A 72089-nucleotide genomic window follows, 5' to 3' on the forward strand; every position below is an offset into this window, starting at 1 on the left:
AAGAAAAAGTGAAAAAGAAAGAAAAGACGACGAAGAAGGAAAAAAGACAATTCAGAAGCTTGTGCTTGTGTTTTCTGTTTCGCTTCTAATTGGTGACTTCGTTTGTGCCTAGGCTCGCGTCTCTAGTACGATCTAGCCTAGGACTTGCACGGTACTGTCGTTGAATGATTATTCAACTTGTTTTGACTTACGTGGTTCTAGTTTTTCCTTGCTACACTTTCAGCCTACCTAGAGCTCCACAAATACGACTACTACTTCACAAGAACTAGCGACTGCAACATTGATACAACCATTCGCTGGAGGTTGTTCCTATCTTTTCGGTTGCTATCACCTCCTGTTTAGCTGGTAAGAACAAGTAAGAGCTTGGTTGAACAGGTTGAGAGTGAGAGAATTGACATACCCACATTCGAGTAGTTCATAGGGCATATTCTTGTGATTTTATTGTTTTGTTGTTTTTGTGGTTTTTCACTAGCAATGGCAGGATCTCCGAAGAATGCTACGCCACCACATTTTCCTCGTACCAGGGGCATCATACAACACTTTGAACGCCAAGTTAGACTACACACTGAAGGTCTGAATGAGGATGTGCAAGTGACCAATGAACGACTTGGTCAGTTGGAGGCTGCTCAAATTGACACAAACAGCAAGCTTGCAACCTTGGAGACTTCTGTTGGAGAGATCAACACCTCTCTCGCGGGGATTTTGCAGCGCCTAGAACAGATGGGTCGTGCCCCTCCAGTGGCTAACACCATTGCGGCCACTAATGGTAACCTTCGCTATAACAACGGTGATTTACGCAGCGAGGTAGCAGCAAACAACGACAACTATGCCACTGACTCCGAGCTTGATGATGTGGATGCACGTGATCGATGTCGATTACATTTCAATCTCATCGGCATGGGTCATATACTCCCACGCCGCGAGGTACGTGACAATGATGAATCACTAGGAAAGATTAAAATCACAATGCCACCTTTTGATGGGAAATATGATCCTGATGCTTACCTCACATGGGAACTAGCTATTGATAAAAAAATTTGATTGTCATGATTTTGGACATGTGAAGAGGGAATGTCCAAGCAAGCGCGTCTTGATTGTGCAGGTTTATGGTGAGTTTTCTTCTGCTAGTGATTTGGATGAAGATACATATGCTATGCTTGCAGGTGACCATGCAGGGAGTGGAGATGGTCATGATCAAGACGAAGAGCACATTGGTGCTGAAGATGCGAACCGCTATGAGAGCCTCATTGTGCAGCGTGTGTTGAGTGCACAAATGGAGAAGGCAAAACAGAATCAGCGATATACTTTGTTTAGCAAGCTCCGAGATGGTTGAAAAGCTTGCATTGAACACCAAACCGCACATGCAGCCATATTACATTCAATGGTTCAACAACAGCGGCAAGGTGAAGGTAACACGGTTGGTGAGAGTAAACTTTGCTATTGGTTCATATTATGATTCTATTGACTACGATGTTGTGCCTATGCAAGCATGTTCGATGTTGTTAGGTAGGCCCTGGCAGTATGATAAAGATTCTTTGTATCATGGTAGAACTAATCAATATTCTTTCGTGCATAAAGAAAAGAAAATTGTATTACATCCTATGTCTCCTAGTGCTATTTTAAAGGATGAAGTTGCTAGAGCTAGTAAAGAGAACAATCAAAAGCATGCTAAGAGTGATAGTTAGATTGTAGCAAAGGAATTTGAGAATAAAATGGATTTTGAGAATAAAAGAAATTTAGAAATTCTCAAAAATTAGGTTCATTTTGTAGATAGGCCCCTAGAACTTCAAACTATCATAATTTTTTGCTCATAGCTCCGATTTGGGCGATTTTCACTCTCAAATTCTCTCAAAGGCATGTAGAATCTTTTTATAGTGTTTTTTTTTACCTAGTTTTAGTTATGTTTGGTGTACTATTCTTAGTTTTTTCTTTTGTGTGCTTTTGCGATGTGCCGATTAGGAGGTGTGTAGTTCCTGAACCTGCAAGACCAAGCTTTTGAAGACTTCGAGCAACCCTCCACTAAAAAAAGTGTCCTTGGACATCTTGTCTGTTGTTGGAGTTATAGGTCAAGGTTGCATTGTGCAGTAAACCAATGTCTATCCTTTTTCTTGACTTAAGCCCCATAGTATGATTTTCTTACACTTGCGGAGTACATTATGTACTCACACATGTTGCCCCTTTCTTGCATTCTTCTTCTTTTCAGAAGCCGTCAATGAAGGTGCACCCTTTGCTGGAGACGACATCGACCCAGAGCTCCTTTTCTAGGCTGGTGATCCCCCGGTTAACGCTTGTGGAAGATGGAAGACCCTCTGGCACTGGAGTTCTCTTTTCTAGTGTATTTTTCTTCTAGACCCATGAGTCCTTTTATAATAAGTTATAGCGTTAATGTAATAATGGCACTATGATGATACACTGATGATGTAACGCATGTATGAAAACTTGATCCTGGCATACATGTGTTGTAACCTAATTTGTTCCTTTCAAATCGAGTGTTACAACAGGGGGGAAGAAAGATACCTCTTTAAATTTCGAGCGCCTCATCAGCCTCTTTAGACCATTCAAACTTGTCGTGTTTGTGCAGTAACTTGAAGAAGGGAAGCCCCCAGTCTTTGAGTCGGGATATGAAATGACTAAGAGCTATCATGCACCAATTTAGTTTTTGAACTTCTTGTACTGACCTGGGGATGCATTTCTTCAATGGCCTTAATCTTATTAGGTTTAAATTTGATTCCCCGATATGACATTGGGTACTCGAGTAGCTTTCCTACATAGACTTCGAATAAGCACTTCTTTGGGTTAAGCATGACTCGATATTTGTGTAGATTGTTGAAGGTCTCTTCTAGGTTAGAGATAAGGTCTTCCTTCTTTTTAGTCTTGATGATAAGATCATTAATGTAGGCTTCGATATTTCGACCAATCTGGTTGTGAAGAGTTATGTGCATACCTTGTTAGTAGGTGGCATTTTGACATAACCAAATACGAAAGGAGTTATGAAGGAGGTTTTCTCCTTGTCCTCAGGATGCATAATAATCTAGTGGTAATCGGAGTAGGCATCGAGAAAACTTAAGTAATCGCATCTAGAGGTTCAGTCAACTATCTGATCTATCCGTGGTAGAGGGTAGGCGTCTTTCGGGCAAGCTTTATTGAGGACGGTGAAATCTACGCACATGCACCACTTCCTGTTTGACTTTTTAACCATGATGGGGTAACCGAGCCACTTAGGATGATGCATTTCTCTTATGAATCCTGCCTTAGTGAGCCCTTCGATTTTCTCTATGATTGCACCCTTCTGGTTAGGTGCAAACTACTAGAGATTCTATTTCACTGGCTTTGTGTCGGGCCCGATGGCTAAGTTGTAATCGGCCACCTCCCTGGGGATGTTGGGCATGTCAGACAGTTGTCATGCAAATATGTTGGTGTTTGCCTGGAGGAAGGTGACGAACGCGAGTTCCTATTTAGGATCCAGGCTAAAGCCTATCCAAATGGTTTTGGATGACTCCACCAGGTCCAGAGGAATGGTTTTGACATCGTCGTGATATTTGATGGCAACCTGGGGCCTCAAATTCTTAGTCTTCATGTCAGGTTGATGCTTAGTCACTGTGTCGAGACTCCACTTGTCGTAGCAGAGGCCTGCTTTAGGGCAACCCCTGACGGTGATGACTCCCTTGGGCCTTGGGATCCTCAGGCACTGGTAAGCATTGTGTGCATCAGCCATGAGCATGGCTAAGGTTGGTCATCCTAAGATGGTGTTGTACGCCGTCTCAAAATCGACCGCATCGAACATAATCTTCTTTGTCCGGAAGTTGTCATCCTTCCCGAAAGTGACGCGAGCAATATCTGGTCAATTTGTGTGGCCGAAGCCCCGAGATCACATCTCTATAGGATGTGAAGTAGACGATGTCGCTAGCTGAACACTCGCGTTAATGCATGAACCCTCAACTCTTCGAAATATGTCCAACACACACCTATAGATGATCGTCACGAGATCACGAGTGATGAACTCCAAGTCCCCAATTTCCAACGGAATGATGACTTGACCTGGGATTGCAGAACGATAAACAATGATTGCCTAATTCTCTCTCAGCTGTCCTAGCATAAACGCTGGTATAAAAGAACAAGCAATAGCTATGTTTCAATCTTATGCATAAAGTGTTCTGCTCGAAATATTACAAGTCTAGAAATATATAAAGGCCTAGGACAACCAGGGGTTGATCTAAACTCCTCTTCTACTAGGATTCAACTAATACTTACCTAAATTGTGCTACAACCGACACAAAAAGGTGCGGCCAGAAATAGAGGCATGCAAGCCTTGACAAACTCTCCTATATCGTTCAGATTTGATTGCGACTTTCCTTTTTTATTGTTTCGGTTCAGGCAGGTGTAATCCTCCTAGAGTTCCTTTCCACAAGGTCTTCTTTTCTTTTCTCTTGGACATATTTCCTTCACGCGCGTTCTTAATATGTATAGAAAAATGTTCCTTTTAATCGGAAAGTGATGCCCTTTATTGTTACATGCAATTCGGATTGAATCACATGCGTGGCACACCATGGTGCGTGGCACACCATGCAACTACACTATCTCCCTAAAAAATAAATTAGCAACATGCGATGCATCGTCGCTCTTGCTGCATGGAATAAAGTGTGCCATCTTCAAAAATTGATCCACAACAACAAAGACAGAATCTCTCCCACTCTTAGTTCTAGGCAATCGTAAAATTAAATCCATACTAATATCCTCTTATGGTGCATTAGGAACAGGTAAAGAGTATACAAACCATGTAGTAGATTTGGCCTTGTGGCAAGTAATACATCACTGTGCATGCCTTTCCACATCACGCCTCATCTTACGCCAATAAAAATGATCACTCAGCATATAAAATGTCTTCTCACGTCCAGAATGCCCCATCAATCTACCTGCATGAGAATCCTGTAGCAAGAGCAAATGCACAGACGATTTTGGAACACATAATATGTTAGTGCGATACAAAAATCCATCATGTAAGTGATATTTTTTCCAGCCTTTTTCCTCCTTATCTAAATACTTTAGGTTATATTGAATTTGATGTTCTTTATGATCTGAATAGTTTAGAGGATAAATTAAAACTTAATTTTGACTTACCATGCTTATCACAAAGTACTTTTTCATATTATTGGTAAATACAATGATAAATTAGATTATATGGTGCATCAAGTGTATATTTGTTCAAATATGAAACCCCCTACTATTATACCACAATGTATCATGTCAAGTTTTGCTAGTTCTATTTGCATCCTACAAAATAGTTCTCAATAATGGGAGCGTTGTTGGTTGTTACCATACAACATAACCATTGCTTCACCTTTCTTTGTACAAAAGATGCAAATTCCTACCAAGTTGTCATACAATACCATATATTTTAAAGAAGGGTAGCAAGTAGTGACACATGGACCAATATTGTCTATTATGGCAAATTATGGTCAGGTACAATCGTTTCAAAGAGAATTGCACGTGTTTGATAAAGAATTTATGATATTACATAACGAGAGTTCTTTGTGCATTTTGCTTTGTGTAGAAACTTATGGGCAAGATAATGCTACACGTAATTATACACATCTTCCCAAATCAAGGATGGTTTGCTGTAAAGAATGGGAGTATGATGAGAACATCACTCCTTCGTATATATATAAGGTGAACTCGTTCCTCGCTGGTCATACTTTCTTGATAAAGGATGTGATGCTACTTATTTCTTATGATGTTTGTTGCTTAGGAACATAGGAGAAGCATCACAACCTCACATGGACGTCATCCCTTGTAGACCAAGTCTAGGCAGATTCGTCTCATGACAGCATGTCAATAAAACGGGCATAACTTTCGCATTTTTAATGGATTTGGTTTCACCCTTAGATTCCTTATAGATTGATCAAAGTCGATGAAATAAGTTGCTACATCACCATTATAGGTCTTGTCAGGTCTTATAAGTGTGTCGGGGTCGGAGTACAGGTTGTATACACTTCTCCCCATGGCTACCCAACCCTAGGTCGACCTCCTCACGTCCCTCCCATATATATAGTAGATGTTGTAGTTTAGTCTCGAGTTTTGCTTAGATTATTCTAGTTTTGACAGTTTCGTCATATATCAGTTTGTTGAACCCCAACTTTGAGTTCTTCATTTATAATTAGCAATATTCAGATTGCATCTACTGTGTTCTTGCTTGTGTTCTTGATTCGCTTATAGAAAAAGCCTTGTTGGTGAGGTCAACCATGTTTTAGCATTGTTTATAAGCACAGAGTAGTGGTGTAACGGTTGCGAGTGTTCTCGATATTTTCTTGTTTGAGCCTTTAGATCATCACCATCGAAACTCCATCAAATTGACTTATCACATTACCTTTTAAAAGACCGGGCAACACTCCCACCCGTACGCCTGAGAAAAGGATGTTCAGAGAACTTCCTCTATTGATAAGCAGTTGAAGACCTTACAGTTATTGATCGTAGGCTCGATCACTATCGGGAAGCGGCCTAGCTGTATGAAGTTTTCTAGGAAGTCATTATGGTCGAAAGAGATATCAACAATCGACCACTTGTTGACCTGGTGACCTTTGGGGATAGCTTATAAGACTTCTCTGGCCACCGTCTTGTATTGCCGTTTGGACTCATAAGATGTGGAGTCATCAAACATGTGGTCTATGGTCCTCTCCCCTGGCTGGTAGGACATTAGGTTCGAGTTATCCTCGTTGCTACTACCAAAGCTGGAGTCCCTGCTATGGGTCACAATCTGGATCTTCTTTGCTTTGGCCTTACCGATTTCGGCCTTAACTAGCTTCTGCTAGATACAACATCCGTGGTGGTGATGACCGTCAATTTGGTGGAAGTCACACTAGGGCTTTCCATCGCGTTTGCCCGTGCTTGGTCAATGGCCCTTACCACTGGATGAGCCGGAGCGCTTGTCAGGACATGTGTCAGGAAGATCTGAAAAACCTTCATCAATTTTAGTTTTCTTGCCCTTACCTCCCTTGAAGTTCTTCTTGTGCTTGCTCTTCACAACATCATCATCTAGTCTGGGCTGAGCGCACTTCATTCTCTGATCCCTTTTCTTGATGAACAAGAGCACCCCTTCGGCATTAGTTGCCTTATTAACGATCCTCATGAGCTTCCTAACCGTCTCGGGCTCCTTCCTAGTGACGTCTTCGATGCATCATCGCCTCCTGACATCCCAGAGTAAACAATTGGATGATGTCATAATCGTATCTTGCAGTTGGTGTTCATGTCTTGCTTAAACGACAGATGAACTCTCGCAAGATTTCCTTCTCCATATGTATGACATGGAAGAAGTCGTTTTTCATACCAAAGGTGAACGTAGGTACCTTGAAAGTTATCTCAGAACAAATCATAGAGCTCCTCCCACGAGTAGCTCATCCATGGATGTAGATTGATCAACCATGTCCTGGCCGACCCTTAATGGGTTATGGGGAGGTAATTTTCCATCACTTTTTCATCCCACTAACTGCTTGGATGGTTGTAGTGTAGATCTGAAGGAACTTGATGGGATTTATGTTTCTGTTGTACTTCTCAATCAACCCAGGCTGGAACCGCACCGGCCAGTTCAGTTTTCGTAGATCCAAAGAGAAAGCCTAGCATCCGTTGATGGTGTCATGCTCGGTTCGGTTAGCGGCTAGTGTTCTACCTATAGGGGTTGGGGATCGGCAGCAGCTCCTACTCAAATGGTGTCGGGATGTCCTCTAGTTATACTACTGGGGAGCAGTCAATTCATTCTCAGGGGTCTTTGAGCTTCTCTGCTGACTTCACGCAGATCATTGATAGGATGGTTCCTGATCGGTGAGGTCTTGTGGCGGCTAGGGGCTTGGTTGTCTTCCAGAACTTTCTTGTTCTGGGATTGCGTCTTTCTGAATCTGAGTCACCATGGGAAGGGTCAGTGCGGGACTTCTCCAGATTAGAGCTATTCATGCTTGCGTCAAGATGAGAGTTCTTAGCCTAGAGGAAAGCTTCCTTGGCTAGGCCGGTGGCCATGTTGATCCAGCCCTTGCCAGCAGGGTAGTCAAATCTACGATCAGGGGTCGTATGACGGCCTCTTCCAGGAGGAGGAGCCTCTATGCTGTTGCAGATCTAAAGCATTGAGTTCCCTATTGATGATCAAGGGATGTTGGATCTCGGATCCCATTGGGATTTGGGACCGAAGGAGTTGTCATCAGCAGAAGCTGGCTAGTGTCTCCTGTAGCCAGAGTGGTAGGTCCCCACATGTTTGTAGGGTCGTTGTTATCATGATTGGTTGGACCGCGCATCCCCATCTTCAATGGCGAATACTTCTCACGGGTAATCTCCACTGGAGGAGGTGTCCAAATCCATCATGGATTTTCCATCAAAGGAATTCTTCAGATATGTACTTCGATAATCCATGTTGTCAGAAGCAGCGAGGTAGGATCTCAACTTGCAGCAAACGTCGCTGATGCGATTACCTTGGCCACCGAATGGTTCAAACCTAATGTTGTAATCTTTGGTGCATTGATCCATAAAGCGACTTACCTAGTTGTTGAGTCATTGTCGATAAGGTCTTCATCGAGGTCCACTCGGTCGATCATTAGCTCGTCATTGGTTGAGAGGGTAAGGTTATCGTAGAACCCCTCATCTGAGAAGCAGGTCATTGGTACAGTCTTGGGTGAGGTCAATGCCATGTTATATGTTGGATTCGATGTCTTTGGTCATATTCCTACCGGTCAGCGCCAGCTATCGATGATTCATAAACCGCTGATCTTACAAACTTGTGGATGAAATAGGGGACATTCCCTGCAGTCGAATCACACCACACCACATAGAGGTTTATAAAGGTTTAGGCCTCCTTTAGGATACTAGCCCTACATCATGTTTATCTTGTATTGATCTCTAAGATTTTTTAAAGGGCGGTTCCTAGCTAGCCGGGATGGATCTAAACCTAGCCTTGGTGTTCCTTGTGCATAGTCGAGGAGGGTTTCTGATGTAGATCTAGATTATAGAAGGCTTAGGGGGGTCAAAGCTCCTGTAGGCTTAAATGGACTTGTCCTCTGTAGGATCCCATGGCTCTGTATATATGGGAGGTCATCGTACGGTCTCTGGAGTCTTTTCATAATATTCTTAGAGATAGACTTCTCTGTTTACAAGATATCCCGGGCACCAGCAGATAATTTCCATACGTTTAGGGATTCCCTTTCTAAGCATAGAGATATACCCGGAGAATATAGTAAAACCTAGGGCATACCGATATGGTAGTTTTATACTACCCATCGTCATTTTCTTTCCCCAAAACAATCTAAAAACATAGTTTTCTTTCATCGCTCGTATTTTCCCCCAAACCAAAGGATAAACTAGTGCGGTAGTGTGAGGCCCACCTCGCCCTAGCCCCATGTGGAGGGATGGCAATGGGTATTCATTACCCACTACCTGACGGGTAATTACTCCATTAGGGGCCGAGTATTGGGTATTTTTCTTACCCACGTGTTTGATAGCAGACAAAAAATCACCCATCGGGTGGAGCGGATTTGGGTACGTTCTCATAGTATCCAAACCCATTTACTGATGGGTTCCCAGTGGCCCACCTCCTTCATCCGGCCCAACCATCTGGCCCAATAATTAAGTAATCCAACCGGCTAAGTCATTAACCCTAGAATCCATCTGGCCACTTCGCCACTCGCCCTCGCCCAATGCCCTAGCCTCCACAGGACCCAACCGCCGCAACCACACTCCACAACGTTGACAACTTGGCGCGTCGCTCACGACCTCAGCTCCAGAACTCGAACAATTCAACACCCCTGCCACTATCAGCATTTCCACATCCACCTCGCTTCCACCGCTCACGTCACCACAGCAAGTGGTGAGGATATCACTCCTTCGGATATGAGCAACACTACTCCTCAAGATATACAAGGACCAATTATAAAAGCATATGCACGACAATTAGACCATCAGGTGAACTCATTCTTCGTTGTCCATGCTTTCTTAGATGGGTTGCTACTAAATTTTTGGGATATTTTGTTGCTTAGGAATATGAGAGAAGCATCACAAGCTCACCTGGACATCATCCCTTAAAGGTCAAGTCTACTCGAACTCCAAATTCAGTTCAAAGTTTTAGGATAACATGTTAATAAAACGGACATAACTTTCACATATGGAGTCCAATTGAGCCATTCTTAGACTTGCTAGAAAGCTTATAGCGATACCTCTCTAATAGATCTTATCTCACCCATAGATTTCTTATAGATTAATAAGAGTCAATGAAATAAAGTGTTGCGTCAACGTTGTGGGCTTGTCGGCTCTTGTAAGCGTGTCAGGGATCAGAGTCCAGGTTATGTACACCTCTCCCCACTGCCACACAACCCAAGGTAAATCTGCTCATGTATCTCCTATATATATACAATAGTAGTTATAGTTTAGGCACAGGTTTTTTAGATTATTATATTTTAAATAGTTTCACAATATACCGTTTTGTGGAACCCCAATTCGTGTTATTCATTGGTAATTAGCAAAATTCAGATTGCATTTACCATGTTCTTACTTGTGTTCTTAATTCGCTTGCATGAAAAGCCTTCTTGGCGAGATCAATCGTGTTTTCACACGATTGATAACCACAGAGTAATAGTGTAGTTGTTGCAAGGGTTCTTCATTTGTTCTGGTTGGAGCCTTTAGATCGTCAACATCGAAACTCCACCAAATAAACTTATAATATTACCTTTCAGAAGATCGGATAACACCCATCAGCAAGCACTGCCAGCGCCACCACCAACAAACCCTAAGAGCATCTCCAGGAGACACTCCATATTGCACCTTTTATATCTCTATATGGAGTGTTCTCTAAAAAATTCTCCCTCCATATATCTTCACACTGCAATAGACTACCCATATTACACACTCTATATTTTAGTATTCTATATTTTAATAATATCTTGTAACTAATTGTATTCCAGCTCGTCGAGGGCAGAGGCAAAAAAAAACCTCTAGCTCCAGGTTAGTTTGTGTCTAGGAGGTCGGGGGAAAAAAAGAGGAAGGAACACAGTTCAAATGAGAACAGCAAAAGGATGCCAGATAGATATTATGAACATCAAAACATCATTGCCAAAAATTTAACAAATTGGATCCAATGGCATCAAGAGATCTTTGTGTAGAGATATTAAGTGATGCCCTGATATTTGTCAGAATTAACCTGAATGTGCTAGCAGAAACAGAACTGAATGAAAAGTGGTGTCATTCATCAAGTTCAGAACATGTCCTAGAAACAGATAGAAATTTGGCTCTCCTTGAAGTATTAGGACAAAATACCTCTCCCTGAAGTCTGAACCAATCAGATCATAGAACACCAAGCGCTGGTTCTAGATCTATCCATATTCGGATGCACTAAACAAGAAATTCATCAAGTTAACTGCAAGTGTACTAATACAACAAGCTAGAGAAAGGTAAGAGTTCCGAATTTATCAAGTTATGTGCAATTGTACCCAGACGGAAAGCTAAAGAATGGTAAGACTTCCAATCCAACAGTTGAATGGGCCAAGCAATGTGGTTCAGGGAGAAGGTTTAACACTGCAAGGACAAGGGAGAAGGTTTAACACTACCATACATCGCAAAATGTGCCCCTCGTACAACCTCAGCCTGATGCGCCGCCAAGTCTCAAGAGGGAGAGGCATCTGGAGAGGAGACAACGGGAGGAAGAGTAGCAGCAGCAGGAAGGTAGGCGACGGAAGCACATGGTGTTGGAGGATAGCGTGAGAAAAAGACAAGTTAGATATAGGTATGGAAAGATAGGATAATATATCTTTTAAAATAGCAGGTGAGATAGAGTGTCTATTTAAGACTGATTTTGAGAGATTTTGGATAAAGAGCGGGATGACTTTCGCTCTAATTTATTCCCCCTCCACCTCATCTAGCATACCAGCGCATACCCCTCTTCCCCCCTCCCCCCTCATGCGCCGCAAGAAGCGCTTGGACCGGGGCGGGGGCGGCGACGGCGGCGGCGGCACGGAGCTCTTCATCTGCTTCACCTCCCGCCCCTCCGCCGCCTCCTCCGCATCCGTCGCCGGCGGTGGCTCGCCGTCCTCCCTCCGCCCGTCCAGCTCCTCCAAGCTCCTCAGCCCCGGTCGCGTCGGCGGCGCAGGCAGTGCCGGCGCCGGAGCCGACGCTCCGGCTCCACCGATCCATCCCTCCCTCAGCCGCCGCCTTCGCAACAGCAGCAGCCTCAAGGGCGGCCAGTCCCCCATGTTCCCGTCGGGTTCCACGAGCGGACGCCGCGGCCGGGGCGGGTTCGAGCCCGCCGAGCCGTCGTCGCCCAAGGTCACCTGCATCGGCCAGGTCCGCGTGAAGGGAGGCAAGCGCAAGCCCAAGCACGCCTCCGCCGGCTCGCTGCTCTCCCGTTCCAGACGCGGTGGAGTTGGCGGGAGTGCGGAGGCCAGCTTCCGCCGCGCCGGTGACGACCGGGACGGGCCCCAGGGCAAGAACCAGGGCTGGGTGTACCAGATCCCTGTAAACATTTGCGAGGCGCTCAAGACATTCGGCTCCTGCGGCGGCCACTCTCTCTGCTCGCCGTCCCGGTCGGGTGGGGGTGAGCGGTGCGCGCTCTCCGGCAGCGCCGGTCACACTGACAAGAAGCGGCGGCAGCGCGCGCCGGCGGGGGGTAGCTGGCTGTGCGGGGCCGCCGTGGCGAGGTGCCTCTTAGCGATCCAGGAGGAAGAGGACGACGAGTTCGGCAAGGGAGCTGCCGTTGTGCCGGCGGACGAGATGCGGGCGTCGGAGGTGGGGCTTGTCATGGAAGGGTGGGACGTAGAGGAAGAGAGGGGCGTGATGGTGGGGGAGATCGAGGTGGAGAAGAAGGATGAGATCTTGGTGGTGGGGAAGGAGGAAGAGGGGAGGGTCAGCGTCTGCATCCCCCCGAGGAATGCGTTGCTGCTAATGCGCTGCCGCTCAGACCCTGTCCGCATGGCGGCACTTGCCACACGCTTCTGGGGCTCTCCACAGGCGGCCACCGATGGGCAGGTGGACAATGAGGTGGTAGGTGACGACGATGAAGAAGATGAAGAGGAAGGGGATGATGAGGCTGAGACTCAGGTGGAGAAGGAATGCAAAGATGAAGCTCGTGATTCAGCAGTTTCAGTCGAAGACGTCAAATGCCGAGAGCGTGGTGATGGTGAAGATGATGGTGGTGATGAAGGGAAGATAGATCAAGTGCATGCAGAAGCAGACGAGAGCTCTAAATGTGGAGATCTCGTGGAAGAGAAGAAGGATGGACACTGCAGAAAGGAGGGAGAGGAGGCACAAATTGTTTGGAAAGATGTTATGTTGGAGGTTACTTTGGGAGAAGATGAGGAAAGAGAAAACAAAGGGCTGGGCATGGTGGAGCTGGTGGCCGACGGTAAGGAGGAAGATGTTCCAGCACCGGAGAAAGGGGAGGACGAGTTGAAGGGGAGAAGGTCAATCAGCAGCTATTCTCCCTCAACAGCTCTGAAGGAGGACCGCAAATTGCGACAGTTGAGTAGCAGAAGGCGTGTCAGTACTAGCAGCAGGACTTCATCGGTCAGCGATAGGGTAGGCATGCGGCGCAGTTTCTCTGCTGAGACGGTGGAAGGACGGCGGTCAAGCTTCTCGAGCTTGAAGGATTCAAGGAGGGCAAGTTTCTCCATTGATAGGGATGGTCGGAGGTGGAGCTTCTCGATTGAGCAGGAGCATTTCATTGCGGAACCTAAGGTGCTGATGGCGTCCAGGAATGGAAAGAAGACTTCATCTGAGCCAGAGTCGGAGAATGATTATGCTGTCGTTGTTGCTCCAAACAGTGCAGAGGAAGATAAAGAATCCCAGGATGACAGAAAGGAAGAAGTGACAAAGAATGGAGAGGAGGAAGGAACAACACAGGATGAAGATATGAACCAGAAAGTTGACAAAGTAGAAACCAGAGGTGAAGAAGGCGAGGCAGGACAGGTACAACGGAGGAAGAAGAGTGGTGAATTGCCAGATTGCCTCCTCTTGATGATGTATGAGCCAAAGCTCTCCATGGAGGTCTCCAAGGAGACATGGGTCTGCAGCACAGACTTTGTGCATTGGAAGTCCTACCAGGGGAAGAATAACCATAATCGCCACCAACATAAGGCTTCTGGTAGCGGCAATGATGCTGCTATGGAGGAGCCCAAAGACAAGGAGAATGCTGAAGGCACTACCATTGCAAACGACGCAGAACATAGCAAATATCAATCAGTGGTGAACTCGGTGCCTATGCTACCTCCAGTTGTCCAGAAAACACCACCACCGAAAGTAACCACAGAGCAGAAGCTGAAGCTAGAGCTGCCGCTGGTCGCTAACACTGCAGCATATGCCCCGTTCGTCCTGAAACGTTGCCAATCGGAGCCAATGCGGTCATCGGCGCGGCTGGCGCCCGACGCCTGCTTCTGGAAGGACCGCCATCGTCCCCTGAATGCCACCGGGATCGGGTTCTGATCCCGCCCGAACCAAACCGCTGGTATGCAAATGCAATGCCTAGTTAGCTAGTGAGTCACTCAGTTTGTTGCGAGCCTGTTGTGTAATAGTAGTGAAAAGAGGTTCTTTCATGATGCTTTGTACTGTTATGTGATGTGGACACCAAATAATAGCATGTTAAGCTACATCAGATAGATTAGGGAGTAGTAGTGGAGTACATGCAAATCTCGTGGGTTTGCTTCATTCGGTGTGCTAATTCATTTTCCCTTGATGTTGTGTGGTGCTGCAATAGTTTTCCCCAATCAGCATCTGCATGTTTTTGGTACTTACAGTTGGTAATCTTTGAGGGTAAGAAGCAGCATCTTTTATCATCTGCTTGCAAAGAAGGTTGTACTTCCATATTTGCCTAGCAGTTTGATATGGCTTTGTGCTAAATATGTTATACAAGAAGGTTACTACTACGCAGATACGGTTAATCTAGGGCATTGCACAAAATGACTAGACATTTATGGCAAAATGGTCACTTAACATTTCCATATGTTTTTTGTGTCTCGGTAATGTGTAACTTACGTGATGTGATGCCCTTTTATTGCTTCATGTTCATTTCTGCCATTCTATCTCGTGTGACCGTTCAGTTTTTTATCCGTAAAGTGTGTTGCGTTGCTTTCCGACCACCGTTCGGGATTTCTCATGTGTCTTCGTCAGAGGCACAAACTGCCATGACCGTGCAGGACCGTTGCTTTTCGCTAATTGTCCTAAGGTGGATATAAGAATTTCTCACGTAATGTTGTACAGGTTTATATGCCCCATCTGTCAGCTCGTGCTATTAAATCTCATAAGAATTCAACTGAATGTACTGTATCAGGATATTCTCTTCTTTTTTTCTTTTCCAATCTCACTGTTTGGAAACTCGAGCGGGAACGTGTGTAAGGTCCAATTTGTTGGAGAGTCACGAGTTAATCAAGCGTTTAGATCAGCAGCAACCTATGCCCTAAACCGGCGAAACTATGCCCTGTAAGCCCAAAACCAAATCTCAGAACACAACTTTTGGTTCCCCTCCCCTGCTAGGCTAGCTCCAGCCTCCAGCAATGGAGCTACTACCATATCATTACTCGCTCTGGTCGTATCATAAAAATATGAGTTTTAGATAAAGATTGGTCAAACTAAAACTTTGACTAACAATATTTTTAAAATTATTTTGTTGAAAAATATTAAAATAATATATGTAGATTTGTCTTAAAAAATACTTTCATAATATCCCAAGTTTAATAGATTTTATAAATATATTCTAATAGAAAATAATGATCAAATCTATATATTGAAGGTTATATCTTATCCAAAACATCATATATTTTTAATGAATGGAGAGTATTTTATTTTAGAAAACAATAGGTTCGTCCCCTACTAGTTATATATTAATTTTAAAAAGAGTAAAGAGTACAAAAGGAGAATTACAGTCCAAAAATAAAAACCAAAAAGGGGCCTATACAAGTTATTCTAAAGATACAAACAATGTAACATTGAGTCTACATAACAAGCTCTAGCACAATGGATAACCAATTTAAATTCCTTCTTGAAGAGACTCCACACATTATGAATTGAAGGATGGACATCATTGCAAACCCAATCATTTCTAATTCTCCAAATGCTCCAGCTCATGAGGATGATAATCTCCATAGCAAAAGTGACCTTTAACTTTTTCCTAAAGAGTCTTAAAGTATGATTAGGGCTGTGAAGAACATTAACTCTGAGATTTAGCAATGCCCAACAATTACGTGCAAAATTGCAATGCAGGAAGAGGTGACTTTTGCTTTCCTCCAATTGAAGGATGCATAGACCACAAGTACAAGATGGCAGATGCATGCTTTTCCTGTGTAAAAGTTCTCTTGTGTTTAGTCTATCCTTCAAGACAAACCAAAATAAGACTTTATGATTCATCTAACAACAACTCTACCAGCCCCAATTGAAAATGGGATGAACAGGACGATGACCAATCAAAACCTTATAGGACTTGCTTGCCAAATATTCCCCATTACCCCAAATATACAACCAGGAATCATGGTGAGAATCAAAACACCTGAAGATCTTGAAGTTGGTCATAAGCCCGAGTCGAGAGAGGCAGGTTGAAAGCTTCATGAAGACTGTTTGCTGGAGGGTCATTCTTCTGTCCTTTGCAAAAGAATAAAGGTGGGAAAATCGCTGACTAGGTACAAGGCCAAACCATATGTCTTCCCGAAAAAGAACTGAGCTGCCATTACCAATCTTAGGACTAGCAATACTCTTATAGACATCCACAAGCTTAATAATATTCCTCCACCAAAAGGATCATTTCTTCACATTAGTTTGCGGAGTACCAGATGGATAGTAATTATTCCAGACAAATTGCACCCAGGGAAGATCAAACTTATTGTATAATTTATGAAGATTTTTGAGGAGCAAAGCTTCATTGTGAACTCCTAAATTAAGAACTCCAAGACCTCCTTCTTTCTTGGCTTTGCAAACCATCTTCCAGGAGGCTAAAGCTGGTTTCTTTCCATTAATATCATATCCTCTCCATAAGTAATGTTTTCTATATTTATTAATTTGCTTTTTTAACCATAGCAAGAATTTAGAGAGTACACATGTAAAAAGTGGGAAGAGATGATAAGACTGAATTCACCATTTCAAGCCTACCTACCTGGGAAAGGAAGATTGAGGCACTGATCAACCTTCTTTTAGCTCTTTTGATGATAGGCATAAAGTCCTCAAGATTAGGTCTAGATAAACTTAAAGGAAGACCAACATATGTGAAGGGTAGAGATCCTTTTTGGTAATTAAAGGTTCTAGACATAATTTCCATCTTTTCCTTTGACACATTAATAGGAACCATAACTGACCCAGTGGAGTCTGCCAAAGTGTTAAGCAAGGCTTTCAAAACAGAAAGTTGTCTAGCAAAGCTTGCATGATCAGCAAAGTGTCATCAACATATTGAACAATGAGAAAATCCTCACTAGTACTAATATGTATAGGGAGATGGAGAAGCCCTTGATCTTTAGCCCCTTATGCAAGATTGATTGCAACAAATCAGATACTAGAACAAATAGTAAAGGAGACAGAGGGTCACCTTGCCTCACACCTCTTTTGCAATGAAAGTTTTTTCTGGGGTACCATTAAGTAGGATAGAGGAAGTGCCTGACTTAAGCATTTGATCAATCCACAAAATCCACTTGTGCCCAAAGCCTTTATGCTAAATAATGTCAAGAATAGTTTTGTACTCAACCTTATCAAAGGCCTTTTCAAAGTCTAACTTCAGCAAAACAATCTCCTTCTTAGACTTGTGACAAAGAAAAAGATACTCAAAAGACTAACCCAAGCAATCTTGAATGGACCTACTCTTAATAAATCCATATTGGTTGGTATGGATGATGTTAAGAATAACCATCTGAAGCCTATCTGCAAGGAGTTTAGTGATCAACTTGATGGAGGAATTGAGAAGTGAAATAGGTCTATAATCACCCACACTGGTGGGATTATCTTTTTTCGGAACAAGGGTAATGAAGGACTCATTTATACATTGGTATTAACCTGCCCATCAAAGAAAGAGTTACAGAGATCATAAAAGTCCTCACCAATGATGTGCCAACATTTCTTCAGAAAATCTCCATTGAACCCATCTGGGCCTGGGGGTTTATTAGAGGGCAAACCAGCATCTATTTCTATCAATTTCATCTTTGGAGAAAGGTTGGTCTAGCCAATTTAAATCATCCTAGGAGGACAAAAGATCAGCAAGATCAAAGAACATACCCTTATATTATGTAAAGCCCAATCTTTCCTTATAAGCATCCCACAAAGTTTTGGATTTGTTTCATGGGAGGTGAAACTTTTGGTCTCAGCATCAGAGAGGGAGAATATAGAATTCTGCCTATGCTTAATAGTGGCATTAGCATGAAAAAACCTAGTGCCTTCATCTCCAAATTTGACCCACTTAATAGTGCTTCTTTATTTTCAATAAATTTTCTACTGAGCAAGCAAGTGCTCAAGATGATCTTTAAGAATAGCTTTGAAATTCCATTCATAGAGGGAAAGATCTATAAATTCCTCCAAGGTATCAAGGAAGAGGATGATCATTTTTGTGTTTGTGACAAAGGTAGAAAGATTGGAGATAGGCTTTTGCCAGTGCCTAAGCACTCTTCTGAGATATTTGAACTTGGCAACAATGTTCTTTGCTTTATCAGCTTGGTTGGTGGGAACTGAAATTCTCATGCTCCATCCAAGGTATCAAGAGGATAATGTGAAAGAAATGCTCATGCTCTATCCAATAGTTTTCAAAACAAAATATCTTAGCTCTAGGAATATTAGTGGCAATGAAGAGCATACAAGGAATATGATCAGAGGTTTCCTTCGCAAGACAGTTGACCATAGTGTTAGGGTAGCTTGATGTCCAAGAGCATGAAGTGAAGAACCAATCAAGCCTGACTAGAAGAGATGATTGCTGGTTATTGGATCAGGTGAAAGCTTTTCCATGAAGAGGGATCTCAACTAGTCTAAGTTAACTAGTGGCTTCATTGAAACCAAGCATATCCACCACATTGCCCCTAGGTCTATTTTGATCAGAGGGAGATCTTGAAAGGTTGAAAAGACTCCTACGGGGTAGCTAGCTACCCGCCACCAGCAGCATCCATCCCACTCGTGGCTCATGTGCGATGCTACATGGCTAGGAGAGCGTGCATGGATGTAGCAGGTGTTGGCGTGGTGCGGTGATAGTGGCGGACATGGCGATGCAGTCAATGGCTACTACCAAAAGTGGATTAGTACAGTAATACTTCCTCTGTACTTCTTGTGTACACATTGAGGAGCTAACTTGTGCTTAATAGGTTTACAATGATACTGAGGATGACACTACTATATAATCCATTTAGTAGGACGCCATGTACAGACGGATCTGTGGAGCCACCTGTACAAAGGGTACCACAGATGGCTTCAAAATAGAACCATCTGAGAAAATGGCAACGAGTAATTGCAGCAAAGTGGGATGCTACAGTACAAACGGTTATAAACTACCACCGTCTATACTGTTCCTTTTTGTATAGATGGTTCCAAATTAGAACCGTCTGTACTATTGACAGTAATAGTACAAATGGTTCCAAATTAGAACCACTATTAGTACAAATGATTCTAAACTTAGAACCGTCTGTACTAATAGTACAGACGGTTCTAGTTTAGAACCATCTATAAAAAAAAGAACAGTACAGATAGTTCTAAACTAGAACCGTTTGTACTATTAGTATAGACGATTCTAAGTTTATAATCGTCTATACTAATAGTGTTCCACTCATTCTGAGCGTGTATCTTATATAGACCATTTTCATACAATGGTCAGCAATGAATGATAGGTGGGATGGTAAGGAAGGTTCACACGAGGTTAGAGGTTGCGGATTCGACACTTAGAAGAAAACACACTTTTGGTATTTTGCGTGAAAAATCATGTAATATAGGGTGCTGATGTGGGTAGAAAAACTCATAAGTAATTGTAGAGAGCTTATAAAAATGTGAAACTTGATTTCTTGTACTCCTTACCATATATTTGCAGTGTATATGCATGCATGAATGAATTCCTCACTATTAATGTTAAGATGGTTAAATTGTGCTCGTTTAGGGCATAAATGGAGTTAGAAAAGTGCGAATTTCGCAAAACCAATTTTGCTAGTCTTGTCTCTTCCTATGTATCCACCAAAAAATATTAAGGGAAAGAACGAATAGCACCATAAAGATTACACATGTACATGATGTTGCAGACTAAGGGTAGCATCGGTATTTCAATGTTTGGCTGATAGTCTAAGGTATCAAATCTAGCGGGAGTGGCATATAAGGGATTAGAATGTAAGATCGGTGGCATTCAAGGAATATAAGTTTTTATCACTGGCAGATTAGAGATAAAGGTTTATGATAGATACAAGGAATTATTCCATCTATCTTTTTGTGTTCTGCATTGTTGAAAGCTTTAGCTCTAGTTGGCTGTTGGCACATACTATCTTCATAGCTATTGCGAAGTTAGGCTTAAAGTTTTTCACGAGTCCTGAATGAAGGAACATTTTTACAACCCCCGCTCCTTCTGTTCATTGTTCTCTCTCTTTCTTTTCCTTGTTGTTATGGCCTGAAGGAAGGGGAAAACAAGAAAATGCCATGTACGACTGTATCCATGTATATGTATCATCAAGCCCTATGTTTCTTCTTTGTTAAAGTAGAAGCTTAGATGATAACATTTTGAAAACAATTTAATTTTCTGCTAGAGAGTTAAAAGGGAAGTTAAGTCCCCCTCTCCCGCAAAGGGCTTGTTACTGCATTTCTGAATTGAAGTTCACCTTACCTTGGCAAAACGGTGTTGCTGCTGGAGATGTAACAAAAGTAGTCTTGCTCCTCCTGATGCATGTTTGCCCAATCTTTTGAAAGATAATATGATAAGTTGATTTGGTAGAGCTTCGATGTTGATGATCCAAAGGCTCCGAACAGAACAGATCGAGAACCCTCGCAACCACTACACCACTACTCAGTGGTTATCAACCATACCAAGACGCGGTTGACCTCGCCAAGAAGGCTTTTCCTGCAAGCGAATCGAGAACACAAGCAAGAATTGGTAGATGCAATCTGAATATTGCTAATTACCAATTAAGTACTCGAGTTGGGGTTCAACAAACTGATAAACGGCGAAACTGTCTATAACAGATACTATGTATATATAAGGGGGGCATGAGGAGGTCGACCTAGGGTTGTGATGCCATGGAGAGAGGCATACACAACCTGGGCTCTGACCCTAACACGATAAGAAGACCCAACAGGGCCAACATCAGTGATGCAGCATCATATTTTATTGAATCTGACTAAACTATAAAGAATATTTGGTCGATCATAGATCCATTGGAAAGGGATCATCGTAAGCTTTCCAGAATATCCAATATTGCCTCAATCGGACTTCGCATGCGAGAGTTATGCCCATTTTACTGACGTAATGTCCTAGGACTCCGAGTAGACTTTGGAGTTCGACTAGGACTCGACTTTGACTCCGAGTGATGACGTCCAGGAGGGGTTGTGATGCTTCTCCTATATTCCTAAAAATAACAAAAAAAACTTAGTAGTATTATATTCTTTACGAAGAAAATATAAACAATAAGGGATGAATTCACCTTGTGTGTCTTCTCCACAAAGAAAACATCTTGCTTGGCGATATCCCTTTGCTTGAAAGCCGAAAGGAGCTCACAAGATAGAAAGCAAAGTTCCGCTCAGGTTCTGGAACCGAAAGTCAGATTCATCAGAGGAAAATCGGTAACCTAACCTACAGGAGTCGAAAATGAAGTAGGTCCAGGTATGATCAAGCTCTGTCATGAGCCGGTGCTTGAACCGTGGTCCGAGGGAGCCGTGCCCTCATCATCCTCCCTTGTTTAAAACAAAACATCCTCAGTTTGCGTATAACATTATGCTGCCCATAAACTTCTACACAAAGCAATCATAACCTGATATTAGTGCTATTGAAATCCTCTAATTGTTCACTTTGTGGCACAATAATAGGAGATCTCATATTTGAAGAAATCTAAACTCGATGCAACCAGGGTAGGATCGTCCTCCCTTTGACCCAGACCTTCCAACCTCCTCATTCTGTTACGCCACACTGGATGGGAGCGATCACCAACTGGAAAGAACTTCACCGGAGTATGTCCTGTATTCTTCTCGTGCCTTTGACAGAAGTAGAGTAGGGCTTTGCGGGCTGCAGCTTGATAGGTGTCGCTATACTCAGCTCCATAGGCGATAATACTCCATGGCTGCCAGTCGGTATACTTAGGCGTCTCAAACACTAGGACATGGAGTTCACATCTGTTGGTGCCATGCTCTTGATACTCTCGTCCACGGTACTCTGGATGCTGAGTATACCCAAACCTCATCAGTGTCTCCCAAAGGATGAGGGGAAAGCCTTGCACGTCCAAGCAGTAGGTGGTGGTCCATCCGTCTCCTTCCATCTGTCAAAGTTTTGAAGAACAAAAATGAGTTAGGATCGAGTAAAAACTTTTATTAAAATAGAGCATCAAGGTAGATAGGCAAAAAGGGATGAGAAATTTTTGCCAAAATAATTTGTTATAAAATTATCACTCCTTTACTCAGCCAATACTAAGGTTTCGCCCTACAGTCAAGCGTGGCTCTAATACCACTCTGTCGGACCTCTCCTTTGGGGTCACCTCGTGTAGCTCATTCCAGTCCCTGGATCAGTAGCTGGTACACACGAATTTCAACAGAAGTAGACATCACAGACATACATCGATTAAGTACGATAATAGGGTACACCACAGAGTTCATTACAATAAAGACCCGTAGGCATAAATTAACAAACCCACACAACACAACGGAAACGACGCAAAAGTGACCCATGCTCTACAGGCACCTTGAGTGCAGAAGAAACCATCTTCTCTAGTCTTCATCTTCTCTTTGAGGAAGTCGGCCTCTGGATCATCTGGGTCCACAATTAGCAAGTATGAGTACATAAGGTACTCAGCAAGTCCTACCTCAAGAGGGAATATTAGATGCTTATGGGTAGATCATGGATAAGGCTGTAGAGTCTTTTAGGTTTTGCGGAAAGCTAGTTTTGTTAATGCAATGTTCATTTTGCAAAGACTATCTTTAATAAAAACATTTCCGAAGAGAACACGTAAGTTGAGCTTATGGGGGTTGACGGCCCTGGGGGATATATTTCCATCTGCCAGTTCCCACAAGTCTTTTGCCGGCGGACACACAGTCCAGGAGGCTTAGGGCACAAAGCTGAAACCCTTCTTTTCGAAATCAAGGGCACGTTGCCCACTCACACATCAAGGAGGTACTCACGCCGAAAAGCTAATCATTGTGACCAAACCATAGCATGTCCTTGACCGAGGACACGGCTATCTGGATAGGTTTAACACTCTGCAGAAATTGTACACTTTACCCACAAGATATGTACAGGCTCCCACCTTAGCAACTGGTGGAGCTGTCATAACGAGACGCAACGTCCTCACAACGAAGTCACAATATCCACCCATGGGGCACTAAGATACCAGGGGCCTTAGAAGATCCACGAGAAGGACCACTTAGTAATCCCAAGGCTCTGATATAGCCTTAATAATATCACCAGCCGGACCATGGGCTACGCACCACCCAAGTCTTCTCTTGGTTCCCATTGCCACTACCGGCCTCCAGGTGGGTACTGAACTAAGTTAGAGGAGTTAGGTCAAGTCTTGCCCATTCAGGCCATGCGATTGTACGAGTGGATACTAGGTAAGATGTGACAGGGAACCGGTCCTTATACGACCAAGGCAAGAGTCTCTCAGCAAGAACACCACAAAGGTGAACCTTGCTCCAAGGTAGTTCCCACCTTTATGGGGTACCTTACTCACCCTCGTCAACACTACTCTAGAGCTTTCCCCAAGAACACAAGTTTTACATGCACACGCACCAAGCACACATCACTTCATATTTTTGAAAAGCATGATTAACGTATGTAAATAATCTAGTTCTTCCTTTTGAGTAAAACAATCCTAAGCATACTAGTAAACAATCATTCATCCAACTAGTTGATGTTGGGAACCTTCTAGGTTTCAATGGAATAAAGGTAACAATGACAAGGCATGGCATAAACAAGCTAGGTCATAACTATTCTAGCATTTCTTTAAAATCACAACTATTAACTTAATCATGCATAATCCTATTATATGAAACAACGGCTCTACGGGTTGTATTTAAAAACATAGGATCAATATGATCAACAGTTGTAGGACTTGCCTTCATTGAAGTCCTCGTCTGCTCCTTCTTCAAACTTCGGATCCTCGGGGTCTTCCTCGAATGCTCCATCCTCTATTAATCGCAACAACGACAAATGGACACACAATCAATCAAACGGTTAAAACAATGACTAAACAATTTGAAAAAATTAAGAAATTGACATGATTGGGTAGATCTTGAATTTAGATGAATATCGTTGGAAGAATCGTTGAAAACGGAGTTAGGACGGAGGAGAAACAGGCTTCGGAAGTTTTGCCGGGAGAGAAATTCAGAAAAAAGAAAAGAGAATATTCCCGGAATATTCTGTTTGGGTCGGCTCGGGGCTGGGCTCGGCTCGCGGCTCTCGGCTTGGCTCTCGGCTCAGCTCATTTTTTTTTGTGGCAACTCGACGGCTCGGTTTTTACGGTCAGCTCGGCTCGGTTGGGGCTCACTCCAGCTGAGAGAGGGAGAGAGGGGGGTAAAAGAGAGAGAAGAGAGAGGGAGGAGTCGGCTGGGCATCTCGACGGGGAGAACGAGGGGAGGGGCGACGGGGCGGTGGCGTCGCGCCGGTGGAGGCCGGCGGCGGGCCTCGCAGGCCGGATCCGGCTGGCGGGTGACGGGGGCGGCTACCGACGCCAGGAAGGCAGTGGCTGGCAGCAGGAAGGCGGTGGCTGGCAGCGGGAAGGCGGCGACCCAATGACAGGAAGCAGCGGCCGGCGATGGGAAGCGGCGGCCGACGGCGATGGGTGGGCCTGGTATGTCTACAGGGGGAGGGAAAGGAGAGAGGGAGAGAGAGAAGAGGGCCAGTGGGCTCACCGGTGGCGGTGGCGCTCGGAGGGAGGCAGCGGAGGGCTCAGAGGGAGAGAGATGGAGGTGAGGATGGGGGTGGGGAGTTTGCACTGTTCATCTCCTTTTATAAGGCCGACGATGGGCGGCAGCGCGGGGCGAGGCGGCGCGGGGCGCGAGGTTTGCCGGTGCGGTGACAAACCTACCCCACTTAGGAAAATCTCATCCTCGAGATTTGAGGTTCTTCTTCGAAGAGGTAGGGGAACTCCTTCCGAAGATCATCTTCACGCTCCCAGGTAGCTTCAGCCTCAGTGTGGTTGCTCCACTTCACTTGACAGAACCTAACCACAAACCTTCTAGTTTGTTGCTCTGTTGTATCTAATATTCTTATTGGCCGCTCTTGGTACCATAGGTTCGATTGAAGGTCCATCACTTCTAACGGTACTTGTTCTTCAGGAATCCTTAAGCACTTCTTCAACTGTGATACATGGAAGACATTGTGAATGTCCGCCATTTCCTCTGGAAGTGTGAGACGGTATGCCACGGCACCTATCATGTTTAGTATCTTGTATGGTCCAATGTACCGGGGCGCTAGTTTTCCTCAAATCCGAAATCTTCGTGTGCCTCTTATCGGTGATACCTTCAGATATACATGATCTCCCACCTCGAACTGAAGATTCCTTTTCCTAGTGTCGGCATAACTCTTTTATCTGCTTTGAGCTGCTCTCAAATTTTCTTTTACTTTGGCTACATGCTCTTCAGCCTCCTTTATCAAGGCTGACCAGTAGAGACAGCGTTCTTCGACCTCAGACCACATAAGAGGGGTTCTGCACTTTCTCCCGTATAATGCCTCGAAGGGTGACATCTTCAGGCTTGTTTGATAGCTGTTGTTATAAGAGAACTCTGCATAAGATAAACTTTTCTCCCAATCTTTCCCATACGTGAGCACACAAGCTCTTAGCATGCCTTCTAGGATCTGGTTCACTCTTTCTGTCTGCCCATCGATCTGTGGGTGATAGGCCGAGCTATAATCCAGCTTGGTTCCTATGGTGGCATGTAGGCTTTTCCAGAATCTTGCGGTGAATCGAGGACCGGCGGTCTGATACAATTCTACTTGGAACACCATGAAGTTTGAAGATATTATCAACATTCAACTGTGCTAGCTTGTCTCCTCCATAAGTTATTCTTACTGGTATAAAATGAGTTACCTTGGTCAGATGGTCTACTATGACTCATGTGGAATCATGTCCTCTCTAAGTGCAGGGTAATCCCACAACAAAGTCTATCTCGATTTCATCCCACTTCCAAACTAGGATAGGAAGTGATTGCAATAATCCTGCTGGTTTTGATGTTTTGCCTTAACTCTCTGGCATATGTCACAGCATTCGACAAATCTAGCTATGTCCTTCTTCATTCCTAGCCACCAGTATTTCTCCTTTAATTCTAGGAACATCTTTGTTGACCCAGGGTGGATCGAATAGGCAGAGTTATGGGCTTCGTCCATAATGAGTTTCCTAAACTCTTCTTTCTTAGGAACACATACCCTATCTTTGTACCATAAAGTTCCTTGGTCATCTACTCGGAATCCAGGTGCCTTGCCTTCTCCGGTTTGGACCTTGATTTTTTGTAGCTCTTCATCTTCTTCTTGAGCTTTTCGGAGTTGGCCTTCTAAGGTAGGTTGGACCATCAAGGTATTGGCACAACCTTCATTAACTATTTGGAGGTTTAGTCATTGAATTTCCTCAAGTAGCTTTGGCCTCTGTTTCTGAATTTTTATGTTGTAGCAATGAGCCTTCCTGCTAAGGGCATCTGCTACGACATTGGCCTTGCCTGGATGATACTGGATATCTAGATTATAGTCCTTAATCAATTCCAACCATCTTCTTTGTCTTATGTTTAAGTCTGGTTAGGTGAAGATATACTTCAGACTCTTGTGATCCGTGAATATTTCACACTTATTTCCAATTAAATAGTGTTTCCAGAGCTTAAGGGCATGCACTACGGCTGCTAGTTCCAAATCATGGGTCGGATAATTCTTCTCATGCTCTTTCAATTGTCTGGATGCGTAGGCAACTACCTTACCATCTTGCATTAGGACACATCCTAATCCTTGCCTAGAGGCATCACAGATACCGTGAAGTCCTTGTGAATATCTGGCAAGGTTAGCACTGGTGCTGTGATTAATCTATCCTTTAGCTCTTGAAAGCTCTCTTCACAAGCCTTGGTCCATTGAAAGGGTTTTTCCTTTTGGGTCAGTTCAGTCATAGGTTTTGCTATCTTTGAGAATCCTTCTATGAACCTCCGATAGTATCCTGCCAATCCGAGGAAACTTCTGATTTGTGTTACGTTAGTCGACGGTTTCCAATCCACGACTTCTTTAACTTTAGCAGGATCCACTGCTACTCCTTCTTCTACTATGATGTGTCCAAGAAAAGCAACTTTCTTTAGCTAAAATTCACACTTGTTAAATTTGGCGTAAAGCTCATGGGCTCTTAATTTTTCCAAGACTATTCTTAGGTGTTGTTCGTGCTCCTCAGCACTCTGAGAGTAGATGAGTATGTCGTCAATGAAGACTATGACAAACTTATCTAACTATTCCATAAATACCTTGTTCATTAAACTCATAAAGTAAGCAGGAGCATTGGTTAATCCAAAGGATATTATTGTGAACTCGTATTGTCCATACCGGGTTACAAAGGCTATTTTAGGTATGTTTCTTTCTCGAACTTTCAGCTGGTAATACCCTGATCTCAATTCAATCTTAGAGAAGAACTTGGCTCCTTGCAGTTGATCGAAGTGGTCATCAATCCTGGGCAGTGGGTATTTATTCTTTATTGTTACTTCATTTAGGGCTTGGTAGTCTACACACATCCTAAGACCGCCATCTTTCTTCTTCACAAACAAGACATGCGATCCCCATGGAGATGAGCTAGGTCTTATATATCCTTTTTCTTGTAACTCTCCTAGCCGCTTCTTTAACTCTACTAGTTCATTTGCTGCCATACGGTAGGGTCTCTTAGCAATTGGAGATGTTTCAGGGATAAGATCTATGATGAATTCTATTTTGCAATCAGGTGGCATTCCAAGTAGTTTATCTGGGAACACATCTGGGTACTCCTTTACTATGGGCACTTTTTCCAGAGTTGTGGCTTCTAAGTTGCACCACATAGGCTTGAGTTTTGGTCCCTTAGGCTGGCATTCCACTTTAATGCCATGGCTGTTAACTAGGTGACCTTTCGGATGCCGCAAGCTATGTTGCCTTGACATTTGGCTAACCAATCCATCCCAAGGATGATATCTATTCCATCAGATTTGAGAACCACTAAGTTCGCTAGAAACTCTACCCCACTTATTATAATTTTAACCCAGGGACATCCTAATAGGCACTTGATTTCCGCTCCGGGAGAGCGTATCATAAGGGAGGTTTTAAGCAAAACAGCTAGAATTCTATGCTTAGTGACAAACTTTGTTGATATGAATGAATGTGAAGCTCCGGAATCAAATAGTACTGTTGCTAGAGTTGAATTGACAATGAACCTACCGAATACGACGTCCAGTGCTTCCTAGGCATCACGAGAATCAATGTGGTTGACGCGTTCTCTTCCAAAGGATTGTGTTATGTTCTTCAGTTGTCCTGAGGCTTGCGGTCCACCACGTCTGATGAGAACAGTGGCCCGATCTTCTGATAGGTTCGATTGATTTCGTTGTGAGGACGTTGATGCTTGGAGGCTTTCAACCCGCAGATTGTCACCTCGCAATTCGTTACACCCGCACGACTGTCGTTATCAACCACGCTCGCACGCGATCGACCTTACCACGAGGGTTATTGTTCCTGCAAGCAATCGAAGCAACTCACAAGAACAAGGAAGATGCAATCTGAATTGCTAATAAAGATGAAACACACGAGTTGGGGTTCCACAAACCGATGAATGGCGAAAAATTGACAAATTGTCTAGTTGTAATCTAAGCAAAACCCAAACCCTAGAAGAGAGGGCAACTATCTATTTATAAGCTAGGAGGAGAAAGGATTCGGCCACAACTGATGGAGCTCGAATACAACTCAATTACAAGGTCCAAGGCCTAAACTGATTCGGACTGGAAGAGCGACGCGACTTGTTTTACCGATTTCGGACAGCACAGAAGGTATTTGGAGATGAGGTCGGATCCGTATGAAAGTAGACTCCGCGGCCTTTCCAACAAGTACTCATGGGCCTCAGCCACCTTTCGGAATCAAGAGTTATGGTCGTTTGAATTTGGTGCTGTCTGTAATTCCGATTCCGAATTGATCTTGGGGACAGAATTGGATTTATGCGCGGTAGCCCTCCGGTTACACTTATGCTTATATGGATCTTCTCTCAGATTCCTAAGGATAATAAAATCATCGCAATAAGTTAGTAGCATCCAATCCTTAGAAACATTTGTATGGACAGCGAGGAACGAGTTCACCTGATAATTAAGTTCTCGTGCACGAGCTCTTGTCAAAGGACCTTGAATTATAGCTGCGGGAGGAGGAATATTTGTGGTGCGTGTAACCGAAGGAGTGATGTCCTCATCATCCTCCCCCTCTTGAATTGGAGTCGTCCTCGACTCAATCTCATTTTCTTCTCCCACATACGGCTTTAAGTCTGAAACGTTAAATGTGGGACTAACCCCGAAATCTGCAGGCAACTCAAGCTTATATGCATTATCATTAATCTTCTCGAGTATTTTAAAAGGACCATCAGCTCGAGGCATCAATTTAGATTTCCTGAACTTGGGAAAACGATCTTTACGCAAGTGTAACCAAACAAGATCATCCGGTTCAAAAGTTAAATGTTTCCTACCCTGGCTACCATATGCTCAATATTTTTCATTCATCTTCTCAATATTTTCTTTAGTTAATTCATGCATTTTAAGAATCAGTTCAGCACGTGTCTTAGCATCAAAATTCAACTTTTCAGAAGTAGGCAAAGGTAGCAAATCAATAGGAGCACGTGGATTAAAACCATATACAACCTGAAATGGACTTACCTTGGTGGTGGAGTGGACGGACCTGTTGCAAGCAAACTCTATATGAGGTAAACACTCTTCCCACAGCTTCAAGTTTTTCTTCAAAACTGCCCGCAACATGGTAGATAATGTGCAGTTAACGACCTCCGTCTGTCCATCGGTTTGGGGACGACATGTAGTAGAAAACAGTAGCTTTGTTCCCAATTTATTCCAAACTGACCTTCAAAAGTGACTCAAAAATTTCGCATCGCGATCTGAGATAATGGTATTGGGCACTCCATGTAGGCGAATAATTTTCCTGAAAAACAAATCAGCTATGTTTGTAGAATCATCGCTCTTGTGACAAGGTATAAAATGTGCCATTTTTGAAAAACGATCCACAACCATAAAAATACTATCCCTCCCCCTCTTTGTTCTAGGCAACCCTAAAACAAAGTCCATAGAAATATCCTCCCAAGGTACACTAGGAACAGGAAGAGGCATATAAAGACCATGTGGATTGAAGCGAGACTTAGCTTTATTGCAAGTAGTGCAGTGTGACACGTAGCACTCGACGTCACGTCTCATCTTTGGCCAAAAGAAGTGGGCGGCCATCACATCTTCGATCTTCTTTGCTCCAAAATGCGCCATCAAACCTCCTCCATGTGCCTCCTGCAACAACAAAAGACGAATGGAGCTAGCTGAAACGCATAGCTTGTTAGCACGATAGAGCAAACCATCATTCAACACATATTTATTCCATTCTCTTCCTTCTTTACAATGTTCTATCACTTCTTTAAAGTCCAAATCTACAAATCTTTTATTGTCTCCAAACCGAAAATTCTATGATCCAATTGGGACAACATGGTATATCGTCTAGATAAGGCATCAGCAATGACATTTTCTTTACCTTTCTTGTATTTAATCACATAAGGAAATGACTCAACAAATTATACCCATTTAGCATGACGTCTATTCAATTTTGCTTGACTTCTAATATGTTTAAGTGATTCATGATCCGAATGTATAACAAATTCCTTGGGCCATAAATAATGTTGCCATGTTTCAAGAACACGAACTAAAGCATATAATTCCTTATCATAAGTAGAGTAATTAAGACTAGGACCATTTAATTTCTCACTAAAATATGCAACAGGCTTACCTTCTTGAATCAATACACCACCTATCCCAATTCCACTAGCATCACACTCAATTTCAAAAGTCTTACCAAAATCAGGGAGTTGGAGTAGTGGTGCTGGAGTGAGCTTCTCTTTCAAAAGGTTGAATGCCTTCACTTGTGCAGGACCCCATTGGAAATGCACTCCTTTCTTTGTCAATTCATTCAATGGTGCGGCAATGGTACTGAAATCCCATACAAAACGACGATAGAATCTAGCAAGGCCATGGAAGCTCTGCACCTGTGACACAGTAGTAGGCATCGGCCAGCTTTGGATGGCTTCAATATTTGCCTCATCCACCTCAATTCCCTGTGGTGTCACAACATAACCAAGAAACGCAACTCGATCGGTGCAAAAGTGATCAAAATGTAGATCATGTGACTTGCTATAAATCAAGAATCATCAAAATAAACCACCACAAATTTTCCAATAAAAGCACATAAAACTTCATTCATTAATCGCATGAAGGTATTAGGTGCATTAGTTAACCCAAAAGGCATCACTAACCACTCATATAACCCAAACTTAGTCTTAAATGCGGTCTTCCATTCATCTCCAAGTTTCATTCTAATTTGGTGGTATCCACTCTGCAAGTAAATTTTAGTGAAAATTATAGCACCACTCAACTCATCAAGCATGTCGTCTAGCCTAGGAACAACACATGGACTAAGACTTTCTCGTACGTACCCTCGGTCCAATAAATCTTGGACTTGTCGTTGAATCTCCTTAGTATCTTCTGGGTTGGTCCTATATGCAGCTTGGTTTGACAAAGTAGCTCCCGGAATCAAGTCAATTTGATGCTCAATTCCTCTCAAAGGTGGCAGTCCCGGCGGTATTTCACTTGAAAACACATCAGCATACTCCTGCAAAAGGTTAGCAATAGCAGGAGGCAAAGAGGGAGGCATATCCTCAAGTGTAAACAAGGCCTCTTTGCAAATCAAAGCATAGAAAAATGAATGTGCTAATAAATCAGAAATTTCAGATTTAGTAGCTAACATGGCAGCACCCTTCAACTTAATGGTGTCTTTCCTAGCATGTGTATTTTTGTTCTCATGTTGAAGTGGAAAAACATTTTTAGCCACAAGCTGATTTTCAGATTTGTTACCATTGCATTTTCTTTCATTTTCAGCACGTTCTACTTCATCTTTCAAAATTTCAGCAGGTGTCATAGGCAACAACTTAATCTTCTTACCCTTATGTGAGAATGAGTACGTATTAGCTCTACCATGGTGCAAAACATCATTATCATATATCCAAGGCCTACCTAGCAACAAAGAGCATGCTTGCATAGGCACTACATAAAAGTCTGCACTGTCTTTATAATTACCAGTCGAAAATTGTACTCTCACAACTTTGTTTACCTTCAACTTACCACACGAATTGAACCATTGGATGTAGTAGGGGCGTGGGTGTGGCTGTGTGGTCAAGCCAAGCTTCTCGACCATCTCGGAACTGGCAAGGTTGTTGCAGCTATCTCCATCAATGATGACTCTGCAAGCTCTCCCCTTCACAAGAAATCTTGATTGAAACAAGTTGTGCCGCTGATTTTGCTCTGCTTTCCCCATTTGTGCACTTAGAACTCGTTGTACCAACAGCAGCTACTTGTTCCTCTCCATCATCAGCATCATTTTCTATCTCGTCTCCTTCACCTGCAATGTTAGTAGCCAGTACATATTCATCCTCAATATCACTAGCACTTACATAACCACCATCTTCTGTTGCAATGTACGCGTGCTGAGTTGGGCAGTCCTTCATGACATGGCCCATTCCCTTGCATCGGTGGCAAACAATCCCAGTTGTACGGCCCGTGGAAGCAACCGAAGAAGAACTCTTAGCAGGGGCTTGCACGCTAGTAGATTTACTTACCTCAGTTGCATGTGACGGTGTAGTAGGTCCTGCTGAACGCGCCCTACTCGAGGAGGAGGCAGCAGACCGTGTAGCAGAAGGTGGAATGGTTTTAACTTGCCCCGGCATTGATCTTGGTGTAGACGTTCTTCCAAAATTTTTCTTTGGCCTCTGTTGTCGTCCCTGCAATTCTTTTTCTGCCAAACATGCAAGTTGGAACAATCTAGGAATATTATCATATTCTTTGTAATCTACTATGTCCTGAATTTCACATCTCAACCCTCCATAAAAGCGTGCCAAAGCAGCCTCTTCATCCTCAACAATATCACAATGTAACATATCAATTTGTAGCTCTTGATAATATTCTTCTACTGACCTATTGCCTTGGTTTAAGTGTTGTAATTTCTTACGCAAATCACGTCTAAAAGATGGTGGAATAAATCTATTGCGCATAGCCACCTTTAAAGCATCCCATGTAGTAAGCGATAACCCATCCTTGCATATCCTATTCCACCAAATGATAGCAAAGTCTTTAAACTCACTAGTGGCTTGCCTAACTCTATGCACTTCAAGAACTAGGTGAGCATTAAATTTTTGTTCCACCATCATCTCCCAATCTAGATATATTTCAGCATCATAAGTACCTGAAAAAGATGGTATGGTAAACTTAACTTTAGCAAATGGATCATCATTACCATGTGTATTATGTTGCTAAAAATTGTTACCTCTCATACCTTGACGGTTGAAGTTCAATTGGTTCCTTTGTCGTGCATCAAAGGCATCACGCTCTTGCCTCAAAATTTCATCATCAGCGACGGACTCTTCCTGTTCATGGGCTGCACCTTGAAGATGGCCATTATCGCCATGAATACCATGTTGCATTGGGGGCTGCTCTGGAATGCGCGTCTCCATCCTGTTCAACCTATCAGTGAAATTAACAATAATACGGTTAGCAGAACCTAATGCTTCATCCACATGTCGAAGTCGGGTCTCATGGCTCTGAAGTAATTGTTGCATCTCGTCCGTCTTCTCAGTTTGATTGTTCGCACTCTCAACCAGCTCATCGATCTTACGTCCATAACTCCTCATGAATTCCCGCATCTCCTCCTCGAACGTTTTACCTGCCATGGTTAGTAGCAAACAAGAGACAATATATATATATATATATATATTATCCCTATCGACTACTGGGTTGTGGAGGTGAAGGTGGAATCACACACTCTCAAGTGTCTTACCAAGATCTTATGAATTTCTTACCAAATTGCAGTAGGTGGTATGACCGGAGAAGGTGGGATGTATGACCGAGACAGAGGCGAATGCGAGGATCCAAATCTGAGGGCCAAAAGTATGTGGAGCTTGGATAGGCACAATATATGGTAGCAAGGATTAGCAATAGTTCAATTCAGAAATTGCAAGACTGAAAAGTAGTCCCAAGCTAGTCTATGCTGCCGACCTAAACTCGTCTCTAACCTAGTTCAAGCAAGCAGAAATCCAACTCAGCTCAAGAACTCAAAGGATGCAAGCACTTCTGTTTCTGTTTTTTTATCTTCTTTTCTTTTGGTGCGGCTTTTTTTTTTCTTCACTTTTTCTGCACCTCTTTACCTTTTGCTCTTTTCCTTTTCTTTTTTTTATATGACAGAAAGTGCTGCAAGAGATAAATTACAACCTGAGATCGAACTACAAAGCTTCTGCACCAGAAACTGTTGCACTAGACAAATAAACACTCTCCAATACGCAAAAAGATTTTCTGCACTAAGCAAACTCACCGCTGGCAATAAACTAGCAGCCGCGCTATAGAACAAATAAGCTTTCAGCTTTGGAATTTATAATGCTTGAAAGCTACAGCTTAACAGAACCGAGCCAGTGTAGCCAAACGGTCTTGGCACTTGCTGCTCGAAATCAGCAATAAAAAAAAGGCAAAATTTCCTTTCCGTTCAGTGCTATTGACTAGACAAGACAAACTAGCCTGCTATGATTCGGCTTTCCTCTGTCTCCGTATGAACAATAATTCACACGAACATGAAGCACTTATCAGAGGCAGAAGTTAATCGTAGCAAAACCCGAAACTAGAGACCAAGAACAAGACCTAGGCACGACGAACACAACGACACAGCGAGGGACTAAAATTCAGAAAAACAAACCAAACTGAAAATTGCACGGCACAAAGGGGTTGTAGGACAGCGTAAGACGATGAATAATTTTTTTTGGGGGGCTAATTTTCTGGATTCTAGGATGATGGCAAATTTAATCTAACAAAAGGGGATACAAAGTTACCTATTGGGCAACTAAGGCTCTGGTACCACGTGATGAGAACAGCGGCCCGATCTTCCGATAGGTTCGATTGATTTCGTCGTGAGGATGTTGATGCTTGGAGGCTTTCAACCCGCAGATTGTCACCTTGCAATTCGTTACACCCGCACGACTGTCGTTATCAACCACGCTCACACGCATCGACCTTACCACGAGGGTTGTTGTTCCTGCAAGCAATCGAAGGAACTCACAAGAACAAGAAAGATGCAATCTGAATTGCTAATAAAGATGAAACACACGAGTTGGGGTTCCACAATCCGATGAACGGCGAAAAACTGACAAATTGTCTAGTTGTAATCTAAGCAAAACCCAAACCCTAGAAGAGGGGGTGGCTATCTATTTATAAGCTAGGAGGAGAAAGGATTTGACCACAACTGATGGAGCTCGAATACGACTCAATTACAAGGCCCAAGGCCCAAACTGATTCGGACTGGAAGAGCGATGCAACTTGTTTTGCCAATTTCGGACAGCACAGAAGGTATTTGGTGATGAGGTCGGATCCATATGAAAGTAGACTCCACGACCTTTCCAACAAGTACTCATGGGCCTCGACCACCTTTCAGAATCAAGAGTTATGGTCATTTGAATTTGGTGCTGTCTGTAATTCCGATTCCGAATTGATCTTGGGGACAGAACTGGATTTATGCGCGGTAGCCCTCCGGTTACACTTATGCTTATATGGATCTTCTCCTAACGATAATAAAATCATCACAATAAATTAGTAACATCCAATCCTTAGAAACATTTGTATGGACAGCGAGGAACGAGTTCACCTGATAATTAAGTTCTCGTGCACGAGCTCTTGTCAAAGGACCTTGAATTACAGCAGCAGTAGGAGGAATATTTGTGGTGCGTGTAACCAAAGGAGTGATGTCCTCATCAACGTCCAACTCCCAATGCTGCTGTCCTAGCACTGGTTGCGGGGTTCGTCGGGGCTTGTGCTGCAATGAGGTTCTTGTGTGGGCAGTTCGCTATCATATGCCCGGGCTCCCTACAATTGTAGCAGACTCTGTCCTTGTTCCTCTCAGTCACCTGTGCAATAGTGCCATTGTTGTTTTGCTGACTTGCTGAATGCTGGCTGCGGTAAGCTGAATTTGCTGGCTGGTGGTATCCTTGAGACCGATGCTGCATGGTTGGTTGGTGTTTTGGCTTTTGGTAATGGTTAGGTTTGGGCCTTGCAAACCTTTCCTACTGCCTATGCTTTTGTGCCAAAAACTTGCGCTTTCGGTCATTGTCCACTTCTGTTTTGGCCTCCTCTATGATGATGGCTCGATTCATCATCGTGTTGAAGTCTGGGTAGGTGCTCGCTGACAAGTTTGTCCTCAGAGTACTAATGCAGTCCCCTTCTGAAGCGGTCCTACTTCTTCTTGTCTGTATTCACATCCTCAGGGGCATAGCGAGAGAGCTTGGTGAACTTGCGGATGTACTGATTTACGGTCATAGACCCTTGTTTCAAGTCACAAAACTCTGCTGCCTTCATCTCGATGATCCGTTTGGGGATGTGATACCTCCTAAATTCCTCCTGAAATTCCTTCCATGTGATGGCACTAGCATCCTCTATTGTTTCTTGATAGTTTTCCCACCATTCTAAGGCTGCTCCTGTTAGTTGGTGTGATGCCAAAAGACCTCTTTCATGGTCACTAGGGTTTACGACATCCAGCTTCCTGTTTGTGCCCCTTAGCCAATCATCTGCTACTAATGGGTCATCTTTTGTGTGGTCGAAGGTGGCTAGCCTGAGTCTTGTAAACTCGGTCATCTTGGACTGTGGCCCCTGTCCATGTCCATGGTTGCCTTGTATGCCTTGTGCTATGTCTTCCGTAAGACGATTAGCCATTAAGGCCACAAGTTCCTCCACAGACGGCGGGGGTGGCAACTGTCCTCTTAGCTGGTTATTCTGGTCATAACCTTCTTGCCCTTGATTCACTTCATCGTTGTGGTCTTGCTCCTCCATGGCTGCTCTTTGGGCTTGGGGAAACAGGGGGGCTTGCCCAACCCATCCACCTCGATTTTGGTTTCCACCTTTAGTTCACGGTCTTCCTCTGGGTTGTCGTCCCAGTTGAGCCTCACTGGCGGCCTCAAAGCCTGCTTGAGCTTGACACCCTTGGCGTGGTTGGATCCTGGTTGGCCTTCTAGGCGGCATCTGCTTTGAGGGTAGGAGAAAGGGTAAGACTCCAGAGGGGATAACTGAGCATTAGGTTACTTGGGTTCTTCTAAAAGCACTTGGATTGATTAAGGCACACAGTATTAGCACGAACAACAATCACATAACATTACATCACACAAGATTCAATACAAGCACGAGCATTGAAGCTAAGGGCTCCAAGCAACACAGAACTGCTACAGACACAGATCACGCTACTACGACACAATACAGAGTGTTACAATATGAAGCACACTACTGGAACAACTAACACACGGTCGACTGGCGACGCACTGGTCTTGACGGTGCTCCTGAGTTACACCGTTACTGCTGATGGTGGAGAGACTGTCTTCAGGGGTGGGCTGCACGCCACTCTGCAGCGAGGTCGATGTCGTCATGGCTAGCGAGTTCCAGGTCATGCATCTGATCAAAAGGTACTAGCCATGTTCTCCTCATCACCATCCAAGTCAATAATATTTTCTCCAACAGACTCCTGACTGCCTTCCGAATCATCATTGTGCACAAACTCGCGCTCAACGGGGTCTTCTTCTTCTTCAGAGCTATCTTCATACATCTGGTCTTCCTGCTCTACTCCGGGAGCTGGTGGAGGTGGCGGTGGCACTACAATCGGTGCTGGTACAACTCTTCTAGATGCAATTGCGCTGGCTACTCCTGGGGGGAGGAGGGGAATTCTTGGTAACTCCAAACGCTGGATGCTGTCAATGGGAGGTAGGTGGAAGGTCCTCTTCCTTGCAGTGACCTTGCGGTGGGGTCCTCCGTGAGTCCTGTGGCAAGTCAAGTAGGCCTTGTTAAGCTCTTTGACATAGTATTCCGAGGTCTCCATCAGTGCCTTGGTGGTGTCCTCGGCACGCTTCTCTGCAGTTGCGGCCTACTCTCGAACCTATTGCAGTTGCCTCCGCAGAGCTCTTTCTCGGGTCTTTGAATGTTCTGCCCTCTGGACACTTGCTCTCCACTCAAAGCAATGCCTCTCATATAGCTAGTCGAGGGCAAGGAGGTATTGGCGACCAGGATAGGGTTGTCCTCCCTTTGACCCAGACCTTCCAACCTTCTCATTCTGTTACGCCACACTAGGCGGGAGCGATCATTGATAAAGCTGTAGAGTCTTTTAGGTTTTGCGAAATGCTAGTTTTATTGATGAACGGTTCATTTTGCAAAGACTATCTTTAATAAAAACATTTCCGAAGAGAACACGTAAGTTGAGCTTATGAGGGTTGACAGCCCTAGGGGAGATACTTCCATCCCGCCAGTTCCCACAAGTCTTTTGTCGACGGACACATAGTCCAGGAGGCTTAGGGCACAAAGCCAAAACCCTTCTTTTCGAAAACACGGGAACGTTGCCCACTCACACACCAAGGAGGTACTCACGCTGAAAAGCTAATCATTGTGACCAAACCATAGCATGTCTTTGATCGAGGACACGGCTATCCGAATAGGTTTAACACTCTGCAGAAGTTGTACACTTTACCCACAAGATATGCACAGGCTCCCACCTTAGCAACTGGTGGAAATGTCATAACGAGACGTAACCACCTCACAACGAAGTCACAATATCCACCCACAGGGCACTAAGATACCAAGGACCTTAGAAGATCCACGAGAAGGACCACTTAGCAATCCCAAGGCTCTGACATAGCCTTAACAATATCACCAACCGGACCATGGGCTACGCACCACCCAAGCCTTCTCAGGGTCCCCATTGCCACTACCGGCCTCCAGGTGGGTACCGAACTAAGTCAGAGGGGTTAGGTCAAGTCCTGCCCATTCAGGCCATGTGGTTGTACGAGTGGATACTAGGTAAGATATCACAGCAAACGGGTCCTTATACAACCGAGGCAAGAGTCTCCCAGCAAGAACACAACAAAGGCGAACCTTGCTCCAAGGTAGTTCCCACCTTTATGGGGTACCTTACTCACCCTCGTCAACACTACTCTAGAGCTTCCCCAAGAACACAAGTTTTACACGCACACGCACCAAGCACACATCATTTCATATTTTTGAAAAGCATGATTAACGTATGTAAATAATCTAGTTCTTTCTTTTGAGTAAAACAATCATAAGCATACTAGTAAATAATCATTCATCCAAACAATCATTATAGTTGATGTTGGGAACCTTCTAGGTTTCAACGGAATAAAGGTAACAATGACAAGGCATGGCATAAACAAGCTAGGTCATAACTATTCTAGCATTTCTTTAAAATCACAACTATTAACTTAATTGTGCATAATCCTATTATTTGAAACAATGGCTCTACGGGTTGTATTTAAAAACATAGGATCAATATGATCAACGGTTGTAGGACTTGCCTTTGTTGAAGTCCTCGTCTACTCCTTCTTCAAACTTCAGATCCTCGGGGTCTTCCTCGAATGCTCCTTCCTCTATTAATCGCAACAATGACAAATGCGCACACAATCAATCAAACGGTTAAAACAATGACTAAACAATTTGCAAAAATTATGAAATTAACACGATTGAGTAGATCTTGAATTTAGATGAATATCGATGGAGGAATCGTTGAAAGCGGAGTTAGAACGGAGGAGAAACAGGCTTCGGAAGTTTTACCGGGAGAGAAATTCAGAAAAAAGAAAAGGGGAGAGTATTCCTGGAATATTCTGTTTGGGTCGGCTCGGGGATGGGCTCAGCTCACGGCTCTCGACTCGGATTGGCTCTGGGCACGGCTCGTTTTTTTTTTGCGGTGACTCGACAGCTCAGTTTTTACGGTCGGCTCAGCTCAGTTAGGGCTCACTCTAGCCGAGAGAGGTAGAGAGGGGGTTAAAAGAGAGAGAAGAGAGAGGAGAGGAGTCGGTCGGGCATCCTAACAGGGAGAACGAGGGGAGGGGCGATGGGGTGGTGGTGTCACGTCGGCGGAGGCCGGTGGGAGGCCTTGCCGGCTGGATCTGGCTGGCGGGCGACTAGGGCCATGGCCGACACCGGGAAGGTGGTGGCTAGCAGCGGGAAGGCGGCAGCCCAGTGACGGGAAGCAGCGGCTGGCGACGGGAAGCGGCTGCTGATTGCGATGTGTGGCCCAGGTATGTCTACTGGGGGAGGGAAACAAGATGGGGAGAGAGAGAAGAGGGTCGGTGGGCTGACCGACGGTGGTGGCGCTCGGAGGGAGTCGGCGCAGGGCTCGGAGGGAGAGAGATGGAGGTGAGGATGGGGGTGGGGAGTCTGCACTGTTCATCTCCTTTTATAAGGCTAGCGACGGGCGGGCACACGAGTCGAGGCAGTGCGGGGCACGAGGCGCGAGGTCTGCCGGTGCAGCGACGCGACAGCACGACGTGGTGCGGCGCTGGCAGGCGGCGGGGTCACAGGGAGGGGACGAGAGAGATGGAAGAGAGAGAGGAAGAAGAGAGAGAAAGAGGGAGAAAGGGGAAAAATTAGGGATTTGACAACATAACTCTTGTTTAACACAAAGAACAACAAGAAAATCATCATGTGACAAAGGTAAATCAACAATAGGATCCACTAATGATTGCTCTACAATAGCATGGGTAGTGGGCAATTTCAGCACATCAAAATAATCCTCACCTTGTGTGATTGTAACACCTTTTTCATTACCTTTGTTCTCTATCTCAGCTGATATAGGTGCATTAGCATTTGTACCTTGTTGTAATAAGCATGGTGCGGCAACTTTCTCCTCTTTCTCCTTGCTCTTCTTCTCATTTTCCTTCTCTGGTTTGTTCACATTTTCTGTGGGAGGAGATGTAGCCGTGGTGGTGTGGCTCTCAAGCAACTTCTTCTTCTCTTCATCCATTGCTTGATTGATTTTTTTATTCTGCAAAAGGTTAGTGACAGCAGAAGGTAAAGAGCTAGATATATCCTCAATTGAGACTAATGCATATGCACACTTCAAGTCATCGCATGGCAATTCATTATCATAAATTTCAGCAAGATCAAATTTAGTGGTAACTTAACACAGACTTGCTGATTTTCAGATTCTTGCTCAAGCTGTTTTATCTTATTTTCAGCTATTTCTTGTTCACATTTCACAATTGCATCAGGGACTAAAGGTAGAAAAATTATTTTCTTTCCTTTATGCATAAGAGTGTTCTTATTACTTCTACCATGATGTGTTTTCATCAGTATCAAACTCACATGGTCGCCCTACAAAAGTGAACATGCTTGCATGGAACTACAGCAAAATCAGCACAATCATGGTATGAAACAATAGAAAAATGCCCTTAGTTGTTTGCATTATCTTCAACTTACCACTGTTGTTGAACCATTAAATATGATACGAGTGAGGATGGTTTTTTGTCGGCAAGGCAAGCTTTTTGATCATATCTGAACTTATCAAGTTGTTGCAGCTTCCTCCATCAATAATGACTCGAACTCGATAATCCTTGACTATGAGGAATATCTGAAACAAATTGTGAGGTTGTAGCTATTCCACTTGCTCTATTTGAGTACTTAACACTCGCTGCACAATAAGTGTCCTAAAATTCTTCGTAGCAGAGGCACTCAATTCTTCCTCATTGTCGATATTTGTCTCGTTGATGAGTAATGTTGGCCTGATCTTCCGATAGGTAGTGATAAGTCGGTGGGTGGAGAACTCGACATTGATGATCCAAAGGCTTTGACCCGAACAGATCGTCTCCCTTGCAATCACTACACCATAGCTTCGTTGGTTATCAACCGTGTCGCGCGGTTGACCTCGCCAAGAAGGCTCAATCCCTGCAAGCGTACCGAGAACACAAGCAAGAACGTAGAAGATGCAATCTGAAATATTGCGAATAGAATTCAAGCACTCGAAGTCGGGGTTCCACAAACACTTGCGGCGGCCTAGTCGGTCTGGAACAAGAGCGAAAATCTCACAACTGTGTGTAGATCAATATCTAAGCAAAACCTAACCCTAATTAGGGCGGCGGCTACTGTATATAAAAGACTAGGGTCGGCCAAGGACCCCTGGACGCGTCCCTAATGGACTCCAACACGTTACACGGCCCAACGGCCCAAAAGATGGTGGCGCAGCACCCTGACAGATTCTGGACGTCCACTTATTTCGATGATTTCCGTTGACTCAGAAAGAATTTGGACATGGGACTAGTACCGTTGGAAATCTTATCTCCTTAGCTTTCCAACCATGTGTAGAACGTCAAAAACGGAGTCCGTATGCGTCCTGGGCAACGATTTTAGTGCGGACTGGTCCTGGACTCCGAAACGGACTCGAACTGAATTGGGCCTCCACCTTGGCTTGGGTGCCCATGTTGTTCTTCTCCCGTGTTCCTAAGTAGCAATACATCATAATTATTCAGTAGCATCCCATCCTCATCAAAGTATAAAGAAACACTAAGGAACGAGCTCACCTCATGATTTAGTTGACGTGCACGAGCTCGTGTCAATGGACCTAGTGTTGGAGGAATATTCGGTGTGTGTGTATCCGAAAGAGTAATGTCCTCATCATCCTCCCCCTCTTGAATTGGAGTCGTCCTCAACGCAATGTTATCTTCTTCTCCCAAGTAAGGCTTTAAATCTGAAATGTTAAATGTGGGACTAACCCCATAATCTGCAGGCAATTCAAGCTTATATGCATTATCATTGATCTTTTTCACAATTGTAAAAGGACCATCAGCTCGAGGTAGCAATTTAGACTTTCTCAAATCAGGAAACCTATCTTTGCGCAAATGTAAGCACACAAGATCACCAATTTCAAAAGTAATATGTTCCCGACCTCGGCTACCATAAGTTCTATACTTCTCATTCATCTTTTCAATATTTTCCTTAGTCAACTCATGCATTTTCAGAATCAAATCAGCACGTGTCTTAACATCAAAATTCAATTTCTCGGATGTTGGTAAAGGAAGTAAATCAATAGGGGCACAGGGGTTAAAACCATACACTACCTGAAACGGACTTACCTTGGTGGTGGAGTGAACTCTGTTGTAAGCGAACTCAATATGGGTAGACACTCTTCCCACATCCTCAAATTTTTCTTCAAAACAGCCCGCAACATGGTGGATAATGTGCAGTTCACAACCTCCGTTTGTCCGTCGGTTTGAGGGTGACATGTCGTCGAAAATAGCAGCTTTGTCCCAAGTTTATTCCAAAGTGTCCTCCAAAAGTGGCTCAAAATTTTTGCATCACGATCCAAAACAATGGTGTTAGGCACTCCATGCAAGCGAATGATTTCCCTGAAAAACAAATCAGCTATGTTTGTAGCATCATCGCTCTTGTGACAAGGTATAAAATGTGCCATTTTTGAAAAACGACCCACAACAACAAATATACTATCCCTCCCCCTCTTGGTCCTAGGCAATCCTAAAACAAAATCCATAGAAATATCCTCCCAAGGCACACTAGGAACAGGAAGAGACATATAAAGTCCATGTGGGTTCAAGCGAGACTTAGCTTTATTGCAAGTAGTGCAGCGTGCCACGTAGCGCTCGACGTCGCGCCTCATCTTAGGCCAAAAGAAGTGAGTAGCCAGTACATCCTCGGTCTTCTTCACTCCAAAATGTCCCATCAAACCACCTCCATGCGCTTCCTGCAAGAACAATAGGCGAATAGAGCTAGCTGGGATGCATAGCCTGTTAGCACGGTATAGTAATCCATCATTCAGCACATATTTATTCCATGTTCTTCCTTCTTTACAATGTTCGAAAGCATCTTTAAAGTCCAAATCAGTAGTATATAATCCTTTAATTGTTTCTAAACCAAAAATCTTATGATCGAGTTGGGACAACATGGTATAACGTCTAGATAATGCATCTGCAATGACATTGTCTTTACCTTTCTTGTGTTTAATGATATAAGGAAAAAACTCTATAAATTCAACCCATTTAGCATGACGTTTGTTCAGTTTGGCTTGGCTTCTAATATGTTTCAAAGCTTCATGATCAGAATGAATAATAAACTCCTTGGGCCAAAGATAATGTTGCCATGTTTCTAAAACTCGCACTAAAGCATACAACTCCTTATCATAAGTCGAATAATTAAGAGATGGATCATTCAATTTCTCACTAAAATAAGCAACGGGTTTACCTCCTTGTAGTAGCACTCATCCAATTCCAATGCCGCTAGCATCACATTCTAACTCAAAAGTCTTACCAAAGTCCAGAAGTTGGAGTAGAGGTGCATGCGTAAGCTTATCTTTCAGTGTATTAAAAGCTTGTTCTTGTGCTGGCCCCCATTGGAACGGAACTCCCTTCTTTGTCAACTCATTGAGTGGGGCAGCAATGGTGCTGAAATCTCTCACAAAACGCCGATAGAACCCTGCAAGGCCATGAAAGCTTCTCACCTGTGTGATAGTCCCAGGGGTCAGCCAACTCTTGATGGCTTCAATTTTAGCTTCATCCACTTCAATTCCCTGTGGAGTAACAACATAGCCAAGAAAAGCAACTCTATTCGTGCAAAAGGTGCACTTGTCAAGGTTAGCAAACAAATGTGCCTCTCTCAAAGTAGTAAAAACAGCACGTAGATGATCAATGTGTGCTTCATGTGACTTGCTATAGATCAAAATATCATCAAAGTACACCACCACAAATCTTCCTATGAAAGCACGTAAAACCTCATTCATCAATCTCATGAAAGTGCTAGGTGCATTAGTTAAACCAAAAGGCGTCACTAACCACTCATATAGACCGAACTTAGTTTTGAAAGCAGTTTTCCATTCATCTCCCAATTTCATTCTTATTTGGTGGTAACCACTATGCAAGTCAATCTTCGTGAAAATAATAGAACCACTCAACTCATCAAGCATGTCATCTAGCCTAGGAATAGGGTGACGATACCTTATTGTGATATTATTAATGGCTCTACAATCAACACACATGCGCCATGTGCCATCTTTCTTAGGAATCAAAAGAACAGGAATAGCACAAGGACTAAGGCTCTCTCGTACGTACCCACAGTCCAAAAGGTCTTGGACTTGTCGCTGAATTTCCTTAGTCTCCTCCGGATTGGTCCTATATGCAGCGCGGTTTGGCAAAGTCGCTCCCGGGATCAAATCTATTTGGTGCTCTATCCCTCTCAATGGTGGTAGCCCCGAGGGTATCTCAGCTGGAAAGACATCCTTATACTCCTGCAAAAGGTTAGTGATAGCAATAGGCAAAGAGCTAGGTATATCATCAATTGAAAATAAAACCTCTTTGCATACGAAAGCATAGCACAAAGTATCATTATCTTGAATTTCAGCAAGGTCAGATTTAGTAGCAAGCATAACACCACCCTTTAACTTAATGCCTTCGGACCTAGGTGTGTTCTTCTCTTTCTTAGGTGGAAAAACAGATTGAGCTACTTGCTGATTTTCAGATTCCAAAACACGTTCTTTCTTTTCTTTTTCAGCTAAAGCTTTATCACATTGCACAATTTCAGCAGGTGTCAAAGTAAGCAAAGAGATTTTCTTTCCCTTGTGCATGAGAGAGTATTTATTACTTCTACCATGGTGTGTAGCATCGGTATCAAATTCCCAAGGATGGCCTAACAAAAGTGAACATGCTTGCATAGGCACTACATCAAAATCAGCATAATCATGGTAGGAACCAATAGAAAAATGTACTCTCGCAGATTGTGTTACCTTAACCTTACCGCTGTTATTGAACCACTGAATGTAGTATGGATGAGGATGTGCACGTGTTGGCAATGAAAGATTCTTAACAAGATCGGAGCTCAAGAGGTTGTTGCAACTCCCGCCATCAATTATGGTACGAACACGTGCATCTTTGACAATGAGGAATGTCTGGAACAGATTATGGTGTTGTAGCTGCTCCGCTTGCCCCATTTGAGAACTCAAAACTCGCTTCACAATGAAGGTGCGTGCTGCATAACTCTCCATGGCAGTGGTACCACTAATCTCCTCCCCCTCACTATCCATGTCATGATTGGCTGCAAGATTAGCTTCAAATGCATATTCTTCCTTGACATCACTATGACTAACATATCCACCATCTGCTGTCGCGGAGTATGCTCGCTGGCTTGGGCAATCCTTCATGACGTGGCCAATACCTTGGCAGCGACGACACACAATGCCCGTTGTACGACCCGTGGTAGCTGCACCTGAAGAAGAGCGTGGCATTGGATCCTGCGAAACAGTAGATTTACTCACCTCATGTGATGGTTGTGGTGCTCCTGCTGAACGCGCCCGAGTGTTGGAGGAGGGGGCAGCAGATCGTGTAGATGTAGAAGGGAATGTTGTTGCTTGTCCCGGTGGTACTCGTGAAGTAGATGTACTCCCAAAATTGTTCCACAATTTCTGCACCTGTTGTTGACCCTGCAGTTCTTTTTCTGCCAAGATAGCAAAATGGAACAACCTATTAGTAGTATTGTAATCTTTATAATCAACAAGGTCCTGAATTTCACGTCTCAACCCAGAGTAAAAATGAATCATGGTATCCTCATCATCCTCTTGTATACTACAACGAAGCATAGCAATTTGAAGCTCTTGATAGTAATCATGCACAGATTTAGAACCTTGATTTAAGCGCTGCAATTTCTTTTTCAATTCACGTGTATAATCAGGAGGAATAAATCTATTGCGCATGGCACGCTTTAGTCTAGGCCATGATTCAGGTTCTAAGCCACTAGAAACTAGACCATTCCACCAAATAATAGCATAATTCGTGAACTCACAAGTGGCTAGTCTAACTCTATGCATTTCAGGAACCATATGAGAACTATACTTTTGATCAACCATCATTTCCCAATTCAAATAAGCATCAGCATCATATGCACCATCAGAAGGAGGCATTGAAAACTTAATCTTAGAATAAGGATCATCACGACCATTGCGAGTAACATTATTACCTCCATTACCTTGACGACGTTGTTGTTGGTCACGACGTAATTGTTCAGCACGAGGACGTTGCTCAGCACGCGCATCTTGCCCAACAAAAACCTCACCATATTCTTAGTCACCATTATTAGTATCATCATCATCATCATGTGAATGGTCATCATCCTGTGGTGGCTGTCGCAACTCAAGGTCGTTGACTCGCGTGACGAGGTTAGCAATGCTTGTTCTAATGTCTGTCAATAGTCTAGTATGATCCTGCAAGGCTTTGTTGAGTTCTTCCTTGGACACACAATCCTTAAAATCTGACGGAGAGCCATCACCTGATATGGTTAGTAGAAAACAAAGGACAACAAATATTATCCCTATCAACTACTAGGTTGTGGAAGGTGGAATCACACACACTCAAGCGTCTTACAACGCTCTTACAAATGTTCTTACCAATACAGCAAGGAGGAACAACCGGTGACGAGTCTGGAAGCGTGGGATGATTGCAAGAGTGAACCTGTTCGGATCAAAGGAGGTGGAGCTTGGAAGGCACAATATGGTAGCAAGGATTAGCAATAATTGTAATCAGAAGAGCAAAGCTAAATAAGTGTTCAAAGTATGAATCACAGTTGCTGGTCTATCACGTGTCCCTAGTCCTAGCACAACAGCTGAAACAAAGCTAAAAAGAATGATCAGAGAAAGACACAGCAAACAGCACAATTATCTGGGTGTTCTCTATGTGCTCCTCTTTTTTGTCTTTTAGCATTAGTAGGAATCATGAATTTTTTTTTCTTCGTATTTTTCTGATATTTTGTTTTCTGAACTAGGAGCACACAAGCAACAACCACAAAAATTTTCAGCTCAAACGGATGCAAGATGTGGCCTACAGAAAATCAAGCACGTTCTCTGAAAAGCGTGCGGAAACTTCGCGGCTCGAATACTCAATCTTCCGAGCCGAATTTGGGAAAAAAATTTCGGTGGAACCCGACGAAGCGGGGAAGCAACGGATGTAACTTTTTCTGTAGATGTCCGTGAAAATTTTTTTTGCCTGATTCCGAGTCCGTAGGAGAAAGTTATGGCTGTTTTACTGAACCCTTGTCGAGTTAGGGTTTTGTTTCAAGCAACTCTTGCAGAAATTGACCTCTTTAAGGTATTGCAAGCAATAGGATCGCGAGATGAACAAGGATGGCAGCGGTGGCAGGGTAAATGATACAAGGCGGCTTGCGACCTATCTAGGGTTGGCGTGGCGGAAAGTAACACAAGGCGGCTCGCGGTGGCAAATCGAGTAATGTGGTGGCTCAACTTGTTGGCGGGGATGGTGGCGATGGGATAGCGGCGTGATCAAAATAGCACAGAGCATTGACTAAAAACTAAGAACACGACTCTAAAACCAGCAACAAGACTCGACCACGAACACAAACTCAACAACGCGCAACTGAAAACAAAAATTGCAAAGGCACAGAGGGTTCTAGGGCAGCGAAAATTGACGGAATTTTTTTTTGGCTTTTTCTGGACTCTAGGTAATGAAAAACAGACTAATCTAAAGGGGAAAACAAAATTACCTAACGAGCAACCTGAAAATCTGATACCAGTTGATGAGTAATGTTGGCCTGATCTTCCGATAGGTAGTGATAAGTCGGTGGGTGGAGAACTCGACGTTGATGATCCAAAGGCTTCGACCCGAATAGATCGTCTCCCTTGCAATCACTACACCACAGCTCCGTTGGTTATCAACCGTGTCACGCGGTTGACCTCGCCAAGAAGGCTCAATCCCTGCAAGCGTACCGAGAACACAAGCAAGAATGTAGAAGATGCAATATGAAATATTGCGAATAGAATTCAAGCACTCGAAGTCGGGGTTCCACAAACACTTGCGGCGGCCTAGTCGGTTCGGAACAAGAGCGAAAATCTCACAACTGTGTGTAGATCAATATCTAAGCAAAATCCAACCCTAATTAGGGCGGTGGCTACTGTATATAAAAGACTAGGGTCGGCCAAGGACCCCCGGACGCGTCCCTAATGGACTCCAACACGTTACACGGCCCAACGGTCCAAAAGATGGTGGCGCAGCACCCTGACAGATTCTGGACGTCCACTTGTTTCGACGATTTCCGTTGACGCAGAAAAAATTTGGACATGGGACCAGTACCGTTGGAAAGCTTATCTCCTTAGCTTTCCAACCTTGTGTAGAACATCAAAAACGGAGTCCATATGCGTCCTGGGCAACGATTTTTGTGCGGACTGGTCCTGGACTCCGAAACGGACTCGAACTGGATTGGGCCTCCACCTTGGCTTGGGCGCCCATGCTGTTCTTCTCCCGTGTTCCTAAGCAGCAATACATCACAATTATTCAGTAGCATCCCATCCTCATCAAAGTATAAAGAAACACTAAGGAACGAGCTCACCTCATGATTTAGTTGACGTGCACGAGCTCGTGTCAATGGACCTAGTGTTGGAGGAATATTCGGTGTGTGTGTATCCGAAAGAGTGATGTCCTCATCACTCATGTTCGTCGTCGTCGCATGCATGGTTAACTGCAAGTTCATATTTATCCTTAACATCACTAGCACTTACATATCCACCATCTTCTGTTACAATGTACTCTCGCTGACTTGGAAAATCCTTCATGACGTGATCTATTCCCTTGCATCGATGGCATAAAATCCTAGTCAATCGGCTGTAGAAACAACCAAAAAAGAGCTCTTGGCTGGACCCTGCACACTTACGGATTTGCACACCTCGGGAGCGTGCGATGGTTTCGAAGGTACTGCTGAACGCGCCCTACTCGAGAATGGGGCAGCAGACCGTGAGGCTATTTTGACTTGTCCCGGTGTTGATTTTGAAGTAGTTGTGCTTCAAAAATTGCTCCTTGGCCTTTGTTGTCGTCCCTGCAATTCTTTTTCTGCCAAACACGCAAGTTGGAACAATCTAGGAACACTTTGTAGTCTTTGTAATCAACTATATTCTGAATTTAATGCCTTAACCCTCCATAAAAACATGCCATTGCAGCCTCTTCATCCTCAATAATATCACAACGCAACATACTAATTTATAGCTCCTGGTAATATTCTTCTAAGGATCTATCACCTTGGTTTAAGCGTTATAATTTCTTACGTAAATCGCGTTTGAAAGAGGGTGGAACAAATCTGTTACGCATAGCAACTTTTAAAGAATTCCAAGTAGTAGTAGCTAATCTGTCGATGCATACGCTATGCACTTCAAGAACTAAACGAGCATTAGACTTCTGTTCTACCGTCATCTTACAATCTAAATACCTTATAGCATCATAAGCACCCTTAAAAGATGATACAGTAAACTTAACCTTAGCAATGGATCATCATTAATACTTGGGTTATGTTGCTGAAAATTATTATCTCTCATAACTTGATGGTTGAAGTTCAATCGGTTCCTTTGTCGTTCATCAAAGGCGTCATGTTCTTGTCTCAAAATTTCATCATCCGCGACAGACTCCTCTTGGTCATAGGTTGCACCATGAGGATCCACTCGACCATTGTTTGGTGGCGGATTAACCAATCGATCAAAGCATGTATTGAGCATTGCAATGCTTTCATTGAGTCGTTGCAATGCGGTATTGGTTCCCGCAAGCTTCTTGTCGATGTCGTCACTAATAGTTTGTTGATAATCATCCAACAACATTGTGAGTTCTTCCCTCAAAACACACTCTTTTGCATCCGATGCTTCTCCTACCATGGTTAGTCGAAGATAGAAAACAATGAAACATAAATTATTGTTAATGACTACTAGGTGGTGCAGGTGGAGTCATACACTCTCAATCGTCTTACCACACTCTTGCAAGTGCTCTTACCAATCATCGTAGTTGGCACAATTGGTGGCTGGTTCGTGATACCTTATCAGGTGCGAGTGAGGTAGTTGCAAGGGGAGAAACCGTTCTGATCAAGAGAAGGTGTAGCTTGGATAGGCAATATTTAGTAGCAAGGAATGACAATAATTGAAATCAGATTAGCAAAGCTGAATAAAAGTTCACAATACTCGTCACAGTTACTGGCCCGAATACGTTCCTAGAACTAGCCCAAGGAAGCCGAAAACTATAAAAGACAAGCACAATAGAACAAAATTCGCAATGCAAACTGATTATTTTTTTTAATTGTCTCTCTTCTTTTTTTGCACTCTTCGCTTCTTCTTTTTTGCACTCTTTGCTTCTTCTTTTTTGACACATTTTGCTTCTAGCTTTTCTTTTCTTTTCTTTTCTTTTTTTTTCTTTTTTTGCAAATATGACACAAACTCAAAAACTCTTCTACTGCCTTTTCTAAGACCAGTGAGATATGTGGATCATAAACTTTTTCCGGAGAGTAGGGGTATAAAGGTAATAAAAAGATACTCTCTCTCTCTGAACTTTGGTTTGCTTTGTTTTGGCTAAGGAGTTCCTACTCAAACTTTGTCGGACAATGCTTGATATGAAGGGTGTATGGAGGTGTTCGAGAGCAGCTAGAAACAGATATGCTCCGACTAGGTGGTCGAACCCAAAAGGATGGTCGGATCTGAGAAGGTGGGTGATTTCGACTAGGTGGTCAGAGTGACTAATCGAGACCCCAAGTGGGTGGTCGGAGTGACTAGTCTGGACCCCAAGTGGATGGTCGGAGTGTCTGGTTGGACCCTAAGTGGGTGGTCAAAATGACTGGTCGGAACCCTGAGTGGGTGGTTGGAGTGCCTGGTCAAACCCGAGTAGATGGTCAACTCAAATAGTGGTCAAACAAGAGTAGATGGTCGACTCGACTAGTGGTCGAACTTGAGTAGATGGTTAAAGCGACTAGTGGTCGAACACAACTTGATGGTCAACTCGACTAGTGGTCCAACTTGAGTAGATACACAATCTCGGCTATAGTAAATAAGGCCAGACTGAGATACATGACGACTAAATAGTAATACTCGACGCTAGAAACTAGACCACGATGACTCGACCAGCAACAATGACATCGACGATGGACTCAAAATCAACAACGCGAATACTGAAAATAAAATTGCGAAGGCTGAAAGTGATTTGGAGAGCGGAAAAACTAACATCTAAATATTTTTGTGGGGCAATTTTCTAGACTCTAGGTAATGGAAAACAATGAAACAAAGGCAATAACTGAGATTACCTAACAGGCAACCAAGGCTCTGATACCACTTGATGATCGTTTGCCCGATCTTTCAAAAGTTAATATGATAAGTCGATTAGTGGAGCTTCGACGTTGATGATCCAAAGGCTCTGAACAGAACAGATCGAGAACCTTCGCAACCACTACACCACTACTCCGTACTTATCAACCGTGCCAAGACGTAGTTGACTTCACCAAAAGGCTTTTCCTACAAGCAAATTGAGAACACAAACAAGAACATGTAGATGCAATCTAAATTTTGCTAATTGCCAATGAAGTACTCGAGTTGGGGTTCAACAAACCGATAAATGGTGAAACTGTATAAAACAGAATAATATAAGCTAAACCTAAGCCTAAACTATAACAGATACTATGTATATATAGGGGGATGTGAAGTGGTTGACCTAGGGTTGTGCCACCGTAGAGAGAGGCGTACGCAACCTGGACTCCGACCCCAACACGATTACCAGACCCGATAGGGCCCACATCAGTTATGCAGCAACACCTTATTTCATTGACCCTGACTAAACTATAAGGAATATTTGGTCGAGCATATATCCATTGGAAAGGAATCATCATAAGCTTTGCAGAATGTCCAAGATCGCCTCAATTGGACTTCGTATGCGAGAGTTGTGCCCATTTTACTAACGTGATGTCCTGGGACTCCGAGTAGACTTTGGAGTTTGACTAGGACTTGATTTTTGACTCCGAGTAGACTTGGGCTTCGAGTGATGACGTCCAGGAGAGGTTGTGATGCTTCTCCCATATTCCTAAAAATAACACCAGTATTCTATTCTTTACGAAAAAAATATAAACAGTAAGGAACGGATTCACCTTGTGTGTACCCGAGGGAGCCGTGCCCTCATCACCCCCCCCCCTCACACACAAAAAAAGTTGGGGCTTGTTTTTATATAATGAAATAACTTAAAAGCATCCTAGCTATTCCATTATCTCATGTCTCGGATTCAGGTTGCTCACCCTGAAAACACTTAGATGCCCGAAACTTGTCCCAGTCTTGCAATAAAAAGATACTTGATGGGGGCGGATGCCCGATCTTCCGAAGGTAATATGATAAGTCGATTTGGTGGAGCTTCAATGTTCATGATTTAAAGGCTTTGACCAGAATAGATCAAGAACCCTCGCGACCACTAAAACATTACTCTGTGGTTATTAATTGTGCCAAGACATAGTTGACCTCACCAAGAAGGCTTTTTCTACAAGCGAATCGAGAACACAAGAACAGGTAGATGTAATCTGAATATTGCTGATTACCAATAATGTACTCAAGTTAGGGTTCAACAAACCGATATATGATGAAACTATATAAAACAGAATAATCTAAGCTAAACTCGAGCTTAAACTACGACGATTACTATATATATACGAGGGATGTGAGGAGGTTGACCTAGGGTTGTGCAGCCGTGGATAGAGGCGTACACATCCTGAACTCTGACCCTAACACGATTACAAGACCTGACAAGGGCCACAACGGTGACGCAACACCTTATTTCATTGATCCGAACTAAGCTATAAGCAATATCTAGTCAAGACTAGATCCATTGGAAAGGACTCATCCTAAGCTTTCCAGAAAGTCCAAGATCAACTCAATTAGACTTCGTATGTGAGAGCTAAGCCTATTCTATTGATGCGCTGTCCTGGGACTCGACCTCGAGCTCGAGTAGATTTTGGAGTTCGACTAGGACTCAACTGGGAGTCCGAATAGATTTGGCCTTCGAGTGAGGATGTCCAGGTGAGCTTGTAGTGATTCCAAATAAGGTTGTGGTGTTTCTCCCATGTTCCTAAGCAACAAAATAACATAAAAAACTTAGTAGTATCATATTCTTTACTAAGAAAGTATGAATAATAAGGACCGAGTTTACCTTGTGAATATCCAAAGGATCCATGCCCTCATCATAATCCCCTTATTTATAACAAAAGTCCTCAATTTGCATATAGCATTATCCCCATAAACTTCTACATAAAGCAAAATATGCAAGGAACTATCATTATATAATATCATAAGTTCTTTAGCAAATAATTGTAATTCTCTTTGAAATAATTATACCTGATCATAATTGGCCATAATAGACAATATTGGTACAATGTATGAATATATCACTTCTTGCTGTCCTTCTTTAAAAGAAGTGACATTGCATTGCATCCTGTTATAAATTTGTATCTTCTGAACAAAGAAAGTTGAAGGAATGGTTGTGGCGTATAGTACTATTGGCGGAAGAAAATCTCTTCCATGAATAAGTATGGCGAGAGCATACTCACACGAATAGCACAAGCTTGGAGAAGAAGTGGAGAGGAAGGAACACATTGTGTATTGATCGTCAAAAGATTTCGTCCCTGGCTTGATGGCCAAGGGCCTGTATTTATGGTGCCATTTGTAGTATAAATATACAAACATAAGCTTACAAAGATAGGCGATACAGACTGTTGCTATCCCACATAGACCCAGGACCGGTCGAATCACACGGCATGGGTCTAGGTAGGATGCATTTACCCTAAATCAGAAGATACTATCTACTATGGCAAATACGGAAGTGCAGGTAGCCCAAAAGGCGTAGTGTCCGGTTGGTCACCTATTGTGACACTGAGCTGCCAAGGTGTCAGGATTGTTCCTGCTTGCCCTGGGATGTCAGGATGGCTCTCATCTACATCAATATTAAATGCTGGTCATTTCCTTGCAGGCAGAGGATGGCTGGTAGGCCCCCTCTAATTGATCTTTTCTCTAATCTTGATGACTCACTCCTCAAGCTTTGTGGAGCCTACCTAGGTTCCGCAAGGCTGGATCTTTGGTAGACTAGGGCTCCGTTGAAGCCTGGAGGTTCGAAAGGCCTTCGGGTACCCGGGGTCCATAGGCACAAGCTAGCTGGGCCAAGGGTCATCGGGGGTGCTTAATGACGACTCCCAACAGTAGCCCCTCGTGAGGGTGGCTAGCGGAGCGGTCGGCCCTGCAGTTTTTTCTTGGGGCAGGGCGTCCGATGGTTCTTGGCGTTGCAGCTGATGGCTTATGGTCCTTTGTATTGCTTGAATTGCTTTGGAAGGTCCAGCCTAATCAAATTGAACCGATCGTTTGACGTGAAGGGGACACAGTGAATGTGAAGAAGTAGGCCGTTGTCGTGGCAATATAATGCGACATGCGGTTGATGATGCGGTTACACCGTGTGGAGTGGTAGTGGGATATGTGACACCTCGTTGTTGGAGGGTCGTGGGGAACAGTTTTGCTCCCCCATGACTGTGGGCTCATGAGAGAAGGGACGGGGTGTGCGTGTGTTTCCCCAGAGGGAAATAACTCCTCCCTTATCTTTTAAGGAGAGGATCTCGGCCCAAACGACGGCTTTGCTTTCTACCTTGTAATCAGCATCTGCTTCTGACAACTCCTGCCTTACCACATGCGCATGTCCCCCGTTCATTGTTCCCCCATCTTCTCTACCACCTAGCACCTTTTGTCATCTCCCAGAGATCTATATGGCTAGTTTTGGTGCCCAGGGTGGAACCGATATGTTGGCGACGAGCAAGACCATTGATGCGCATGGGGCGGCAGACACCCAGGCAGCGCCGATTCTTCCACTGCTGCCTGGGCTACCGGTGGGTGTGGAGGTCCACCGTGTGAGCAAGAAATATCCTAGCAGACTGCCATACTGAGAGGATCCACCATCAACGATGCCAAGCTCGACCAGATGGTCGATGAGGAAAAGATCCCCTCCAGATCCGTCGCCAGGGCTCCGCGGGGAGAGGAGCTTTCGGAGCCTCTAGGCCATGAGGTCATCGTGTTTGAAATCGTTTTTCGATGTGGGTCTAGGCTTCCCAACCGTGTCACTGCTCGAAGGGGTGTTCACTACTTGTACGTGGAACTCCCATAGCTCCATATCAATGCCATTGTCCGCCTGGCCATTTTTGAGTGGGCTATGCGGGGGGAGGGGTGCGAAGGGAGGGCAGACCATTTCACTGCCCTCCATTACACGAGTTGCCAACCAAAGACCCGGATGGAGGATGGAGTGATGATGACCCTCAGCTTAGAGAGTGTGAACTTCTAGTCCGGCCAGAGTACAAGAATGCATTTCTGGCGAAGGCCAACAACAACCGGTTGTACATCGGTTGGTCAGAGCGATGGTTTTACTATGATGTTTGCTTTGGATCCCCCTCCACTCCACAAACTATGACATCGAGTACGTTCAGACTTCTGCGCCAAATATCTCGGATGCCCAGCTTGCTTCGCGGTTGGTGCTCCACCAAAGGGTGGCCAAAAGGATGAGCATGCATGATCTCATGAAGGAGTTCACTATGCTACGCGTCCGATCCCTCCGGGTGGACTTGAATCATGTCTTTAAGCAACATGGGGAAGAAGAGCCAAACATGTACTTCGGGCCCACCAACAGCTCTGGTGAGTCAGCTTCATTGTCTCGTTTTGAATCCATAGATGTGAAACACATTTTTCATTCAGAGAACTGCCTTTCGCTGGAGCAATCGGTGGAGATTGTGGAGGAGTTGTTAGGCCTGGCTACCGCCACAAAGTGGAATCAATGCATGAGCATGGTTGGGAGCTTGGAGTGGCACAACTGTATATGCCTTCATCTCGGGGTGGAGGCCCCAGCGTGGTCAAACCCGGTGGAGCCCAAGGTCGCCAGGAAGCAGGGGAGTGGGGTTTCTGGCATCGCAGCTTCTGCAACTCTTGATAGCCCATCCCGAGCTCGACCTCCACTGACCTCCAAAGGATCGTCGGTCGGCTCAAAGGCCAAGCGATCCGAGGCATCGTTGGGAAGAATGAAGCATTAGAGGTGGGTTGGGATCGCTGGAAGTGCAGGCGTCCTGACCGAAGACGTGGCCCAGCCCAGAGGAGATGATCGTGGGAAGGGCTAGACCTTTTGGACCTACTGGCCACAGCCAGATTGGAGGTGGAGGCGGTGAAGCCTCCCTAGATTTCCATGCAAGGTGGGGGCTAATGACCTCTAATGACGAGGAGGTCACATGTCTCTTGGTTGGAGAACCCGAAGGCATTGGTAAGGCAACTCCCGCCCTGTAGGCTTCTGTTCTGTCATGGTGATGCGCAAGGAGTCTTGACTTCCATAATTTTGTAGTGTTTCTAGGAGGCATGGCGATAGACGAGTCCTCGGCTCCCATTCTTGAGGTGGGCCTCAACAGGAATCAATGGCCCCTCCAGAGGTGTCCCCGATAGTCACTTCGGAGGGTGTGATTTCACCACCGAAGGATGCTGAGCTGGTCTATGACCTGGCCTTGGTGACCGGTGCCGGTGGCGCTGATCCCTCTGCAAGGGCTGCCTCTATAACAGTTGAGGTGGCCTGGCTTGAGGTCCAGACCCCAAATGACTTCGTGTTTCACCCTAAGGAGTTGAAGGCTTTCGCCTTGGCTTTATCTCTCCTTAGGAGTGGAGAGATTGAGCAGTTGGTGGGTTGGGGTCCTCTGGAGGAAGTGTAGGTGCGCCTGGAGGTGGTGGCCTGTTTTTTGTGTAGCTCATTTTATCGTTCATATGCTATGTTCTGCAACAATTGATCTTGGCGAGGGCATTGGGGTGTGTGCAGCACCAGGCCCTTACCGCAACTCATGACGAGGCTCAAACAGAGGTGGCAGATCTCCGTCAGGCCTTGGAGGAGGCCAAGAATGTCACACCTAGTTTTAACGGATAAAACCAAATACGGCTTATGTGTGCCCAGGATGTTCAACACACATAAGGACGTCACAGGTGAAGTAGCAAAAGCAATACTTTTATTAAATAAACGTTAACTCTTACAGCAATTGACATATATTGTAGCGGAACAGAAGCACTGGTGCCCAACAACACCGCAGGCAACTAGATAAGACACGTATGCAATTTTGCTGATGTGGTGATGAAATGGCGACTGACATGGCACATAAGCTGACTAGATCAAGTGAGACACGTGGTAGCACAGCATAGGCGGATGAAGGGGTATCCTTTGTTTTAATCTAGACCGCATGTTGCTAATTGGACAGCTGAGGATGTTTGGGATAGATGGACATCGGCGGGGAGGAAGTCCATGGTGGAGCTGAGCTCGAGCACGGTGACGACACGCCAGAGTTGGTCGGAACGGCGCTCCGGTATGCAGATTGCGACGGCGAGCGGCGGAACACGACTACAAGCTCACAAGAACTCGGTTTTGGGGCTTACCGGAGACAGAGCGACTCAGGAAGGGCGTCGGCAACGGAAGGGGCAGCGGAGAAACTCGGGAGCTCGACGGGTAGTGGCTCCGGCGACCAAACGGCGAGGATGATGGCGGCTTGCGCTCCAGCGGGCGACTGTGAAGCTCGGAGGCGGCTAGATGGAGGCAAAGCGGCATGGGAATGGCGCAGCGCTGAGGGCAGCCAAGCGGCGGTGCTAATGGCGTCAGCGGCGAAATGAGTCTCGGCGAGAGGGCTCGATTCTCTGCGGGTTCTGGCGATGGGAGATCCGAGGGGGACGGCTGGGGATATATAGGCAGCAAGAGGAAGTTGGGACGGGCCAGGACTCTCAAGGGTGGCAGCAGATCGATTCGGACACGGCGGTGGAGTTCGGGTGGAAGACGACGGCGCGGCGTGGAGTGAAGGCGTCTTCGGCGCGGCGGGCTGGCGGGCGCGCGCGGGAATGGGCCGAGGCGGTCGGGCGCGGCCCAGGCGGAGGGAGAGCAGGGAGGAGCGAGCCGGCAGGGTGCGCTAGGCCAAGCCGAAAGGGAAGGGAGGGAGCCAGGCTGGGCCAGGAGAAAAGGTGGCCGGAGGGAGAGGGGAAGGAGTGGGCTGGGTTAGATTTAGGAATAGGGTTTTTTTATTTTATATTTATTTTGGAGAATTTCTATAGAAGAAAGAAAGCAAATAAAATCCAATAAAATACCAATTAAAGCCTAAAATCTAGGAAATCTCAACAAGCTCAAGAAAACATTTTGAAAACAAAACAAAATATTTTGAGCTTATGAAAACATTTTGGAATTCATTTTAACACAAACAAATTCAAATAAATCCAAAGGAGCTCAAATAAAATCCAATAAAACCTAAGTGCCTATTAATCAGCATGATTGCATACAAACAATTAATAACCTTAATTCAAATTTGAATTTGAATTTAGAAAATAGGATTTTTCCTATTTTAATTATTCAACCTATAATCAAATCTTGGAAAATCTTAGAAAATTGAGAAAAGTGAAAATCAGGGTGTGACAAATCTACCCCCCTTATAGGAATCTCACCCTCGAGATTCGGAAAGATTAGAGAGAGATAAGGGAAATCTAGTTTTCAAATTATCTTCTTGCTTTCCAAATTGTTTGTTTTTTTTCTTCTTAGTGGTAACTTTCTCTTGACCTTGAATCTTCGGGGACTTCTGACAGGTGAAATCTTGAGATAGACAAAATCTCCAATTTTGAGTGTCAATTCTCTAAGTCTGTTATCTGCCTAACTTTTCTGTCTTGAATGAGCAATTGTTTCAGGGTATAACTTCTGAAAATTGTTCTTCCTTTAGCTCACCTTAGTTACTCCATCGAACTTGGCTAACCAGTCTATTCCAAGGATGACATCTTTACCCTTAGATTCCAAAACTATAAGATTTGCTGAATAGTCTACCCCCCTTATTTCAAGACTCATTCTATGATGCATATACTTTGTAGCTATGAAAGAATGCGAAGCTCTATAATCAAATCAAACTGATGCGGGTCGGGAGTTGTCAAGGAACATACCATACTCCATATCCTGAGCATCTTGAGCTTCTCCTGCGGTAACATGGTTGACCTTCCCATGGACGAAGTTCTACTGCCCACGGTTGTTCTGAACGGGGGCTTGATTTCCATTACGTGCTTGGGATTGAGACTGAGTAGGCTTCGGAGTGTTTACGTTGACCAGACCTGGATACTTTTTAGGTCATCGATTCACATAGTGTCCTTCCTTTCCACAATGAAAACATCTTCTGTCTTTGGAGGGAGTAGCTGGGCTATTTTTAACCTGAGTAGTGGCTGGTGGAGTTAAACGAGGTGTCTGATAGCTGGGGCTCTGAACAGGCATCTGAGATTGAGTCATGTACTGATTGTTGGGACGAAACATAGGTCCTTGCTGAAGAGCTTGCTTTGACATACGGGGAAGTATGTTTCTTCCTTGTCCTTGGATTGACATCTTCATCTTCTTCTGTCTCTTTGGAACTTGAATGATAGGATTGCCTTGTTGCACTAATCCAACATGATTTTAGGTCTTCTTGAAATGTTTGGCCCTGTTCGATTGAAATTCATTGTAGGTAATCACCCAATCACTAATGTTGAGTACTGAGGACTGCTTTGCGTCTGGATGTTATGTTGATCCTGGAAGTTCTGTCCTTGATCATCAACGTATTGGGTTTTATCTTGACACTGCAGGGGTATTATTGTCTGAAGATGAGAATTGCTTCCTAATTGTTGCTGTGGGAGGGGCATCATCATCTTCTCGTTACTACTATGTTGTCTATGCTTGACTCTTGCACTTAGAGTTTTAGTGATTTTCAGTAGACTCTCCATATTCTGAGCTATGCTTTGAAGGATCTGAGTCTGTGTCACCAAAAGTTATTCCTTGTTGAATTGAGGTGGCATCTGCTGGTTGTTGTTGTTGTTGTTGGTACCTTGACCAGGATGACCTTCTTTCGAGTTCACCATCTGATCGGAATTGAGGAGGAAGGTTGGGGCATGAAGGGAAAAGGCTAGAAGGAGAAAACCCGACTATACTATCAGCTATATAGTTGTATAAGGAATGTACCTGTTATCAGATGCTAAAGCATCCCTCAACGCATTCCAGCACTCGAACAGAAAAGCCGAATCACACAAGGCACACAACACAAGCACACACTACTAACCTCGCTCTAACGTTCCCAAAGAATAGGGAAAGTCCTCCTATGACTCGAAAAACTAAAACTGGGAATAGCGCGGAGGTAGATCTTCATGTCTTCAGTGTTGTGGTAGATGATTCTTCCTTGTAGTGATGGATCCTCATCTTTATCTTCACGCAATGCAGGAGCGCCAAGAGGGATCTTCAAGTGCATTCTCGTTGAATAGAGTAGCTGGGATGGTTCAACAACTAATAGTTTGAAAAGGGGAGTGCTGGAAATTCATTTTTCTCAAAAGAGTGAAATAGGTAAGTACAGAGAGACTGAGAGGTCAAAAAAGCACAGGGATGGGTTTTTTTCAAAATAGGCTTTTTAAAATATAACCTTATGGCACGATCATTATATCTAGGCTTACGTGCCACGGTCAATATGGCTCTGATACCACCTCTGTCACACCCGGTTTTAACGGACAAAACCAGATGTGGCTTATATGCCCAGGATGTTCAACACACATAAGGACGTCACAGGTGAAGTAGCAAAAGCAATACTTTTATTAAATAAACGTTAACTCTTACAGCAATTGACATATATTGTCTTCTATGAAGATATCTGCAGCGGAACAGAAGTATTAGTGCCCAACAACACCGCAGGCAACTGGACAAGACACGTAGGCAATTTTGCTGATGTGGTGATGACATGGCGGCTGACATGGCACATAAGCTGACTAGATCAAGTGAGACACGTGGCAGCACGGTATAGGCGGATGAAGGGGTATCCTTTGTTTTAATCTAGACCGCATGTTGCTAATCGGACGGCTGAGGATGTTTGGGGACAGATGGACACTGACGGGGAGGAAGTCCATGGCGGAGCCGAGCTCGAGCACAGCGGCGACACGCCCGAGTTGGCTGGAACGGCGCTCCGGTATGCGGATTGTGATGGTGAGTGGCAGAACACGACTACAAGCTCACAAGAATTCGGTTTTGGGGCTTACCAGAGATAGAGCGACTCAGGAAGGGCGTCAGCGATGGAAGGGGCGGTGGAGAAACTCGAGAGCTCGATGGGCGGCGGCTCCGGCGACCAAACAGCGAGGATGATGGCAGCTTGAGCTCCAGCGGGCTGCTGTGAAGCTCGGAGGCGGCTAGATGGAGGCAAAGCGGCACAGGAACGGCGCGGCAGTGAGGGTATCCAATTGGCAGCGCTAATGGCGTTGTTGGCGAGATGAGTATCGGCGAGAGGGCTTGGTTCTCGGCGGGTTTTGGCGATGGGAGATCCGAGGGGGACGGCTGGGGATATCTAGGCGGCAAGAGGAGGTCGGGACGGGCCAGGACTCTCAAGGGCGGCGGCGAATCGATTCGAACACGACGGCGGAGTCCGGGTGGAAGACGATAGCGTGGCGTGAGGTGAAGGCTGCTTCGGCGCAGGGCATCTTCGGCATGACGGGCTGGCGGGCGCGCGGGGGAATGGGCCGAGGCGGTCGGGCGCGACCCAGGCGGAGGGAGAGCAGGGAGGAGTGGGCCGACGGGGTGCGCTGGGCTAGGCCGAAAGGGAAGGGAGGGAGCCGGGCTAGGTCAGGAGAAAAGGTGGGCCGGAGGGAGAGGGGAGGGAATGGGCTGGGTTAGATTTAGGAATAGGTTTTTTTATTTTATATTTGTTTTGGAGAATTTCTATAGAAGAAAGAAAGCAAATAAAATCCAATAAAATACCAAATAAAGCCTAAAATCTAGGAAATCTCAACAGGCTCAAGAAAACATTTTGAAAACAAAACAAAATATTTTGAGCTTATGAAAACATTTGGAATTCATTTTAACACAAACAAATTCAAATAAATCCAAAGGAGCTCAAATAAAATCCAATAAGATCCAATAAAACCTAAATCCCTATTAATCAGCATGAATCCATACAAACAATTAATAACCTTAATTCAAATTTGAATTTGAATTTAGAAAATAGGATTTTTCCTATTTTAATTATTCAACCTATAATCAAATCTTGGAAAATTTTAGAAAATTGAGAAAAGTAAAAATCAAGGTGTGACAAAGAAGCATTTAGAGTCTATGGGGTGTCGCGTGCTGGAGGAGACAGCGTGAGGAGGGCCTTTGGCGGGAAGAGGCACCACAGCGGGAACGTGTTGAGGCCACCGTGCTGAAGACCGTCGAAGCCCTCCAGGCCATGGAGCCGTCTATCGAGGAGGCTGCTATGACTCGAATTTCTGCGGAGGATAGTGCCTGGGCCTTTCGGTTACGATGGCTGAAGTTTGAAGTGAGTTGGAGGTGGCCCCGACAGCAGAGGAGTCACTTCGCATGGAGCGCCAAGTACTATATGAGCGCGCGTTGAATGCAGCTCAGGCCACTTAAAATGCTTTTAGCAGACTCGGAGTTGAGGCACCGCCAATACCTTCTGGCCTAGAGGCACTGGACCAGTTGCTGTGTTGGCTCAAGACTTCTGTGGAGGTGACGACTGATGTTGCTGAGGCCTATGCGAGGTCTAGCACATGGGTGGCCTCGGAGCTCCAGCTAGTGTTACTGCACCGAGCGGAGCTCCGCCATTCGATGTATCAAGGCAACCTGTTCTAGACTCCGTGGTTAGTGACTTTTGGTTCGAGACACTTCCGGTGGAGATCCGCATAGCCTCGCACAACTTCTGTCTGGGAGTATGAATGAGGCTCAGTTGAGAAGCTATGCTGCGATATATGATAGCTCGAGTGAAGCCTGGTGCCAAAGGGATTTCCCGCCCAAGCCCTTCTGCAGGAGTTCAGACTCCCCACCAATACTCTTTGGACGTATGGCTGTCATCTAGACATTCCTCCGGTTCGGTCATTGGCCTGCAGGAGCACTCTTCACGTGCAAGTGACGCCTTGTGAGCTCCGCAGCTGAAGGTGTAGTTCTGAGTAGGCTACTTTTTTGTTTCTCTTCTCTTCTTCGAGGGGTCAAAAACTTAGTCTGCTAACCATGCTCTCCTGCTTCATGTAGTTTGACGTTGTTCACCAAATGGAACCATGTCCACCTCTTGCTTGTGATTGTTTGTGTTTTTGTTGTCTTGGAATGCTCATGCCCTATGGCTGACTTGAGTAGGATTTGCGCATACGTGTATGATGACCTGAGGCCAGAAGGAGCCTTGCCTGTTCTTAGGATGCCGCCTTCGAAGAGGGGTCTAGTGCATCCAGAGCATTCAGGGAGCGGCGACTGGATCGCTTTGTTCTACCTCATGATTCCCAAGGGCGCATGTATCTAGAGGTGGCCGCTGACATCTGGGTTAAGGAGGAACTGGAGGACCCTACTACTTCTATTTCTGCTCCTGCCTCAGAGGTGTGTTTTGTTGAGAAGGATGACTAGTGGACAACTTGGGAGGCCACTAGTCCGCACGACTCTCAGAGTTTTATTCTCCCACGGGGTCCTGACGGTAAGGTGCCTTTAAAAATCCTTGAATTCGTCATGGCCGAAGTAAAGGCAGAGGATATGTAGACTACGGAGGCTTCACGTAAGGAAGAGGAGGAGCTGGACTTTGCTTCTTTTGATACGTACCCCTTCCCAACAGAACCTCCATCTTCTCGAGCTCGGGGGACTCTATTTTTTATAGGAGGTCTTTGCATGGGGGGTACTTGCGTTGCCACTCCGTGCGCCACTATACGAGTCAATCCTCTAGATCCTGAGGCACCTCGAGGAGGTGTGGTGATCCAACGCCCTCCACATCCTGAATTGCTCTAGAAAGGCACAACATGCAGGCACATTTGTTAGTTATGGATTCAATGTATGATAGCTAGCCGAGCGTAATATTTGTATGTGAATAAATTTGCACTGTGTTAACCTATCTCTTTTTTATTTATAATTTTGATCACATCGATGCTTCGTTTGTCTCCCCTTACCCAGACCCCTCGCACTCCGCGGCTTTTAGCGGCTGGGAGGTGCGATTTTTCGAGGGGTACTTAGCTGTGTTAGGTGTGAGTAGAGCGAAACTCTTCATTGGTTAGTGATTCGATGCGTCACGCCTCTCTAGTACAGAGGCTAGTCCTTCAAGATACTAGAAGGCTCTTACGACTTTGGCACAGAGGCTTTAAGCCTTGAAGATGCCAAAGGATTCGAACCTTTTCGACACGGAGGCTAGGCCTTTAAGATGCCTGAGGATTCAATTTTTTCTTTTTTAGCAAGGAGACTATGCCTTCATGATGCCAAAGGTTTTTCCCAATCCACCATGGAGGCTAGCTAGGCTTTCAACATGGCGGAGGGCATAGACCTCTCTGGCATGGAGGCAATGCCTTCAAGATGCCGAAGGGTTCTGCCACTCCGCCATGAAGGCTAGCTAGGCCTTCAAGATGGCGGAAGGTCTATACCTATCTGGCATGGAGGCAATGCCTTTAAGAAGCCGAAATGTCTATACCTCTCTGGCACAGAGGCAATGCCTTCAAGATTTCGGAGGGTTCTACCAATCCGTCATAGAGGCTAGCTACGCCTTCCAGATGGCAAAGGGTCTATACCTTTCTAGCACGGAGGTAATGCTTTCAAGATGTCAGAGGGTCTATATCTCTTCGGCATGAAGGCAACAAGTTAAGCTAAGTTTTGTTGCCTTCAAATGTTGGAGGGTTCTGCCACTCTGCCACAGAGGTCATGCCTTCAAGATGGCGGAGAGTCTATACCCCTTCGGTACAGAGGCAATTCCTTAAAGATACCAGAGGGTTCTGCCACTCCACCATGGAGGCCATGCCTTTAAGATGACGGAGGGTCTATACCCCTTCGACAATGCCTTTAAGATACCGGAGGGTTCTGCCACTCCGCCACGGAGGCCATGCCTTCAAGATGACATAAGGTCTATACCTATCCAGCACAGAGACAATGCCTTCAAGAAGCTAGAGTGTCTATACCTCTCCGCCATGAAGGCGCTATCATCAAGATGCCAGAGGGTTCTACCACTCCGCCACGGAGGCTATGCCTTCAAGATGGTGGAGGGTCTATACCCCTTCAGCATGGAGGCAATGCCTTCAAGATGCCGGAGGGTTCTCAAGACATCTCCGCGCGTAGAGAGTTTTGATGCCTATGCACTATTTGAGGAAAGGTATAAGTTAAGCTAAGTTTTGTTGGCTACTGTTTGAATAGAGGTATATGTCACACCCGGTTTTAACGGAAAAAAATCAGATGCAGCTTATGTGTGCCTAGGATGTTCAACACACATAAGGACGTCACAAGTTCACAAGTGAAGTAATAAATCAATACTTTTATAGAATAAATATTAACTCTTACAACAATTAACATATAATATCTTCTATGAAGATATCTGCAGTGGAACAGAAGCACTGGTGCCTAACAACACCACATGCAATCGATTGAGAGACGCCTAGAACGTCACAACCTCATCTTGATAGTCTTCAATATCTTCACTCACTGTGAAACACCACACATGTCACGTGGCATAGGGAAAATTGCAAGTGTGAGCACATAACGCGTTCAACAAGTGTACAGGAGAACAATGATATGCAAGCTTATATCAATGATAGGCTAACAAGGGTTATATTTGTGTAAATGCAAGTAAAGAAAACATTTGAATTTAAAAACACTGAGCAATTATTAAGTGAATATAATCCAATTAATCCAACCATAAATCAACTACCCAAAGTTGACTATCCTGTAAACAATAACCATATAGTACCACAAGTACTACCATACCATAACCATAACCATTCCACCATATCCAAAATCATAACTCAAATCAACTAATCATGTGAGGATCTAAGTCTCTCACAACCACGAGCACAGCTGTTATAACAGTTTTTACACTCTACAGAGGTTGTCCAGCTTCCCCATGAGTCAGTGAATTCCTAGTTTCTGTGTTTGAAAGACACTTAACATACACCATGGGTGTGTCGCCAGGAGATCACTGTATGACATTACCACTAATCACTGTCCACTCCAGTATGCATCTGCCCACTAGGTTTCACTACCAAGGATTACGGAAAGGCCATAAGTTTCTAACATAGAAGGCTCCTTTAGTGTTGGCTCGACCGCACTGGATAGAACTCTAACTAGTATGCCACGCCTTACCCATATCAGTCTCGTGTTTGGTATGATACTTCTTGGGTTGTCGCTCCATAAATCGGTTCTTACTTAGGTTACTTGAGCAAAGCTAAACCAACAACATAACCACAATAATCATCGCCAACCTTCTTTGCTCAAGGCCTAAGGTTCCATGTTTCTATACCATTAACCAATTAGCCATTATCATTATATAGTCCATTAGTCAAGTGTAAGGTACTTCTCAATATTCCTGACAGGACAGCTAAGCAATTCTACCCAATAAAGACACCTAACCATAAACCACTTAGGCTTCAAGGAATAATAAGGGAATATCTTGTAAACCCTAACATAAGTGAATATTTATCAAATTAACACTGCATAAAATTTTATAAAACAAAATAGTTTAAATCATAGGAGCAATATGATCAAGGAGGACATTTGCCTTTTACCCAAATGCCGCTCAGTGTTGTCGAAATCTTTGTCATAAAATCCCTCGAACAGATCCAAAATGTTATTGAATAATCATGAATTCTATCGATAAACAAAAGCAACACCGAATAAACACTAAATAAACTTCAAACTGCAAAAACAATAGATATAGAATGATAGATTGAAATTTTGGTTGGCCTAGACGAGAACAGAATTGACTGGAGTTCTTATGAAGAAGGATAAGGTTATACGGATCTGAATGTTAGCAGGGGAAAACTACTATAAAGATATGAGAATTAACACTTAAAATTGGCATGATTGGATACATCATGTTTTTAGAAAAATTTGAAACAAAAATCATTAAAATCGAAGCTAAAATGAAGAACATATGAGACTTTGAAGTCTTAGAGTCCTAATTGTAAAAAAACAGAAATTTCTAGAATTAGGGGGATTATTTTTGTACTAAAAATCCGGATTTATTGACTAGACATGATGACAAGGCAAACCTTGATGACATGGTACACACGTCTACAAATTTGATGATGTGGCACATGAGGTGGTAGGCTAACATGGCACGTGAGCTGACGTGGCCAACGGCTAAGATGTGTGCCGTGGCTTTTTGATCTGACGGCTGAGGCATGTGGACTGGATCTGTAGACTTGTGGATCGGTGGGCGGTGGACTCGGTTCATAGAGTGTCTTGTGGACCAAGGGTGGCAGACGCAGAGTAGAGACACCGGAGCAAACTTGGGACGGCGACGGACTCGCTGGAGGACATCCAAAACAACGCACCGGTGCATGATTTGTGACGGTGAGCGATATAAAGGAAAGAGAGGGACTCAACAAACTCACCTAGGGTCTCAGGGGACTTGGAGATGCGATGAGACGTGCTGGTGGCGAGAGGGGCGGCGTAGACCTTCGGTTCTTCATCAGCGGTGAAGCTCCGGTAGCCATGAGGCAAAAGCGAGGGCTCCTACGTGGTCGGCGATCGTCAACGAAGATCGAAAGTGGGTCACCGACGATAAAACAGCACCTAAGCGGCGGGGCATGGAGCTTAGCGATGGCACAACAATGGCGGTGGCTCTGGCTTCCAAGGGCTCGAATCTCAGCGAAAATTGGGAAGAGAGGCAATGGCTCGGTGGCAAAAATGAGGTAGGGGCGCAGCAAGGGTGCAGATTTATAGGGGCGGAGAGTAGGCGTACGGGAATTGGAGACCGAGGTGGCGGCGTTCTCGTTTCTATTTCGGACTCGATTTCCCTCATTTAACCGTGATTCGGCTAGAGATAGGGAGAAGCATGATCTCCGGGCTTGGGATTTATCTCTTAGCTGAACTTCTAGAAGATCCTCCCCTTGAGTCTATTCAGATTTAGGTGAATTTGCATGACAGCTGACTCGTTTTTGATGGTGGATAGCTTGACTGGAGGTGAGGGAGGGAGGAAGAGCACGCTGGGAGAGGGAGGAAGAGCTGCTGGCGAGGAGATGGCTTGGCACGCATTGGGCCCACACGCGCATGCAGGCGGGGAAGCACGCCGGATGGACTGGGCCGGGGAATGAAAGGGGGAGGTAAGCCGCTCTAGGTTGGCTCAGCCTAGACGGGGAGGAGTGGGAGAGATGGCTGGATTGGGCTTGGCCCAAGGAGACAGAGGGGAAACGGGCCGACCAGGCCGGGTGAGTGACAGGGGCCGGATTTAGATTAGGTTTTCTCTTCTTTTTTTTTTCTAAAAAATCAAACTAAAGAAAAATAATTCAAATGAAGACCAAAGAGATCGAAAAAGTTCCAGCAAGGTTTTGAAAACATTTATAAGCCAACAAAAATGTTTTGAACTTCAGTCTGGTACACTTGCATTCTTCTCTGTGGGAAATACTCTGGTGTTACCCGGTGCAAATCACTGAACTATCTGGTGAGATCTTTAGCCTTCTCCCCCTTTGTCAAAAATACTCTAGTGAGTTCGTGTCCTATTCACTGTACTATCTAGTGAGACTATCAGTCTCTGGACACAATACTCTGGTGAGTGCAAACTTTTCTACACAATCTACCCTGGAACTTTTCCAATTCAATCAAATTTTGTTCTGGCTATGGTGGCTTCTTCATGTATTGTAGCCATGAGTCTTACTAACATATATTATTGACAAACATGTTAGTCCCAATGACTATGTTGTCATTAATCTCCAAAATCACAATCATGACCTAATAGGACCATTTTCGCTACAGTTGGGGTATGGGCGGGGAGTTTTTTCTGTTGTATCATCCTTTTCTTGACTCATAGGTTTGCCTTGTTGCACTAATTATAACACTTCTTGAAACATTTGGCCTTGTCCAGTTGGAATTCACTGCAGATAATCTTCCAATCACTGATGTTGAGTTCCTAAGGACTACTCTGCGTCTGGATGTTCTGAGCGGGCATCTTACTTGCATTACACGTATTCACATAGTGTCCTTCCTCTTCAAAATGGAAACATCCTTTGCCTGAGGCAGGAGTAGCTAGGCTATTCTTGACTTGAGGCATGTACTGACTATTGGGACAAAACATAGGCATGTACCTGAGGAGCATGAGTGGACACATGGGGACATGTGTTGCTTCCTTGTCCTTGGAATGACATCTTCCACTTGTTTCGAGTATTGAGGTCAGGTTGATCCACAGTAGGATACATTGTTGGACACCTGTAGATTCGATGTAGGGGTCCTCCGCAATGAAAAGAAGCTTTCTCATTGGGAGGAGCATAGTACCTCTTGGAGCACTTGTTGACGAAGTGTCCTTCATCTCTACAATGTAAACACACTTTCTTTGTGTTCACCTTCTGATCAGGATTGAGGAGGAAGGTTGAGGCAAGAAGAGAGAGGACTATAAAGGAAAACCCATCTAAACTATTAACTATAGAGATATATAAGGAATGTTGTTGTCACCAGATGTAAAGCATCATTCAACGCACTCTAGCACTCAAACAGAAAATCCAAATCACACAAGGCACATAACACAAATACAAACTACCAACATCACTCTAACATTTCCGCCTCCGCACCGCTCCCCGTTTTAGTTTATGAATCATAGGAGGATTTTCCTTGATCTTGTAGATCTTCATGCCTTCAGTGTTTAACCGCAATTCGGCTGGAGATAGGGAGCAGCACGATCATAGGACATGGGATTTATCTCTTAGTTGAACTTCTAGAAGATCCTCCCCTTGAGTCCGTTTGGATTTGGGCGAATTCACGTGATGGCTAACTCATTTTCAGTGGTGGACGGCTTGGCTAGAGGTGAGTGACTGTGCTGATAGGTGGGTCTGGGCAATCAGCGGCTGAGAGAGGGAGGAAGAGCTACTTGCGAGGAGATGGCCTGGCGTGACATCCGGCCCACATGCTCACACGGATGGGGAAGCACGTCGAAGGGACCAAGTCGGGGGATGAAAGGGGGAGGCAAGCCACTCTGGGCTGGCAGCGACCTAGATGGGAGGAGAGGGAGAGATGGCTGGCTCTGGATTGGTCCAGGGAGAGAGAAGGGGAATGGGCTGGCCATGCCGAGTGACGGAGAGGGGCCGGATTTAGATTAGGTTTTCTCTTTTTTTTTCTTCTGAAAATTCAAACTAAAGCAAAACAATTCAAATGAAGATCAAAGGGGCCGAAGAAAGTTCCAGCAAGTTTTTGAAAACATTTAGAAGCCAAAAAATTGTTTTGAACTCATGAAAGATTTTGGTATTTTAGAAAATAAATTATAACTCAAATGAAACCAAATAAAAACCAAATGAGCTCTAATAAAAATCCAATATAATCAAGATAATTCCAAATAAAATAAAACCCTAATCTCTACTATTCAGCATGAATTCATTCAACCAAATAATAACCTTATTCAGTTTTGAATTTGGTTTTAGAAAATAGAATTTTTCCTATTCTAATTATTTAACCTATAATCTAATCTTATAAAATTTTAGAAATGTGCAAAGTCGGAAAATCAGGGTGTGACAAATCTACCACCCTTAAAGGTATCTCGCCCTCGAGATTCAGAAAGATTTGAGAAGAGATAAGGGTACTTGGTCTTCAAATTTTCTACTCACTTTCCAAATCGCTTTTTCTTCTTGGTGGTGACCTCATTGTGCTGACATTGTTTGGTCACTTTTGCTTTTGACAGCTTTCTCAACTGTCTCGATAAATCTCGATTGATTTTCCTGAGTATGCAGGGCTTTTGTAAATATTCCATTACTTCTTTGGTAGTTGTTGTTATTAGAAAAACTCTCACCTTAGCATATCTTCCAAAACCTGGTTACCTTTCCTCGTTTGATCCTTGGTCTGGGAATGACAAGTTGTTCTAAAATTTGGTCTTGTTTCCTTCAACATGAGTAACTTCAGCCAAAACTTTGAAGTGAATTGTGTACCCTGATCTGACACAATCTCCTTAGATACACTATGTAGATGAACTATCATTGTACTTCTGAGGTGAATGAAATTCACTAAATCATGAGCTTCTTTCGGAATCAACTCTCTTTGATGAACTTATGTTTAGATACAACTCTTCTCATTTTGAACCATACGTAAATTATGAAATTTTACTATCCATGGTGACTTGCTTGATTTTTTTGATCTTTTGATCGTCGAGCTGACTTTTAGGGATATCATGTTCTAACA

At 44.3% G+C, this 72089-nt stretch overlaps 1 protein-coding gene across 1 annotated transcript; it reads left to right on the forward strand.

Moving 5' to 3' along the window:
* The first annotated feature begins 11837 nt into the window (after positions 1-11837).
* On the forward strand, positions 11838-14686 carry LOC133883754 (uncharacterized). Its single transcript, XM_062323183.1, has one exon. It carries the CDS (start codon positions 11842-11844, stop codon positions 14434-14436), a length of 2595 nt encoding a protein of 864 aa, XP_062179167.1. The 5' UTR covers positions 11838-11841; the 3' UTR covers positions 14437-14686.
* Positions 14687-72089: the final 57403 nt, after the last annotated feature.

This window comes from Phragmites australis, chromosome 10 (assembly GCF_958298935.1).
Source record: "Phragmites australis chromosome 10, lpPhrAust1.1, whole genome shotgun sequence".
Taxonomy (NCBI): Eukaryota; Viridiplantae; Streptophyta; class Magnoliopsida; order Poales; family Poaceae; genus Phragmites; species Phragmites australis.

Bases quoted from the DNA above. Each gene is read 5' to 3' on its own strand.
- LOC133883754 (XM_062323183.1), top strand. From the start codon at position 11,842: ATGACTTTCGCTCTAATTTATTCCCCCTCCACCTCATCTAGCATACCA.